This window comes from Helianthus annuus, chromosome 12 (genome assembly GCF_002127325.2).
Source record: "Helianthus annuus cultivar XRQ/B chromosome 12, HanXRQr2.0-SUNRISE, whole genome shotgun sequence".
NCBI lineage: Eukaryota > Viridiplantae > Streptophyta > Magnoliopsida > Asterales > Asteraceae > Helianthus > Helianthus annuus.
The window spans coordinates 154,020,833-154,092,921 of NC_035444.2; the positions used below are offsets into that span (position 1 = coordinate 154,020,833).

Consider the following 72,089-nt stretch of genomic DNA (forward strand, 5'->3'; position numbering starts at 1 on the left):
TCCTTTTGCATTGCTTGCAATAAGATGCAGATGTAGAACCTACATTCCTACGGTTGTAATTCCCAGAACGGAATTCTTGAGTAAGCCTTTGGGATAAGTTTCTCCTCTGATCTTCTTCCCTAGTACGGATTAGCTCGTCTGTCAAGGTATTAGCTAGTTCTACAGCTTCTTCTATGGTTTGAGATCTAGCTGCCTTGACTACATGCCTAATTTCTCCAATTAATCCCCAGATGTAACGAGAGATTAATACTGGTTCAGGTGATGCAAGGTTTGGTACTATCCTAGCATATTCAAAGAAAGTGGTAGTGTAACCTTTACTGTCTACCCCGGTCATTCTAAGATTCAGAAACTTATTTGCTATCTGTTCTTTTTCATTGGGAGGGCAGAATTTCCTTTCCACCATGTTCTTAAATCCCTACCATTCCATGTTATAAACCCTATCACTTCCTCTTGATTGGAGGATAGTGTTCCACCATTCTAGAGCTGCATTCTTAAACAGATTTGAAGCAAACATTATTTTATCTTCCTCCGCACACTTGCTTATTTTCAGAACTGCCTCAGTTTTCTCTATCTAGCGTAAAGCTGCAATGGGTCCTTCATTGCCCGAGAATTCTATTGGTTTGCAGGACCGGAATTCCTTGTAAGAACAACCATATGTCATGGTTCTTCTTCTTTTGGGAATGGGCGCTTGAAGTACGAGTCCATTGTTCACGCTGTGTTCCGGTTCAGTTGGTCGCTTACTGCTATGCTTACTTTTATTATTCGCTTCCTGAACCGTTTGAATAATAAATGGCATTGCATCTATAATTCCCTGTGCCACAATATGTTGAACAGCACTATTATCCATTTGGTTTCCGTTGTTATTGTTGTTCGGATTCTCGTTAACCACGTTATTGTTACTCTGGTTATCGTTATTCAGATTTTCTTGATTTCCCTCGTCGGCCATCTGAATTTTAAACATTTACCAAATATTAATATCACAAATAATATTTGAATATAGCCTAATCACATGACACGCACTTTTTGGTCAAAAGCGTCGAGCATTGCGACTTTTACTCTATTCATATAGTATGCATCATTACACACCAGTACAGAAATTAAAATTACAGTACCGACTGAAATGTAAAGCTACAATACTAATAGTATGCATCTGTAGTTTTTTTTTCTAACACATACACACATATATATTTATATATATTTATTATATTATATTATTATTACTACTACCGTTCTGCCATCACATTTATTGATATGGATTCATCCAGAAATCCATATTGCGCTCGTCGTACTTCCAGACGAGACGCTCTCCCACCTGTCGCATTCTTTCACTGCTTTCTAAAATCTCCTCCCCAAAAGTCCTAAGTTCTTGGACATTTTCTACACTCATTGGGGGTGCAGGTTCTAGGACTGGGTTTGGAATCTGAGGTGCGGGTCCCTGATACGGGGCCTGGTAAGGGTATGGATTTTCTAGGATCTCCCTAATGTATGCATCGTTAATATTGTAGGGATCTTGAGGATCTAACCCTGGGTAGGCTCCTAGATTGGGCATCGGCACGTTTTCCTGAATCAGGTTTTGTTGCACATAGTCCCTAACATCGTTCCACCAAGGGTCGTAATTGTTTGGGTCTAGGGGATTTGGTGCAGGTACCCTAGGTATCTCCTCTGGGTTGAAATTATGTATTTCTTGTGACACCTGTGTCACTGTGACCGTCAAACAAATGCCAAACCAATTAAATTTTGTATTTCATACTTGGGAATTGTGAAAATATGTGTATCATTTGCACATATCAATTCTTGTTCGATTTTGGGCCTTAACTCGCTTTCTGGAAGGTTATACACGATCTGATGCGTAAATATAACCAGTTTAATGCAACAAACACTCCGGAATAGTGACATAGGCTTAACATACCTTAAATAACCCTTACATAACTTAGAAATAAGTTTTGGATGGTTTGGTATGCCGAAATCAAGTTTATTCGCTTACAGGGACTATTTGCGTCAACTTGCAAAAGTCTGCCGTTTCGTAAGGCAACGTATAGTCCGGAACTTGATCATAAGTTAAACATACCATATATAACCTAATCATAGCTTAGAAACAAGCTTTGAGTGGTTCGGTGTGCGAAAACATGCTTATATGATCTTTCAGGGACTAAAAGTGTCAAAAACGACGTAAGTTTGCATTTTCGTGCATATCTTACGTTCTGGACACATCTGGACATCCAAAATTTTTGTACACACTAAAATATTTTTATTTTAGTGATCGCCATGCAAAAATTCCATTCGTCGCTTAATTTGGTTGGTTTTCGCATCCGTTTGAGTTCCGTCGTAATTAACCGAACAACGCAATCGTACGACCAAACGAACCGACATCCGAGATATTTTTGAGCATGTTTTGAGTCCCCTATACTTTAACTTCATTTCAGAGCCTTGAAATGAGGTTAACGGGGTTTAAACGCATCGAAAAAGGCTTTAAACGCGTGCAGGGACCATTTCTGCCATTTTTGAAACTTTGCTGAATCAGACACACCGTAGCGTAGCGCGAGCCCTCCTGCCTATGCCGTCGCGCTACGCGAGTGCCACATCTGGGCAGAAAGTGTGTTTTCAGCATCTGTTTGCAAATTCAGGGGCTGTTTTGGTAAATTCTTGGTGTGTTGAGCAAGTTTAAGTACTCTCCAAGGCTTTGCACCTACTCCTAACACTTGTATGGATGAGAATTATTCCTTAATGGCTAAACAAACCACTTGTGATGATCTTAGAGCATCACCACAAGTATAAATAGCCCATCCATTTCATTCATTCCTTGCTCATTCCTTCTTTTCTCTTCTTCACATCTGACTTGGGAGCTCTCTCAAGCATTGGGACTTTGTCTTCTTTGTTGAAAAGATAGCAAGGACCCTTAGTGAGCATTCTTTCATTCTTTTTATGGCTTTTTCCTTATGTAGTGCAGAAAGTCAAACGTTTGGCCAACAGTTTGACTTTCGGTTTTGACCATCAATTGGTCAAGTCAAAGTTCAATTGAACTTTGAAACGTGATTGTAATCACGATAGTTATAATCCTTCGTGATTATAGCCGCTGATTACCACGTTAGCTAGTTGTAGTGTCGAGTCAAAGTTTCGGTCAAAATGCGTTTTAACACGCATTTTGCAACGGAACTACTTTAGGATATCAAAACACCTTGTTTTGATACCAAATCAGTAGGTTAAACATGTTTTGACATGTTTAACTCGACACTATTAGTTTAGTGCTTGTTTAGGGTCGTAAGGTAAGCGGTCTAAACAACCGCTTAGCCTTTCGAACCCGACCCGTTTGGTCGATCATTTAGGATCCGACCAAGCTTAGTTAGTGATCATAGTTGCATAGGGAATAACCTCAGAGGTTATACCTTATGATCACATAGGATTTGGTTAGTCATATGCTTGTTAGCTTGTATGCCCATAGGAAATGACCAAAATACCCTTTTGAAGCTAAAATCCGTATTTTGCCTATGTGAACATATTTTTGACAAGTAATCTGATTTAGTAACATGTTTAGGGATAATTGGGCATGTAAGACTTGACATAGCACATAGATTACCATCCGAACATAGTTTTACGCTAACGACGCCTTATAGTAGCTTATGTTACCATAATGTGTCGAAACGGGTCAAAAGCACTTAGGTAGGCCTTTCAATCAGAATGTAGGGTCTATTAAATCATACCATACGAGTTTAATTACTCGTTTGATTTATAGAACCTCATTCAATCCTATCTCCCGATTTAGGTCCGGTTATTTACATAGTTACCTATATAGGGTGCCGTTTGATTCCCTAATCACTCTAGCTTTGCTTGGTTGTTATTCAAGACTTCTAAGCACCCTCAGGTGAGTACATAGTCCCCTCTTTTACTGTTTTCAAACTGTTTTGGGGTGGAACACATGTGCCTACTTGATACTTTCATGTTTCCCATGTTTTTATATCATATACTTACTATGTTCAATAGTACATTATTAGTACACGATTTCATTATGTTTTGCTATGTATGTTCACTTAACATGCTAGCACATTGATTTCCATATACTTCATTTTGTCGCATATGCTCATCCAGCATATGGACACATTGTTTTACATTTTGAACCGTTGTAACCATATGATCATTTGAACCGTTGTAACCATTTGATCATATGAACCGTTGGTAACCATTTGACTATGTGAATCGTTTGTAACCGTTGATTGACACGAACTGTTTGAATCTGTTTGAACCGTTGGGTTAGGGAAGTGATTAGGTAACGGGGCGGGTATAATGTGTTAAAAGCATGGTGGATACGCCGCTGGTACTTCCTATATATAAGTGCTTTTAATACTTTATACATCGTTGCGTTGTCTAGATCACTTGGGCAATGGTAAACAAAACAAAGTTGTAATACAAGGTTTTTGCCAACAATATATTATACTATTCGAGTTTTTATTCCATAAACGATATACAAATCTGGATTTAATTAAACAAATGTTTTGGGGTTAAGAATCATGGCTACGAGATTTTTATAAATTATAACTAATTTGATTTGAGTTGGTTATTTATGTCGCAATACTATACTTTTCAAAACAAGTTTTTTTTTAAATAAGTATTGCAATATGTAAAACGAGCCATGAATCTGAAACTCATACAAAACCTATGTACTCGTCGGCATTTTTATGCTGACGTACCTATTTTCACATGTGTTTCAGGTACATAGTTGATGGCATTTGATGATGATATTGGTGTATTCTCACATAGGAATGGACAAGGCCTTAGCGACTTTAAAACTTGGAGGATAATAGTTATGTTTGTCAAATTGTATCAAAACATTTAGTTCAATAATTCAATAAAACAAAACTATTTATTCCATGGTTGTGAAACAATGATTCTGTTACAAAACTCCCCGACGTTTCCGCCACATTTTGTTGTTTTACGTGGTCGGGGGGTGTGACAGAAAAGTTGGTATCAGAGCCAATGGTTATAGGGAATTAGGTTATTAGTAATGCTTTGACCTAGACTATAACCTTCCTAGGACCCTAACGCGAGTTTACTTGCGTTTAGTCATAAAACAATACCGTCACTTATCCTTAAGTGACAACCACAATAAGAACATAAATTTGATCTGCCTTGAAAACTAATCATCTGTTCTAGGATGATTTATTATAAGGTTTTGAACCCTTCCAGTTTGACTCATATTTGGCTTAGTGCCTTTTGAGTTTTCAAACTCGTCAAAGTTTGGGTCTAAATAATGTGAACACGTGCGAACTGGAAGAGTGAATGCCTGTACCCTGAGTTTTCTGTCTAAGGCTAGAGTGTTCGTACAAATCCGCAGTATCGGACCAGTCACTCTTACCTGGGAACTCTTGGGGTGAGTGTCCACTTATAGGCGAGCATGTCTTCGCGATACATTATATTGACCTGCTTACTTTGATTAGTCACTGTCTCATTTGTTTGCCTTTGGTAACAAACAAATGGTCACAATCTTCGTGCGTTGTCATTCTCTTTTGACTATCTTTCGCTTGTTCCCTCCTATGCCTTCCATATTCTTCAAGATGCCTCTTCATCGCAACAACACACGAATGTCCGAACCAGGTGCTGCAGTTACCCAGAAAATAGGCGTCGTACTCCAGAGGACCGTTGTTTTAGCTATCACCATGACTCGCCTCAGGGATGAAACCGTATAAGGGAGCTGCTCCTTGGTGAAATCAACGTAGCCGTCGTCATCCGAATCAAATACCCTGTTTCAAGTGTACCCACGGTGGACGATTGTGACATTTGGTTAACATCTGCCGCTTTGCGATCCAAAGCAAAGTTGTTACCAATCCTGCTGCTACTCAACCTTCAAATTCTGCTTCATATGTCGCCTTGGCATATCTAGTGCCTCAACCTCATGAACTTTCTACCTTGTGTATCGACATAAGCACGCCTAGTGCAAGGTGTTGGAACACCTCTCGTTACACAAATTCCAAAATCCATGTAGGATCTTTCTATCCTCATAATTAGATCCTTGTGGATGGGTATCGTTCATCGGAGCCCTTAATTGAATTCTTTGTATGATTCAATACGTACATTACAATTCAATAAGGACAAAGCCGAATTCCTATTAAGATTTTCCTATCTTCATAGATAGATTCTTGAAAATGATTAAAGTGCCAAATGAAATCCACGGATTGGATTCCTGGTATGCTTTAAGTATCCGCATTCAAAGATAACAATTTAAAGGCCAAATTAAACAATTATGTGATTATATGCTTATGTTCTCCCTTTTATGTTTTTGTGATCCAATTTTGTTATCCAAATCCTCGTAGAATCTTCCATATCTTCGTATAAGGGATTCATAGTAGGATATCCAAAGGTACTATCTTAAATCCTTAATGGACTTCTACGTTGGAGTTGAGTCCCTTGGGTTATGAAGTACTATTCCATAATTAGACCCCTTGAGTGGTCTAGTTAAACAGATTGATCCAAAATTCTGGTTAGGAATATCATGTGATGATATAGCTGAAAAGACTCCTTGAGTGGTCTAATTAAAGAGATCTTTTGTTGATCTAATTAAAAGGACCCTATGGTGGTCTAGCCACACTCATCACAGGTTTGATTTTTCTTCCCCTACACATTATGAAATGAACTGTGCAGACTGTGCAAGGAATTACGTAATTATGGAGGCCTACATAATTATGTAATTTAGTGCACAGAAACCACAGCGAGTTTTGTCATGCGTCTAGAGTGAACCCTGTTCATTTCCAATTCTGAAGAAGCAACCGTTGAGAAAAATGAACTAGCTATTCATTTTTCACTTCTGAAAGAATATCCGTTGATGGAAATGAATATCCGTTTGTTTAATCCTTCATTTCCGTTCTGATGAAGAATCCGTTGAAGAAAATGGATCAACCATTCATTTTTGCTTCTGAAGAATATCCGTTGATGGAAATGAATATCCGTTTGTTTAATCCTTCATTTCCGTTCTCATGAAGAATCCGTTGAAGAAAATGGATCAACCATTCATTTTCGCTTCTGAAGAATATCCGTTTATGGAAATGAATATCCGTTTGTTTAATCCTTCATTTCCGTTCTGATGAAGAATCCGTTGAAGAAAATGGATCAACCATTCATTTTCGCTTCTGAAGAATATCCGTTGATGGAAATGAATATCCGTTTGTTTAATCCTTTTCATTTCTGTTCTGATGAAGAATCCGTTGAGGAAAATGGATCATCCATTCATTTTCGCTTCTGAAGAATATCCGTTGAACGAAATGAATATCCGTTTGAATATCCTTTTCATTTCTGTTCTGATGAAGAATCCGTTGAGGAAAATGGATCATCCATTCATTTTCGCTTCTGAAGAATATTCGTTTGAAGGAAATGAATATCCGTTTGAATATCCTTTTCATTTCTGAATCTGAGGAAGCATCTGTTGAAAATGGATCATCCATTCATTTTCGCTTCTGAAGAATATCCATTGAAGGAAATGAACGATCCGTTTGGTTATCCTTTTCATTTCCGTTTCTGAGGAAGCATCTGTTGAAAATGACTTCGTCCATTCATTTTCGTTTCTGAAGAATGTCTGTTAAGGAAATGATATGATTATGCTTTGCATATCTCTAGTGGTTATTTGACACAAAGTCACAAACAGACTCCTACGAATAAATTTCGGGACGAAATTTCCTAAAGTAGGGGAGACTGTGACACCTGTGTCACTGTGACCGTCAAACAAATGCCAAACCAATGAAATTTTGTATTTCATACTTGGGAATTGTGAAAATATGTGTATCATTTGCACATATCAATTCTTGTTCGATTTTGGGCCTTAAGTCGCTTTCTGGAAGGTTATACACGATCTGATGCGTAAATATAACCAGTTTAATGCAACAAACACTCCGGAATAGTGACATAGGCTTAACATACCTTAAATAACCCTTACATAACTTAGAAATAAGTTTTGGATGGTTTGGTATGCCGAAATCAAGTTTATTCGCTTACAGGGACTATTTGCGTCAACTTGCAAAAGTCTGCCGTTTCGTAAGGCAACGTATAGTCCGGAACTTGATCATAAGTTAAACATACCATATATAACCTAATCATAGCTTAGAAACAAGCTTTGAGTGGTTCGGTGTGCGAAAACATGCTTATATGATCTTTCAGGGACTAAAAGTGTCAAAAACGACGTAAGTTTGCATTTTCGCGCATATCTTACGTTCTGGACACATCTGGACATCCAAAATTTTTGTACACACTAAAATATTTTTATTTTAGTGATCGCCATGCAAAAATTCCATTCGTCGCTTAATTTGGTTGGTTTTCGCATCCGTTTGAGTTCCGTCGTAATTAACCGAACAACGCAATCGTACGACCAAACGAACCGACATCCGAGATATTTTTGAGCATGTTTTGAGTCCCCTATACTTTAACTTCATTTCAGAGCCTTGAAATGAGGTTAACGGGGTTTAAACGCATCGAAAAAGGCTTTAAACGCGTGCAGGGACCATTTCTGCCATTTTTGAAACTTTGCTGAATCAGACACACCGTAGCGTAGCGCGAGCCCTCCTGCCTATGCCGTCGCGCTACGCGAGTGCCACATCTGGGCAGAAAGTGTGTTTTCAGCATCTGTTTGCAAATTCAGGGGCTGTTTTGGTAAATTCTTGGTGTGTTGAGCAAGTTTAAGTACTCTCCAAGGCTTTGCACCTACTCCTAACACTTGTATGGATGAGAATTATTCCTTAATGGCTAAACAAACCACTTGTGATGATCTTAGAGCATCACCACAAGTATAAATAGCCCATCCATTTCATTCATTCCTTGCTCATTCCTTCTTTTCTCTTCTTCACATCTGACTTGGGAGCTCTCTCAAGCATTGGGACTTTGTCTTCTTTGTTGAAAAGATAGCAAGGACCCTTAGTGAGCATTCTTTCATTCTTTTTATGGCTTTTTCCTTATGTAGTGCAGAAAGTCAAACGTTTGGCCAACAGTTTGACTTTCGGTTTTGACCATCAATTGGTCAAGTCAAAGTTCAATTGAACTTTGAAACGTGATTGTAATCACGATAGTTATAATCCTTCGTGATTATAGCCGCTGATTACCACGTTAGCTAGTTGTAGTGTCGAGTCAAAGTTTCGGTCAAAATGCGTTTTAACACGCATTTTGCAACGGAACTACTTTAGGATATCAAAACACCTTGTTTTGATACCAAATCAGTAGGTTAAACATGTTTTGACATGTTTAACTCGACACTATTAGTTTAGTGCTTGTTTAGGGTCGTAAGGTAAGCGGTCTAAACAACCGCTTAGCCTTTCGAACCCGACCCGTTTGGTCGATCATTTAGGATCCGACCAAGCTTAGTTAGTGATCATAGTTGCATAGGGAATAACCTCAGAGGTTATACCTTATGATCACATAGGATTTGGTTAGTCATATGCTTGTTAGCTTGTATGCCCATAGGAAATGACCAAAATACCCATTTGAAGCTAAAATCCGTATTTTGCCTATGTGAACATATTTTTGACAAGTAATCTGATTTAGTAACATGTTTAGGGATAATTGGGCATGTAAGACTTGACATAGCACATAGATTACCATCCGAACATAGTTTTACGCTAACGACGCCTTATAGTAGCTTATGTTACCATAATGTGTCGAAACGGGTCAAAAGCACTTAGGTAGGCCTTTCAATCAGAATGTAGGGTCTATTAAATCATACCATACGAGTTTAATTACTCGTTTGATTTATAGAACCTCATTCAATCCTATCTCCCGATTTAGGTCCGGTTATTTACATAGTTACCTATATAGGGTGCCGTTTGATTCCCTAATCACTCTAGCTTTGCTTGGTTGTTGTTCAAGACTTCTAAGCACCCTCAGGTGAGTACATAGTCCCCTCTTTTACTGTTTTCAAACTGTTTTGGGGTGGAACACATGTGCCTACTTGATACTTTCATGTTTCCCATGTTTTTATATCATATACTTACTATGTTCAATAGTACATTATTAGTACACGATTTCATTATGTTTTGCTATGTATGTTCACTTAACATGCTAGCACATTGATTTCCATATACTTCATTTTGTCGCATATGCTCATCCAGCATATGGACACATTGTTTTACATTTTGAACCGTTGTAACCATATGATCATTTGAACCGTTGTAACCATTTGATCATATGAACCGTTGGTAACCATTTGACTATGTGAACCGTTTGTAACCGTTGATTGACACGAACTGTTTGAATCTGTTTGAACCGTTGGGTTAGGGAAGTGATTAGGTAACGGGGCGGGTATAATGTGTTAAAAGCATGGTGGATACGCCGCTGGTACTTCCTATATATAAGTGCTTTTAATACTTTATACATCGTTGCGTTGTCTAGATCACTTGGGCAATGGTAAACAAAACAAAGTTGTAATACAAGGTTTTTGCCAACAATATATTATACTATTCGAGTTTTTATTCCATAAACGATATACAAATCTGGATTTAATTAAACAAATGTTTTGGGGTTAAGAATCATGGCTACGAGATTTTTATAAATTATAACTAATTTGATTTGAGTTGGTTATTTATGTCGCAATACTATACTTTTCAAAACAAGTTTTTTTTTAAATAAGTATTGCAATATGTAAAACGAGCCATGAATCTGAAACTCATACAAAACCTATGTACTCGCCGGCATTTTTATGCTGACGTACCTATTTTCACATGTGTTTCAGGTACATTAGTTGATGGCATTTGATGATGATATTGGTGTATTCTCACATAGGAATGGACAAGGCCTTAGCGACTTTAAAACTTGGAGGATAATAGTTATGTTTGTCAAATTGTATCAAAACATTTAGTTCAATAATTCAATAAAACGAAACTATTTATTCCATGGTTGTGAAACAATGATTCTGTTACAAAACTCCCCGACGTTTCCGCCACGTTTTGTTGTTTTACGTGGTCGGGGTGTGACATTTCTGGTTGTTCTTTAGGGTTTTCTACTTCCATGGGTTGGTCAGGATTTGGTAATTGTGGTTGGGGTGCTAGCATTTGTTCCAGGTTTGGGTCAGCGGCAGTAGTTGCTAAAATGTGGATATTGGCTATACCCCTATTGAGCATATCCTGAGTATAAGCATCAGTTTCTCTTTTGGCTGCGGCTAACACTCGCTGATCTTGTAACTTTTTCATACGTTTCCTACGCTCGTGTGCTCCCCTACTGAACCATCCCCTCGTTTTCTGAAAAAATGGCTCTTTAGACTGAGCCTTAAACACAAAGATTCCTTCTTCCGTATCAGCAGAGTACCCTGAGAGGGCAGGCTGAGAAGAAGAGGTGCCTTCGCTTCTAGGCGAACCAGACAATTGACGATACGCGTCAGAGGGTCCTTGGTCACTCATACTGTAAACTAACAGATAGTCAGATAACACTTAACAAGAAAATACAATTATGCACGTATTTCCGTAATTGATTTCCTAACAATTTGAATTTTGATGTCAGCGGAACACTTCTGTGGCTGAATCAGTGGCATAGCTCTGATACCACCTTCTGTCACAACCCCCGATCCCTAGATCCCGGTAACGGGCGGCCGCGAACCAGTTGCGGTGGTATCATGTTATTTATTTATTTGGCAGCGGAAATTTTCATCAGGACCGTAGTTAGGAAATATTAAATCAGAGTAAACCACCATATTTTATAATATTAAACACATGGGTAAAACCCAAGTTTTATTACAAACTGAATTACATGGATAACTCCCACTTTATTGAAATAAACGCTTTCTTTTATTTAGGTAACTTTTATAGCCACTTTTCCAAGCCTTCAGTGCTGTCCAGCTGGCTTCTGATTGGCTTTCACATTGTGTTACCTGAAACGCGTTTTAAAAAGGTTTTATCAGTGGAAAATACTGGTGAATGAATCTCGGTTTAATCAAGAAATATTAATTCAATTTAAACAGTATTGAGGGCGATTACAATGTTTATATCTACCCAATTACTCATTCAGTAGTGTGAAGTCTGACTGAGGGTCATATTACGCATTGGCTAACTCTTCGTCCAATGGTAACGTTACTCACATTTTGTATACAAAACCCCAACATACCGGCAGTAATTGTAGAATTACAAAGACTCAATCACTGCTAAATTGCATTGTAAAAAGGTTAAGGTTTTGTAAAAACTGTTAACAAAAAGGAGATTACTCACATTGCTATTTTAGGGTTTTCAGTAGTGATTTCCTGGGAATAATCTATATTTTACACAAATGCACGTGTGTTAGTATAATAACCCATTTTAACATTAGTAATACCCTCCCCGAGACGGCATTCCAACGACTACGTCGGGCAGAACCACGACAGCCGTTACGAAACCCTAGATCAATCGGGTAGAGTACCTAATACGTATCCAGGGGTTATAATACTTACAACGGAGCAGAACCTCGCTATTTTAGGGGGGTATAACGCCCGGGTATAATAAAGCTACTACAGAAATTTAGAAAGAAAGAAAGTTGTGCGCGATCGGAAGTGAAAGCCCGAGGCTTCCTTTTATAGGGCCTGATCTGGGGTTTCTCGCGGCCCACGTGACATATAGGCTAAGCTTACGCGGCCCGCGTCAATGCTGGGTCAACGCGTAGCTTGGCCCGGTCATCGCATAGCCTTGCCACGCATCGAACACGTGGGCACACTGGGCTGTGCCACAATCTTGGACATTCGCGGCCCGCGTGAACTTAGACTACCTTATACGCGGCCCGCATGAACTTAAGATTTAAACGAAGTCTGGTTTACCCCCTCGCGCGGCCCGCGTTAAGTTAAGGTGAGGTCCCATGCGGCCCGCCTCAACTTAATTTTTATTGTTTTTATTTATTTTATATATTATAATTTACTTTGGGCTTCGGTTTTCACATATGGGGTGCAAATAAAGACATGTATATATATTTAAAGATGTATTAGGGTGTCGGAATTATTATGAGGGGTATCGGTTTTACCGAGGTTTGTTATATTGAGTCAAGTGGACGCACCGCGCATGCGGGTGCAAACCTGCGCGCGCACCACTGTGTCTTGCGCACATGGACCCGAGTGAGTATGGCGCACGCGCGCATGGCAGTGAGCCAAGTGGACGCACCGCGCGTGAGGTTGCAGACCTGCGCGCGCGGCAGTGTGTCTTGCGTGCGCGCGCGCGAAAGCTTCCTGCTGCAGTTAATGCCAGTGCAGTTACATTCAGCATTTGAAACTGACGAAGTTAATGCGTTTGACTGAGAATTAAGTGACGAATTAAAGTGCATTAAAGACGTTTAATGCAGTTTAATTCACCCATTTAATTCGTTTTTCAGTTTCTTCAAGACCTGCTGTATAAATAGGAGGTTCCTATGGCAGATTTGGTACACCGCATTACATAGCCTCATACAATCTTCTAACTGCAGATTTCTTCTCTTTCCTTCAAGCTTTCGAGGTACACCTTCGGGTTGGAGTCAAGACCGGCAGTGCAACTGCTTGAGGCTGTTGTATCCTGGAAACAAATGTGTTCTCCTGGGAGACACGAAATTTGTTTTAAGGGACCCGTGTCTAACACGATCCTCGGCCAATAACAGTTTCGTCTGTTCGAGTTTTTAGTTCTTGTATTTTCATTTTTCAGTTGTAATTGTATTGCACTTCCTCTACATTCTGTAAATTGTTTCTGTAATTCAAGTTAATAAAAGATTTTATTTATTTTACACGAACGGGTTCCTACAGCTCCCTCCCCTTCCCCTCTCTCTCTCTCTCTCAGACACACTCAGTGCTTATAGGGCACACCATGATGAGATGCAAATTAAAAAAAAAAGTTATTCTTCTGTTGAACTCTTTCTCAGAAGAAACGTACAATTGGTGCTCTATCTTCTTCTAAGGTTTTGTATCTCCATCTTTTTACCTTTAAATCTTCTTGCAAGTTTGATCATTTCATCTATACAGACCTACATACATGTATATGTGTGCGTGTGTATATATATATAGAGAGAGAGAGGGGTTGTTTTTGTTCTTTGATAATTCCTTTATTCTACTGTTTTCTTCTATGAGTATAGTAATTGCAAGAAACAGAGTTTTAAATGGAAGAAATGAAAATTGTCTCTTGGGTTGATGACGTCCGGTGTTTTTGGTTGTTTTTATTAAGTTTTTTTATTATTTAATTAACTAGTTACCATTTATATAATATAATTTTGTAACATTTCTAGGTATATAGTTTTGTACATTTAGCTTAGTTAGTGTTTGATGCTTTAATTGATTGTACCCTTAGTTTAGAAGGTTATAGCTTTTGGTTTATTTATATACTGTTAATTTTTAACGTTATGATGCATTAGAAGTGGTACTGTAAGCATATATTCTTGGACAATGTTTTTTTTTACAAAACATACTATTAATTTTTAACATTATGGTGTGTTGGGATTGAACCCTATCAGAGGAACTAGGGCTGGCAATTCTGACACGAACACGATAACACGACACGAACCTACACGAAGTTAACAGGTTTCGTGTTTGACCTTAACAGGTTTCGTGTCTAAACAGGTCGACGCGATAAGACCTGTTTAAATTTCGTGTCTTAACAGGTTAAAACCCGTTAACCTGTTAAGACCCGTTAATGACATGTTAATAATTTCAAATTAAAAAATATATGAAATATAATAATATACGGAGTCGGGCAATATACATTATTCAATACACCCAAATTTTGAAATCAATTTTCACAGTTCACGACTTCACGCTCGCTCACCAAATAAACCCTAAATCATCGGCCGCCGCGCATGCTTCACAGTTCACTTCAGTCGCCGGCCGTTCAACCCTTCGACCTTCATCGCCAGCCCCACTAAACCCTTCACAGTTCACTTCATCGCTGCTCACCTTCATCGCTTTCAGTCACCGGTGTCGCTTTCAAGTAGTTCTGGCAGTTACAGAAACACATATCATTTCAGTCACAGTCGCTGCTTTCAACCCTTCACTGCAGATTAGGGTATTTCATTTAAGATGTTTCTATTTGAATATGTGTTTCTGTTTGATAAGAAGTGAACTGTTATTGCTGCAACTTGAATAGAAAAACAAATGTTATTGTTGTTTGATAAGAAGTGAACTGTGATGTATTCACGAAAAATTGAATATTTCATGTCCTTGTCTTAACAGGTCGTGTTCGGGTCTTAACAGGTCGTGTTTGTGTCTTAAACAGGTCATATGATATGTTGGCAACATTTTCGTGTCTTAACAGGTCATTTCGTGTAACCTGTTTATTAACAGGTTCGTGTTCGTGTTTGGAAATCTCTGACACGATAAGATTTCGTGTCGTGTTCGTGTTTACAGGTTTCGTGTTCGTGTCTTATCGTGTTCGTGTCTTAACAGATCGGGTTGACCCGATATGCCAGCCCTAAGAGGAACATATAATAAGAGCCAAAACCGGATCACAACAGTGGATTCATCATAAGCATCTGTTTGCATTAGACTTTCCCCTTGACAGTGGTTATCTGACAACTGACAAACTTCAAAGCACTGCCCAAAAGAACAATTGTTACTAAAGTACTGATGAAGATTAAAGACTGAAGCTCAATCTACTGATGGAATCCAAGCACTGTTGAAGAACTGAAGTACTGCCCATTCAAGGTCTGATCACCCTTTGAAGAAAGCACTGATGCTCAACATCAGTGGTTGACTACAACAGTGGAATGCAGAATCAGTGTTTATACATCAGTGTTTAGAATGTAATCAATGTCTGTATGATCAGTTGTTATAGATCAGTAGATAGAGTTTGTTAGGTTGTTAGATGTCACTTTCATGGTGACGTCAGCTTAGATGTTTCAGTGGTTTGGTTTGCCTATAAATGTAACAGTACTCTGCACTGTTACATTTGATTGACTGAGTAGGTTCTTCTCCTCATGTCTAATCCTTTCATCTTGTGCTATCAACCTTGGAGTATCAAGTTGAGGGGGAGTTTAGCTTGTAAGCATGTTTTGTAATCTTTCGATTTGCTTTTTAACCTTTTGACTGATGGAAATCATTTGTTTATCAAACTATTTTCCTCTTTGATTGTGTTTATAAAGTTTGTGTTCATTTCCGCTGCATTTATTCTCAATTCATATCTTTTGATTTGTTCCATATAACACAAACAAACACAATCATGAGGGCCTCAGATCCTAACATGGTGTATTAGAAGTGGTACTCTAAGCATATATTCTTGGACAATATTTTTTTTACAAAACAACTAGCTTGTGTGTGTTATTGTTTTGTCCAACTCTCTTTAATTGTACCGGTACCCACTTTCCCCGTTTTTCGGTACCAGTATCGGAACGGTACCAGTAACGGTACCGGTATTTACAGGTAAAACACCGGTAAATACCGGTACTGATACCGAACTCTTATATTCGGTACCGGTACCCACTTTTTCCGTTTTTCGGTACTTGTACTTTGGGTATCGTTACCGGTTTGATACCGAACGGGTACCGTGCTCATCCCTAATCAACATCAAGTATTTGTATTTCCCTCCACAAGACATTTGGAAACACAGTGTGATCGTTTGGATATCTAACTTGATACAAAGATGTAGTAGTTAATCCTTAGGTTTGTGGTTTTAAAACGCAACGAGCGGGTCGATAGAGAAGTATGGTCATCTAGCAACATCAAGTATTTGTATTTCCCTCCGAAAGACAATTGTAAAAACTTATGAAATTAATGATGAATGAGCACAAATGGTTAATCTACACATTTATTTGAACTACTAGCACATGTATATATATCTAATCAATACAATAGTTTTGAAGTTAGAACAAGAGTTTATTGAATAACGATGGAGAGTGATGATTAATAGTTTAAAAATCAAAACTACTTCATAATAGGGATATGGTCATCTAGCAATTCTGAAGAAGTTTGATAAAAGAAATTTCGAAAAATATTGAATGTGGTAAAATGCAATAGTACCCTTAATGAGACTTAATAATGCATACGATATGTCTAATTAAAATTGGTCTTCACAGTTTTTAGGTAAATTGGTGTTTGTATATGATCCTACTCCTATAATTATATACTATACTTATATTAAATTACTAACATCAAAACTACAGTACGTTTGGTTTTCACAATCTAACCACAATACTTTTATAGTTTACACTTTATTATATACTTTAACTTAATTTCAGTAAACTGCCATTTTGGTCCCCGAGGTTTGGTCACTTTTGCTACTTTAGTCCAAATCTGAAACCTTTTGCATCTGGGTCCTTGTGGTTTCACTTTTATTTCCAATTTTGTCCAAAAATGAAATTAGGTCATATTTCTCAAATTAAATCCTGGTATTGTGTCATTTTCCCCAGGGGCAAAATGGTCATTTATTTTTTATTTTATTTAAAGCTTTAATTAAAATAATAATCTTTTGTGGGTCCCACCACACCCGACTTCTTCTTCTACCTATTTTCTCTCTGTCTCTCTCCTGCCATAACAACCACCATCCATCACCACTTCCACCACCATCAATCTCCACCACCGGCACCATCTATCTCCACCTCCACCACTGCTCAATACCACACCCAAATCACCATCTACACTAATCGTCAGCCAACACCCACACCTAAAAACAGCCGACTCGCTAAAAATCAAACAAATTGTAGATTGAAGCTCCAATTTAATAGAATCTATATAAAAATCAAACTACTTGTCGATACATAAACCCACTTTACCAAATCGCTCAATTCTTTCACCTTTGCCGCCGTCATGACCTACCGAAAAAACAAACCCATCTGAATATTAACAAGAAACAACTCTGCCTCTCTAGAGAAATCAAGATACCTGTTAGATCTATGAAAAAAGGATATCACCGGATGCCGATCTCTAGCTCCGAATTCAACCACAATGCCGCATTTGTATGACGGCTAGGGTTTTACCATCGCTATCTTCATCGAGAAGGGCGGTGTGTTGTAAACAACAGAAGGGGGGGAATCTTTGGCCGGAGCTACACCGTCAAAGAAAACAAAGCCTGGGGAGATTGTAGTGGCTGCAATTGCGATTGCTGGTGGTTTAAGCATTCGTATGGAGGTGAATGCAGATGGTGGTGTAAAAGTGCCAATAAGGGAGGCTTACTTACTGCTCAGATCTAGGCTAAAGTGGTGGCAGATGGTGGTGAGGAAAGGGCCGACGAGAGAGGCGGAAGAGAGGTGGCGGTGGAGGTGGTGGTGGTGGTGGTGTTGGGTGTTTAAAGGTGGTGATGGTGATTGGGTGTGACGTTGAGCAGTGGTGGAGGTGGATATAGATGGTAGCGGTGGTGGAGATTGATTGTGGTAGATAGGAGTGTGCATGTGTCGGTTTTGACCAAAAATCATAACCATAACCGCGATGTCGGTTATTAGATAACCATAACCATAACCGATCGGTTATGGGGTTATGGTTATTCGGTTTTGATGGTTATAGTGAGTCAGTTATGGGTGGTTAACCATTTATTTAGCTTAGCTAAAATAGTTTTTTTTAACGTAGAATAAATTGTTATTGCATATTTGTATATATTAGCATATTACATAGTATTAAAAAATATATATAATCTATAATATTAATACCAATTATTATCGGATATTCAAATAAAGTGATATAATGCATTCGATAAATTCAAATAAACATTCAACCAAAACTACAAAATGATATGAAAAACCCATAAGTACTAAAAATCTTCAGTAAAAAAACATCAAATATTAAAAATATGGTGAAAAGTCCTAAATCCTACAAAGATTTATTACATGTCGGTTCGGTTCGGTTATGGTGGGTATGAAAAAAATGATAACCATAACCGACCCGCTACTTTCGGTTTTCAAAAAAAACCATTAACCGACCCACCGGTTTTTTATTTGGTTCGGTTTTGTCGGTTAATTTGGTTATGATTCGGTTAATTCAGTTTTTTGCACACCCCTAGTGGTAGAGGTGGTGATGGATGGTGGTTGTTATGTAGGAGAGATACTGAGAGAAAGAAGGTAGAAGAAAAAGCGGGGATGTGGTGGGACCCATATAAGATTACTGTTTTAATAAAAGCTTTAAATAAAATAAACAAGAAATGACCATTTAACCTTAAAGGACAAAATAGAAGGATTTAATTTGAGAAATATGACCTGATTTCACTTTTGGACCAAAATGGCAATAAAAGAGAAACCACATAAAGCCAGATGCAAAAGGTTTCAAATTTGAACTAAAGTGACCAAATCTTAGGAACCAAAATCACAGTTTACTCATTTACTTTAATTTAATTATATATAAACTGATTAATTACATGATTCTTCCAAATGAGTTTCTTCAATATGTAAGAGTAGGAATGATGTCACCTGTCAAACTTTAATATTAAGGTGTTCATAGTGGATGAGAGAGACCCCACAAGCATATGAAAATTTCTTTTTTTTGGTAAAAAAGTAATAAATTAGATCAAACAAAAATAGCAAGGTTGTGATAATCTCCAATCTCCATCGTTAACCACATGTAGATGACCAAACCACCTTTTTTTTGAAAGTTACACACACCAAACCAACAACACTTGCACTTTACATTTATTCTATTAAAATAGAATATAACCTAGGCTATAGGGTGTGGTCATGACCCTCATGACCACTATGACCCACCATGTTAGTGCCATGTAACTAATCTTTAATCTACCATCCAAAACCACTACCCTAAAGGTATGGTCATGACCCAAACCATTAGCCCCTTATTTATTATCTTTGTCTAAACAAAAAGGAAATGATTTGTTGAAAAATGGAAAGGAGGACCATGGTTGCCATGGTTTAATTCATGCAAACCATGGTGGATCAATCAAGAGGATGAGGATGGTGTAGCCTTCCATTCATGTTTCTAGGTGGCAAATCATGTCCCAACCATGATCCCCACACCCTATAGCCTAACACGTTTGTTAAAGAACATTTATTTTCATAAAGTAGAATATAACCTATTCTAGGTAATTAGATATGTTGTTTCGAGCTGGTCACACCATAATCTTGTAAAATTAAGCATTTAAGCGAACAAGGTTTAATAAATACATACAAAAAAAACGTAAACGAACTAACTTAAAATGTGTAAAGCGTAAATGAACCAACTTAAACGAAATTAAATGAACAAACGGAAATGGACATTTATGAAAAAATTTGAATAAACAAGAAATATATTTATTGCCATTCTCATTTAACTAAATAGAAAAAATGTTAGTCTAATTGAGTGAACATTTTGCCCAATGAATACTAAAAAAGGACAAAAATAACTTTAGAAATAAATATTTGTATCGAGTTGATTATCACCTAATGAAATATTACTCAATAACAAAAGGGATTTATTACTACCTAACAAAGATAATTATAGGGTTGTGGAAAGGTCCAGAACCGAACCGAATTAAATTAGAGCCGAGCAGGAACTGTTAAATGCTAAATATAAAAACTAGAACTAGACCGTATTTTAACGGTTTCGGTTCAGTTCGGAACTGGGTTAAAACTTATCGTGTATACGGTTCTCATCGAAACTGATTGTCAAATCGTTTAAAACATATAACTAAGAGTTCCAACACCTAAAGTTCAAACCATCCAAAGTAAAAATAACAAAATAAGATGTTTCAAACCTTAAACGAAAGTATACAATGTAAAAAAATGAAAGTTAACTAAAAACCTTTAAGTTAACCATCAAAAAAAAATTTCATTCACACCTTGGGTAAAATTATTTCTATATTCTTTAATCCTAAAACATATCTTTAAATACAATATTTAAAGTTTAAATAAATTATTATGGTTTTTGAATATAATATTTAAAGTTTAAACCCAATCTGGTTCTAGCGGTTCTTTAAATGGACCCGTCGGTTATAACTGGAACCAACCGGAAACCGTTTTCTCCCAAATTTAAGAACCAGAACCTGACCCTAAATACAACAATACGGTTGGATCTGATGATTTTGATTTGGTTCCCCGGTTCTGATGGTTCAAAACCATAAATTGCTCAACCCTACTTATAATTTTTAAGTAGGGCTAATTTTGTGTAGATACTCCGTTTTCTCTTTGGATAGATGTCAGTCTCATTTTTCTTTGTTCAGAGATTCTACAAAACTCCTATAAAAGGATCAAGTTGGGTTATTGTCACAAACACAACCATCCAAACACCCAACAAAGAAAGAACGACCATCTTCAACTTCAAGACCAACTCTTGAGTGTTGATGAAGCTAAACTTTTAGCCGTTGTGGACAAAGCGAGATCAACTCTTCCTAACCGAGGCAACAAAGGTATAATTTCGAACATTCATATGAATTATATAAATCAAAAGATATCGATCTGCTAGTGAACAAATTGAAAAAGATGATGAAACAAAGATACGCACATGATATATAATCAAATTAACTTTTGGGGATAAGATTTTAATCTAGTTGATAATGACACCGGTAATTCCCCGAAAGGGTTTGTTGTTTTGACCGTCTAAAGTAATGAAACACCCGGTTAGCATAGTATATTGTTTGTAGCGCACCTATTATACTCGAGTGTGCGTATATATAATCATTATAAATTTTATACATGTGTTTTAAATTAATACATACATTATATAAATGGTTCATAAGGTTAAGTAATAGCTTTGAAATGAACTTAAATAAAGAACCGATGAACATACGAATTTAGTTACAAAATAAGGTTATTTGGCTTCTTTAATACATAATATGAAGCTATAGATAGATACCTTCCAAAGCTAGCTGTCCATTATAAAGGCATACACTTTATATACACATACATTTACTACAAAGCTAGCTCTCCATCTCTTATTAAATCTTTCATATATGTTTGCACATATAAATAATCAATCATCTCTTATATACATAGTGGTAGCTTGGAGGAACAACTAACGTTGCCGATCGCTGATTATCGCTAATCAAGAGAAAAGGTAATCAACTCCTATTTCTCGTTTCATTCTAGTCGCTTTTTTGTTTAAATAGTAAAATTTGTACGTATCTATTCATCGTGATCATAGCTACTTGTTGATTAATTTATAACGATGATCATGAGTTGTTAATTGGAGTCAAACCAACCTGTACGTTCTACATGAACTGTAACTAATTATTTGTGTTTCCATGAAGAACACTCTTCTTCTTTACCTTAGGTTTCTACTTTTGAGTATGATCAAACAAACCATATCGATCAAAGCTATTCTTAAACACTCTAGTTTAATTTTAAGTTTCTTTTAATATTGTTACCATCTTTTAATTTACTTCCCTCGTCCGGTTCCACCAGTTTTGAACGTACGAATTTACAAAATAAGGTTAGTAGACATTAATCTTTAGTAGTCACAAAAGATTTAAATATTCAAAGTATTTCAAAAAATTGTTTTACGATATTGTTTAAGAAAAGTTGTGAGGCATTTGATTTTTAGAATGTCAAACTACGATTTTAAATGTTTTTTAAGTTTTAAAATGATAGATAACCTAAGAACTACATAATAAAATTAACAGTAATTTTTACAAGTTTTGTCCTTTACGTATATACCAAATTGCAGGCGGTGTCCTTTAACTTTAAAATTGACTGGTTTTGTCCTTTAACATTACTTAATCTCGTGAATTGACGTAACTGCTGAATTAGTTACTAATCCCGTTTGTGTGTGCATTGTTATTTAAATTAGGTTAGAAGGCTAATCAGTAAAGCTTATACTCCACTCGTAAATCTGCAATGTGAGTCATTCCACTTTTATAAACTCTTTTCTCACAGTTTGTGAGTCATTCTCTTTTTATCAACTGTTTTACAAAACTCCAAGTTATTTTCAAAGTTATAATTACAGGGATTAAGTCTTTGTAATCACCAAGTTACAGCCGGTATGTGGGGTTTTGTATACATTACTTATTTCCCGTCACACTTGGACAAACGGGTGGCCAAGGGGTGATCTGACCACAGTCACAGACACCATTGGACAAATAGGCTAGCCAAATAGATGGTCAAGTGACAAATACTGTGGGTAGTTGGTTTGATATCAGAAACATTGTAATTCCCCTTAATACTGTAGATTATAACAAATGTGTCGTTTTCAGTAAAATGAATGATTCACTCAGTATTTCTCCGTTGACAAAACCTTTTTCAAACATGTTTCAGATGATCTGTTATAAGCAAAGAAAAGTATCGTGGAGCACTCCCAACTTAGAAAAGTGGCTCAATGTAAATAAATAAATGAACATGTTTTGAAAATAAAGATTTCCCTGAGAAATCACATTATTGTAAATTTCGGAATTTATCCCTAAGTTATGAAACGGTCAGTTTGAATTATTAAAAGATCCTGTTTTAAAAAGACTTCCGCTGTCGCCTAAATTAAATACCACGGGATTCCTGTCCCGCGGCTCCTGAAACGGGTCAAACCGGGTCGAGAAGGGCGGTGTGTTGCAAACAACAGAAGGGGGGGGGGGGGGGATCTTTGGCTGGAGCTACACCGTCAGAGAAAAAAAGCCTGTAGAGATTATGGTGGCTGCAATTGCGATTGCTGGTGGTTTAAGCATTCGTATGGTGGTGAATGCAGATGGTGGTGTAAAAGTGCCAGCAAGGGAGGCTTACTTACTGCTCAAATCTAGGCTAAAATGGTGGCAGATGGTGGTGAGGAAAGGGCCGACGAGAGAGGCGGAAGAGAGGTGGTGGTGGTGGTGGTGGTGTTGGGTGTTTAAAGGTGGTGATGGTGATTGGGTGTGACGTTGAGCAGCGGTGGAGGTGGAGATAGATGGTAGCGGTGGTGGAGATTGATGGTGGTAGATAGGAGTGTGCATGTGTCGGTTTTGACCAAAAATCATAACCATAACCGCGATGTCGGTTATTAGATAACCATAACCATAACCGATCGGTTATGGGGGTTATGGTTATTCGGTTTTGATGGTTATAGTGGGTCAGTTATGGGTGGTTAACCGTTTATTTAGCTTAGCTAAAATAGTTTATTTTTTTTAACATAGAATAAATTGTTATTGCATATTTTTATATATTATTATATTACATAGTATTAAAAAATACATATAATCTATAATATTAATACTAATTATTATCGGATATTCAAATAAAGTGATATAATGCATTCGATAAATTCAAATAAACATTCAACCAAAACTACAAAATGATATGAAAAACCCATAAGTACTAAAAATCTTCAGTAAAAAAACATCAAATATTAAAAATATGGTGAAAAGTCCTAAATCCTACAAAGATTTATTACATGTCGGTTCGGTTCGATTATGGTGGGTATGAAAAAATGATAACCATAACCGACCCGCTACTTTCGGTTTTCAAAAAACCATTAACCGACCCACCGGTTTTTTATTTGGTTCGGTTTTTTCGGTTCGGTTTTGTCGGTTAATTCGGTTATCGTTCGGTTAATTCAGTTTTTTGCACACCCCTAGTGTAGAGGTGGTGATGGATGGTGGTTGTTATGTAGGAGAGATACTGAGAGAAAGAAGGTAGAAAAAGAAGCGGTGATGTGGTGGGACCCATAAAAGATTATTGTTTTAATAAAAGCTTTAAATAAAATAAAAAAGAAATGACCATTTAACCCTAAGGAAAATGACAAAATACTAGGATTTAATTTGAGAAATATGACCTGATTTCACTTTTGGACCAAAATGGCAATAAAAGAGAAACCACATAGACCCAGATGCAAAAGATTTCAAATTTGGACTAAAGTGACTAAATCTCAGAGACCAAAATCACACTTTACTCATTTACTTTCAGAGCCGTCTCCGAAAACTCTTGAAAAAAATTAGGCATCGGGCGACGAAAAGTATTGGGCCCAAAATTATGGTTAAAAGTAAATGAATTACAAAAATAAAAACTTAGTGATGGAACAAAGACTCAAACTTGTGACCTTTACATCATTTTGAGATGGTTTTTGCCACTACACCACCAATACTTTTATGCATAATAAACGGATAAATATAATAAATATATAATTTCATAAATATATAAAAGCTTATAAAGACTTTTCGGGCCCTTTGAAAATTTTGGGCCTCGGGCGTCGGCACGGGTTTGCCGGGCCCAAAGCCGGTGTTTAGTTTAATTTAATTATATATAAACTGATTAATTACATGATTATTCCAAATGAGTTTCTTCATTATTAAGGTGATTTATAGTCGACAAGAGAGACCCCACAAGCATGTGAAAATTCCCTTTTTTTTTTTTTTTTTGGTAAAAACGTAAGAAATTAGATCAAACAAAAATAGCAAGGTTGTGATACTTTTATATATCCTCGTCTCTCTCTCTAAGAGCATCTCCAATAAGGCACTATTTAGGTGTTTTTAGGGAGAGAGAAAGTGATGTGTAGGAGAGAGGGTGTGAGGTGGAGGAGAGATGATGTGAAGATGTTTGTAAGGAAAAATGAGAAAAAATGGATGAGTGTGAGTTATGTGAGTGTAGTGAGGAGAGAGGAGAGAGAAGAGAGGAGAGAGAGAAAAAATGTGTTTGTGAAAGGGGCAAGTGAGAGAAAAAATATGATTGGTTGGGCATGTGCCAACTAGACATCTTAAAGAATGAGAAAAAATGCCCCTTATTGGAGATGCTCTAAGCTGAATCCACCATCTCCATCTCTCTTCTTCACCATCACCATCTCTCTTCTTCAAAAATACATTCAAATTTACAGTTGGGAGTTCTTTAATGCCATAAAAACACACAGAGCTTCATCAATTTCAAGTGTAACCACATTCTCTCCTGTTTCCATTCTCCCACCACCACCATCTCTCATCTCTCCTGTTTCCATTCTCCCACAGTATCCAGAGGTAAAATTAGCACTTTATTTGTTATTAATTTTGACCTAATTCTTGTTACTGAATCGATTCTAACTGAAATTAACACTTAATTCGTCTATTGTATGCTAGTAACTTTGACCGACTTTTGATTGTTTTTTGTTACTAGTATCTGGAGGTGATATTAACGCTTGATTTTGACGAATTAAGTGTTAACTGCACCGGACCACCGCCGCATCCACCCCTTCACCCACCGCCGCCTCTAACCCACCACAATCAACCACCCACCACCGTACGCCCTTTATGGGTTTCATCTCTTCTTCTCTTTTATTATTATTTTACCCACAATCATACACTCTCAATCTCAATCTGCCCCCAACGATGCTGCTGTAATGCTAGCCCTCAAAACCAACCTCACTCCAAAATCACTCGACTGGTCCGACCCCAACCCCTGCAACTGGAAACAAATCCAATGCTCCAGAGACAACCGGGTCACCCGGATCCAACTCCGTAACCGGAACCTCCAAGGCACTCTGCCTCGAACCCTCAACACCTTAACACAACTTCAAGTTCTCGAGCTTCAAAACAACCAACTCACTGGTCCGCTTCCGAGTCTCTCCGGGTTGACTCAGCTTCAATTCCTCCTACTCAGTTACAACAATTTCACCTCAATCCCTTCCGAGTTCTTCACCGGTATGTCTTCGTTACAATATGTTTACCTCGATTACGTCACCTTTTCCTCATGGGTTCTTCCAGAAACTCTAAAATCTGCATCAAGTTTACGAGTTTTCTCCGCCACGTCAGCAAACATTACCGGAACCATCCCAGATTTCTTTGGCCGCGACTTCTTCTCCAGGCTCACTACCCTTCATTTAGATTTTAACTCGCTTGAGGGCGGGATACCCGACTCGTTTTTTGGTTCTTCTATTCAAAGCTTGCGGTTAAACGGTCAAAACAGCCGGTCAAAGTTAAACGGAACCCTTGATGTTTTAGAAAGCATGATTCAATTAACTGAAGTTTGGCTTCACGGGAATATGTTTACCGGCACCTTACCCAATTTTTCGGGTTTGAATGAGTTGCGGACCTTTAGTGTTAGAGATAATAGTTTAATCGGTCCGGTTCCGGAGTCGTTAACCGGGTTACAGTCTCTTAAAGTTGTGAATTTGACTAATAATATGTTCCAGGGACCGAAACCGAGTTTTGGTAAGTCGGTTGAGGTCGATTTATCAGGTAGGAATAGTTTTTGTTTGCCCGATCCGGGTGTTGGGTGTGATGATCGGGTTAATAAGTTGCTTGCGGTTGTGAAATCGGTTGGGTATCCGCGGGTTTTTGCGGATCATTGGAAGGGGAATGATCCTTGTGCATCTTGGTTAGGGATTAATTGTTCACCTGGTGGGAATATTACTGTGGTTAATTTACAAGGAATGGGGTTAACCGGGTGTATTTCGCCTGATTTCGCGGCCATTAAGTCGCTGCAGAAGTTGCTTCTTGCGGATAATAACCTTTCGGGGATGATTCCGGATGAGCTTAAGGATTTGCCGATTTTGGTAGAGCTTGATGTTTCCAACAATCAGCTTTATGGGCCGGTTCCTGAGTTTAAGCAGAGTGTGAAGGTGAGAACCGAAGGGAATGTTGATATTGGGAAGGACGGGCCTAGTACGACTCCGGTTTCACCTGGTGGTGGTCGAAAAGGCGGTGATGGTGGGGGTGGTGGGAAGACTGGGGTGGTTGTGGGATCAGTTGTAGGCGGGTTGGTGGTGGTCGCCGGTTTGCTAGGTGTCTGACAACACGCGTAAACGGAAGCGTGCTAGTGGTGTACATCCTCGCCATTCGACTTCGGATAAATATATAGTGACATGTTTGTAAGAAATAAATGGTTTTATTTTATTGAATATTGGATAGGAATTCAGTGGCGGAGCTTGACTAAAAGTTTCGAGGGGGCGTAAAGTAATGGGACCCAAAAAACTTTTTTCCTATCGTTATGTTTCGGTTCGGGTCGGGTTGGCTATTCTATTCAAATCGGGTCAAATAATAATAGTTCCAAATAAAACAAAGTGTATATTTACCAAACTACCTATCATTTATATACAAAGTTTATAAATATTTCGAATATACAATTTAGGAAAAATAATCTGGGGGCCGATCCTATATAATTTTAAAATTTTCGGACGAAAAATTGCAACTTGTACACTTCTAACCGAAATATTGGGGTGGGCGGGTGCACCCCCAAGCACCCACTATCCTCCGCCTCTGGATAGGATGAGTAGATTTGATACTTTTAAAAATAAATTTTGCAATGATAAATATGTTATTAAAAAAAAAAAAAAACTAGAATGATGAAAACATGTTGAAAACAAGATACTATAGTCTAATTCATTCAAGTAACTAACTAACTGATAATTATTACTTCAGAAACCATAAATATTATAGGATCATTTGGTAAAACAAAGGATCCTCGAAACAATTTCTATTCGGAATATGATAAACCAAAAATATCGGGAAACAAATCAAAGAAACATGGATAGAAATAAAAGAGGTTAAATAATACTTTTGTCAGCTTTCAACCCATTTGACCCGTTTCATACTAAGGGAAGTTTTAATATTTGACCCATTCGACCATTAAAGATAACATTTAACCCATATCGATCTATTTTTAAGTAAAAGTGTTAAAACTATAATAGCAAAAAAATAAAATCTTGAAGCTGATTAAACCTCAAACCTGGTCATTTTGCAACTCAGCATCATCATTCTTAAATATCAACTTTTCAGTATTCAGTAATTTCCTAGGGTGCTTTGGCAATAATTCTGATTCTCCTCTCTTCAGTTCTAACGGAAAGCTAGCGGGTATCTTGTATAAAATATACTAGGTTAGACCCCGCGTGTACACGCGGTTTAACAAAGAAAAATACTATAAACCTTTACATTATAATTTAATGGAAATGTAGAATAAAGTAATACACAATGATAATTAACAAAGTACACAAATAGTTCAAATATTTGTAAATATTCCATTGTACACAACACTGGGGTAAAATATTACACTAATAACATAACTTTGTAGATATATAACAGAATAAATTTATGATTGCATACGTAAAATGGTAAATAAGATTACCATGATTTATAAAAAAGAAAATCAATGAAAGTTTAACCTGGTAGTGATGCAAATTCAATAATCAATGTCTTCTTAGTCTTGTCTAGTGCTTGAAGTGACTTACGAGGTTCCTGCAGTTTAACCATTCACAAGTTTAATATCAATATGCATTATCAGTGTGACAATGTTTCCAGGATAAAAGCATTAAGAGATTAAGTTGCTCATGCAAACTATGACAATGTAAATTCGCTAAATATCCACCGGTGATGGCTTAAACCATTCTCTACGCAAAGTTTTCCTATGGCCCTTCACCTACCGATTACCAACTTATTATACCTTTACCAAAAGGACGGTGGATTTTTCTCACTAAAAGTCCTATAATTTATAGGGTAGTGTCCTAGAGAGCAACTTAATACCATACACCAAATAATTATCATCATTGTGTGTGGGTTCCAAGCACTTTAAATGAACTGAAAACCCAAAGAAAAGTCCTTGAATTTGTTCAAACTTCAAAGACATTTGACTCTCTATGTGATATAAAAGAAACTTGCTGCACTTAAAATCTAATGTAACTTAGCGTAGTTTACGAAATTCAATAGCAGGATACCATTTGTGTGAAACTAACTATTAAAGAATTGCTTAAACGATGACTATGATATCTCAATTTGCATGTTATTTTCATAGCTATATACAACATTCTCCTACACCACCGTCTCCCCTCCACCACCCTACACCCAAACCACCGTCTCCCCTTCACCACCACCGATCTTGCTGCGACCACCTCAACACCATTCATCAAAACCAACCACCACCACCGAACCCGTTGTGCCGTTTCTTAGAGAGACATAGAAAGATGAGAGGGATGGGGGAAGGGATATGGTTTGGTGGTGTGTGGTAGGGTTTTTGAGGTAAAGAAGAGGGGTGGGATCTGTGTTATGTTTCGAGAAGATGCGAGTGTTTGGAGAAGGTTAGGGTTTGGTGTCGGGGAAGATGAATATTTGCGGCTTATATGAGGATTATTTAGTTTTATTATTTTAATTAATAATGAGTTATAATAAAATTATAATGACCAAATTACCCCTAAGGAAAAAGACAAAACATCAGGATTTAATTTGAGGAATTTGAGTTGATTTCACTTTTGGACCAAAATGACAACAAAACTGAAACTACAGGGACCTATATGCAAAAGGTTTGAGATTTGGACTAAAGTGGCAACAGCCCAAACCTCAGGAATCAAAATAACAGTTTACTCTTAAATAAAAATATAAAATTTCTTTTTATTTCTTTAAACAAGTTTCTAAACCCAAATACCACCTAATTTTATACTTACAACAATAATTAAGGTAGTGTAAGCAATTGGTCTGATAGCTTTGTCACTAAATTGACAAATGAGGGGAAGAACGTTTATCTAATCAATTTGTTTCGCGAACACGACTAAAGGATGATTTTGCTATGACAATGTTTCAACAACTTAATAGTCTCGTTATCAAGGATTCATCCAGGTGGAGAAGAATCTTTTGTAACAAGACTCACGTGGTTGGTCACCATGTGTATGGTGACGGCCTAAATTTGTAACAAGACTCACGTGGTTGTAAGTCTTGATTATATTTAATTAAAAATAACCATACCATTGTTAATTATTATGAACCTGTATCTAGAAATGACACTTTTGAAGCTCTTTGCTCTACAGCTATATTCTTTACATAAAATCTAAAGTAAAGCATATAAAGTTATATGCTTGAAAAAACAAACTCATCTGCTTTATAGATTGTAAATAAGTGGAAAAAAAAGCTTTTGAAAGTTTGTTTATATAAAAAGTTATTTGTATTGAGTTATCAGTTTAATCATCTAGATTGATAAGAGTCAAAATGCCAAAAGGGTAACTCTTGTAATATTTATGTCAAAAGCTTATGGTTTTAGTTTAATGGTATTAGTTTAATCACTTTCAACAACTATCTATTTTTTATTATTAATACTGTTACAAAGTCATAATTATTTAAATCCAATTCAGGTTATTTGTTGTTTTGAAGATTATATAAGAAATAAAGAGATTTATTCGAATTGTTTATCAATTTGCATGGCACATGCTCAATAGGTCAAACTTTTTGAAAGTGAGTATGCTAGCATGAATTATATCGTCAACTAGCACGTGTTACAATTTTTAATTTGTAGTATTTTTTTTTCTTCATATTTTTAACTTATTAATTCATGGTCACTGATAAAATCAACACCAAAATTAAAGAAAAACGAAATTCAAACCAAATAAGAATAGATGAGGCATGATTCTGACGTATCAAGTATCAAGACGATTCATGACGTAAACATAAATGATTCTGGATGATAGAGACCCACAAGCATATTAAAATTTGTTTTTTTTTAAACAAAAGAATCTTTATTTTTCTTAATCAAATAACCTTGTTTAATTCGGGAATAAGCCACTCAACTCAACAACACGAAGAGGCTTATGTTCATAATTAGTATGGGAAATATAAATTAGTGGCTATCCACATCATCATTTGGATTTCTATAAAATGCGTTTGAGTAGATTCATTGTCATGATACTGAGAATATGGAAAATTGTTTTTATACATGTAACGCTAGTTTTGATTATAGAGTCGTGTAGTTGAAACGTGATTACTGAAAATATATTGGATTGAAAAGAAACAGTTTGGCATATATATATATTAAAATCATCTTTTCCTTACAAAAATTTTGAAACAAAACAAAATAAAAATTAACGCAGTAAACTTTTTATATATTTTTTTTGCAATTAATTACCTCATAAGTCATAACAGATAAACTTGGTCTCCAAAATTGATATCAATCGGACTCTAAATCAAATTAGAGAACCTCTGCAGTCCACACCACCAGTTTCTAAAATTCCAAATTTTTGTTTGTAAATTGGTGACATTTCAAGTTTTCAATTGGCTATGGGCTTATGAGGTGTGTTATTAATATTGACATTACATTTGACTATGGGCTTTTGAAGTGGGTTATTGACATTAAGATTTGTTAGGGCCTATGAGTAGAGGTGCATAAATCAGTTAATTTTAATAATCAATTTGATTAACCGATTATATCTGTTAATTTGACTTTTTGATTTTAACCAGTTATTTGTTTAACTGGTCCATCCGTTAATTTTAATAATCAGTTCGGTTAACCAATTATATCTGTTAATTTGACTTTTTGACTTTAACCGGTTATTACTTTAACATGTTATTTGTTTAACTGGTCCGGTTAATTACTTTAACCGGTTATTTTTTATTATTAACCAGTTATCTTAATTTAAAATAAACATCACCTCATCATTTGGATTGTTTCTTAAAAAGGTAAACTCAAACATTTAGTAGATATCTTAATTTAAAATATACTAAGGGGTTTGGGGAGATATGTTTACAATGAAATCGTTACAAATAGTGACAAAAAGAGATTGTAGTCATGAAATAATTATTTGTTAATATGAATAATTAGACGTTCGAACAGATATTAGTTATTTTAATTTGTTAATATGAATAATTAGACGTTCAAACAGATATTAGTCATTATATATTCTTATTTTCCCCTTAAAGTCAAAGGGAACAAAATGCAATCTCAGTCATTGGATATTTGGATGAAGATCATATTAAATCCTGACTCTTATAATTCAGAAAAAGAAGGGGAGGTTTTTTTTATTCACTTTGACTTTCTCATACTAAATTTTGGGAAAAATATACCCCACGATCTATCTATAACGAAACATATGTTTTAATTACAAACATAAAACCCACGATCCACATAAAATAACTGACCTAAACAAGTGGAAATTTAATTGGAAACATAAACTATAAAATTACAAAAATCTATTTGAACAAATTTAGACCTGTAAACAAAAATTGTGAATTTTAGAACCTGCAAAAAATAAATAACATAAAATTGTTAATAAAACAAGATGTAAAACCAGTTTCTTAGCTACATAACTTTTAAGAGAATCAGCTACATGAAAGTTTTAAGTTAATTCCAATAATTTTTAAGTGAAGGTGCATAATATTTTGGTTAAATTCTACCAAAAAAACATATAAAATTGATGCAACAAATTATACTTTCTAAAAAAAGGAAAAATGAGTAACTCATAAATAATTACTGTAAATTAAAAAAAAGATTTATTTTATTTTCACCTTAAAAATATAGAGCCTAACTACAAGTTTTAAATTATAAAAATTTATATAAACAACATACTGTCACTGAAAGTTGGAAGTGAATATTAAAAGGAACAAAGAAATCATCTATCTCGAATTGGACAGTTTTCACCTTAAATGATCAGTTATTTTACAAAAACTGCAGATTCTAAAGATTATATAACATTCTCGAATTGGACACTTTTCACCTTAAATTGGTTTTAGAACTTCCAAAAAACACAAAAAAACATGGGTAGAAGTTATTTTGTAGATCATGGGTAGGAAGTTATTTTAAATCTGTCCCTAAAAACATCTATATAAAAATTCAGATACCTTAAAAAATAAACCATTCTTTCTCTCAAAAATGCTCTCCGAATGAAGCTTATTATCAAAAAAGAAATGCAGCCAAACGTAAGTCAGTTCTACACATTTACCTACTACCATTTAAACCTTATACCTTACATTAATTTTATCTTTTGTATTTTAAGATGGAGGCGACTTACCGAGTTGAAAAATTTGATCCCAAAACCAAAGAGAAAGAGCAGCAACACCTTGAATTACCTGTAAGTAAACATATTTTAAATCTAAACTTTTTTCAGTTCTACACATTTACCTACCATTTCTACTTTATAATGTTTTTTTTATCTTTTCTATTTAAGACGGAGGCGAATTACCGAGTTGAAAAGCATGATCCAGAAGTCGACGAGACGAGAAGGAACACCTCGAATCACATGTAAGTAAACAATTCAAAATTCATGTTTATTTTGTAAAAATCTGTATAAGTGATATTTTATAAGGCACATTGATTTTGTAGAAACCTGCAAAAAGTGTTGAGATAATAAAATGTAATGGAGAGTCAAGTCTAACCGCTTCAGAAATTCTACGTGAAATCAGTGAGCAGGTAAATCTGAATTACGGCAGTGTTATATATTTTATTTCTTATGTCCACATTATTTTTTTAAATTGTTGTTATCTTAGACTAACCGGAGTGGGGCGTCTCCCCCTCCGACGCCGCCCCAAGCCGCCTCAAACACCGCCCCCCATAGGCGTCCCCAAGGGCGTCCCCAAGGGCGTCCCCCCTTTGCCCGTCCTCTTCTCGTCGCCACTCCTCTCACACTGTCACAACCCCCGGTCCCTAGTTCCCGGGAACGGGCGGCCGTGAGCCAATTTCGGTGGTATCACATTTATTTATCCAATTTGGCAGCGGAAATTTTCATCAGGACCGTAGTTAGGAAATATTTAATCAGAGTAAACCACCATGTTTTATAACATTAAACATATGGGTAAAAACCCAAGTTTTCAATACACACGTTTCATAGGAATAAATCCTATTTATTTAATAAAAACATCCATTTTATTCTTAGGTAACTTTATTGCCACTTTTCCAAGCCTCCAGTGCTGTCCAGCTGGCTTCTATTTGGCTTTCACATTTTGTTACCTGAAACGCGTTTTAAAAACATTTTGTCATTGGGAAATACTGGTGAGTGAATCCCAGTTTAATCAGGTTTAAATAAAATTCACAGTGAACAGTATTGAGGGCGATCCCGCAATTACATTTGTTTCCAAGTTATATCAATTATCACCCGTTGGTACTGTCGACATCCGACTTGTGGAAATGTTACTCCTTAACCAGGTTGTAACCAATTTTGTATACAAAACCCCAACATACCCACGATAATTGTATTTTTACAAATACTCAATAACTGTCATTCCATGGAAAGGTATTTAAGGTTTTGTAAAAACAGTTTACAAAAAGGAGATTACTCACATTGCTGTTTTAGGTTATTCTTTAGGGTTTCCTGGTGAATATCTATAATTTACACAAATGCACGTGTGTTAGTATAATAACCCATTTTAACATTAGTAATACCCTCCCCGAGACGGCATTCCAACGACTACGTCGGGCAGAACCACGACAGCCGTTACGGAACCCTAGATCAATCGGGCAACGTATCTAATACGTCTCCAGGGGTTATAATACTTACATCGTAGCAGAACCTCGCTATTTTAGGGGGTATAATGCCCGGGTATAGTAACGCCACTACAGAAAATTAAGAAAGAAAGAAAGATTTTGAACGACGGACTGAAGACTTGATGCGTGCTATTTATAGGGCTGAATTCGGACTTTCTCGCGGCCCGCGTGGGATATGGGCAGGGCTTACGCGGCCCGCGTTGACTCCGGTCAACTGCGTAGCTTGGCTGGGTCAGCGTGTAGGTCCGCCACGATGATGACACGTGTCATCACCGGGCTGCGCCACCATTTGAGACACTCGCGGCCCGCATGAACTTAGGCTATCTTATACGCGGCCCGCATGAACTTATGATTTCAGCGGAGTCCAATTACATCCTTACACGGCCCGCGTTAAGTTGAGGTGAGGCCTTACGCGGCCGGCCTCAGCTTAATAATTATTGTTTTTAATTTATTTTATATGTTATATTTTATTTTGGGATCGGTTTTCACATACGGGGTACATATAAAGACATATTAGGGTATTTTAAGATATATTAGGGTGTCAGAACTATTATGAGGATGTCGGTTTTACCGAGGGTTGTTATACACACAAATCAACTTTTGGCACAAAATTCCAAGAACTCCCCCCCTCCAAGACGCCCCAAGCCGCCCCAAACACCACGCCACCTTTTTTGCTCAAAATCCTCTGATCTGACGTGGCGCCACGTGTCGCAAGACGCCCCCTCTAAAGGACGCCCCACTCCCTTCAGTCTTAGAAAAGGAAGTGTGACAAGCTAAACAAAAGGTTGGAGTCTCTTGCCACCTGGAATTATATATTCTTATGTTCCCAATAAAGTCAATGGGAACATTATGCAAATACGAGATTAAATCCTAGCCGTTATAATTAGGAAAAACCTTCTAGAAGGAGAGGTTTTTTTGGTTAACTTTTGACCAAAGAAGGCAGTTTACATCAGTTATTTTCTTTAAGCAGCAGTTTAGAGAAATATCCTAGGATCAACAAGAAACCTTCTAGAAGGCGGTTTTATAATTTAACTTCTGATGTAGTTTTAAACAGCGATGATCAAGGAAAACGTGACCAGGTATTGACCTGGTCAGCAATTAATTTGTTGCATGTTTTTTTTTTTCAAAAAAAAATATTAAATAAAAAATTAAGTTTTTTCATGACAATATAACAATGAAACAATATAAAGAATTTCAAAAGATAAACACAGAAAAAACTCACAATAAAAAAGAAATTTAATGCTAGACATAAATTTGTTTTGAGTTGATGTCACGAATGCATTAGCCTGGGAAAATACACATTAGATTTATTAGTTACTATATAATCACAAACACAAGTTACAAATAAATAAAAATATAATATAAATAATGTACCTTTCCTGGATTGTCATAGGTAACCGCCGTATGGTTACCTCCAAAAGTAGCCTATTTAGACCCACAACATGTAGTATCTGTAAAACGCATTTGACCCTTCGCTTCCGTCTTCTCATCCAAGTTCCATGTTCCATCTTCACTTTCCCATCTCACAACTTAGACGTCCATCAGTGTAAGTGACTTGGTTGACAAGTTTTTATATAAAGTTGATTGCTTTACAATATGCAACTTGTCATGCATTTCTAATTACGATTATATATAATGCAAACTAGCAGGGTTTGATAAGATTTACAAAACAAACATGCGAAACGACTTAGATCATCTAGAGGCCTCTGGAGGCTGGAATGTCGATCCACGAAAGTCGAATCTCAACCTCTCCACACTCGACGTTTTGTAACCTAAGAACCATGTCTTGGACCACTTTCCTGTCGGTCCATGTTATGTGGCTTTCTTCTGCCAAACAGCTGGTCCTTGTCGGTTTCACGCTGGTTATGATCGTGCAGTTTGGTAGATTCCCTAAATGCATTATCTTAACAGCTTCAACGAATGGTTCGATGTCGAATACAGCACTCCCCATCTTGTCATCCAAACTTAATGTATCCTTGTCATACACCTCCTGTTTTGTTTGCAAAAAGTACTTTCAACAAAAGTTTAACTACTAATATTATAACAGATAATTTCTGACACGATCTGAAACAAGACATGAAATTAACGATGTTTTGGGTTGTTATTTATAACCCGTTTAATAAATAAGGTGTGATCGGGTTTACATGTTTCACCCGTTTAATTAAATGGATTATGTTCGGGTTGACATTTTTAAACTGTTTAATTAAACATGTCTAGTTTTGAAGAAAAAAAATGTATTTTATAAGATGAGCTAACCCCTTTACAAACTGTTTTAACCCATTTAGTACAACATGCCAACATGTTTTGACCCATTTAACTCATTTACATCTTGAACACAATTAAACTAAAACTAGGATTTATCACCCGCGCGATGCGGCGGGGATCCATTCATAGCCGTACTAAATAAAACCGAGTATTTGTTACACCGACGTTTCATAGCTGCATCGCCTAACTTATATATGAAAGGTGTACAAAACGAAGCTATACAAAATGTTGTGCTATTTAAAATTTATCACAACTTAGCATACTAACATGTAGAGTGATATGTAGACAAGTTGTGCAAAAGATGGACGAGGGCCTTTTTTGGGTTCAACCTACCTATTCTTCATTGTCGGCAGCTTTTAAAAGACTTACTTCTCAGCTTCTTCATTCATCACGCTCTCCACTATAATAAGGCAACACAATTTAAAGCTTCCCACCTATATAAACACGTAATGTTCAAAGTTATTAAATTTTGTATTTATATGGGAATATTATATTCAAAATACATCATGAAATGTAATTACTAATGGCCTACTCCAACTTATTACTAAAGGCCTACTGCAACTTGATTAGCCCTAATGTTCTAATTTTTTTTATCATTTTTGAACAGTAGGCTTATCAACTTAAAAAGGGTTGATAATCTTTAAGCTTATTTTGTTTCGAGGCTCCAGAATGGGCGGGGTTGGGAGGTGACTCTTGAATAAAAACTTCTTTTTTAAAGCACTATTCATTGTATTTAACATTCTATATGTATGACTTTATGATAATATAACACACCTAACAACTGCACAATTTGCAAGATTCCTTCGAGTTCGATAGCTCTTGTCGAATTTCGGAATCGTAAGAGTTGCAGCATCAAGGTCGGTAAACGGCCTTGGAATACCAACAAAGTCATAGAAACCATTATGGCCATTTGTTCTTGACTACCAAATGCGACAAAATTGAAATTTGTTTGAAGTAAAAATATGGAAAAATAACAATACCTGATGTCCACAACCAAAGGCCATGTCTTTGATGTTAGTAAGGCAAGGGGCATAGCTGTAGATAACAAAAAAAAAAAAATCAGCACTACTTGAATTTAACAAAGAATAATGTTCATGCAAAGTAATTTGAAAGTGCTGTATGTATTAGAAACTCCTTTTGAGGTGCAAAAATGGGCCAGCGAGAATAGGTCAGAACGGACCCGAGCCGAAACGCTCAAATTTTATCAGTGTCAAAACGGGCAAGGACAGTTTAAGTTGACCCGCCAACACTTTATTATGTTGTCTTCATGTTTATTTTTTTTACTTTGTAAACACTTGAGTATACTTCTAAACTAGTTGGCAAACATACATTATACCCATAACAAACCCATATTAATGCCAAATTGTAACCAATCAGCAGAGCAAACTGCCTTAACCTAACATAATAACCAAAAAAATAGATAAATAAACAAAAAAATAATGTGAAATTGCAGTAAAAGTTTCAACTTAGATTTCTTTTTACAGGTTAATATAGATAGGTACCTTTTATCTATACTTTTGTATAGAACTGATTATCTTAAATAAGTGAGCAATCACAATTCAAAAGCAAGTATAACCAGAAAATCACTAATCACAAATCAGGAAAAGAACATACATCCAAACACCCAGAAAAACTTCATTTATATTCACCACGTCCTTGACCTTAAAACAAAGTTTTGGGCAATTCCGATTCTCTGTCTCGTGTTCATCTCCTTTATAGCCCGCACAAATGTTTACCACATACATCCAAGTGTCTTAACACAATTATCAGTTCCAGATATAAAAGTGGAATTAAGAGAACACATGCACACCGTTTAAAAGCAAATAAAGTTAACATTTGTCGACTTTCTATGAAGGATCCGTGCGTTTCCCAATGTCATCAATGAACATTATTAACAGAAGTCTATTTACCAACAGAAACAAATATCACTTGAGACATATAGTTTCTGTTGATATGGCTCATATGACCTAGGTTCAAGTATTTTGAAAAGCAATTGATACGGTTACATAGTACAAAGCTATATCAAGTCATGTGTAACTAATATAATTTGTCAAACAATGTTGCCACAATAGCTGGTGGTCATATAAATTACACTTTAAAGTATGTATTTTATTGTTAATAATATGGATATAAATAACAATTGAATAAAAGGTTGAGATATACCGTATTGTCTTGAGTGTATTTGTTGAGGATTTCAGCGATTGTGAATACATGTTCTTGACGAAATACCGCTGCTGGTTTCCCTATGTGCTTGAACCTGAAAAAAAATAATTCGTTTCTGGTCAGAAAGTATATTTTTTAGGGTAACTTGAGGATTCGTTTCAGTGGTACTTACTTGTTGAGGTTCACTTAACTCACTTAGAGGACCTTTAATCACATATTGTCTTCTTCATCCTCCTTGTTTAGGCCAAGCATCAACAAAAATGCTAACTTGCAACTTAAATATCACATACTTAGCATACGGGTTTGAAATCATATCAACTATTAAACCTTAATGTATTCCTTCTGTTGGTTAATATTCCATTTTCTTTGTTTTCATCCATAACTAAGATTCCCCATTTTGTATTCGTACAAACAAACATTCGGGATTAAAAAAATCTTTTTTTTTTTGGAATATAACACATTGGTTTGATATCCGTACACACCCATTTCATAATATACATCATAGTTCGATCAAAATTATACTGTTATTAACATCTAAAGTAAGTATTATCAGTTTTATATTTATAAATTTATTTACCATCATATGAAACAGTATGACTTACAAGTCACAGTACCTGTCACACCCCGATTTCCACGTGTCTCACCGGTGGGCCCGGTGTGGGATTACCGTGACGTAGTTGGCAACAATATAGTCAAACCACACAATTATATGAATGCACAACGGAAGCATAAAGATAAATATATTTCAACATTGAATGTAATATCAAAGTATCACCCTTGTTGAAATAAAATCCACAGGGGATCAATAATAAGATAAAAGTAATTGTTCAACAGACGTAGGCATCTTAAGCTTGCGAGACTCTTTATTGATGCTAAGGAGAAATATCAAGCCAATTACGCTTAGTACCTGCATTTAGTCTTTTTGGGAAAATATGTCAGTTTACACTGGTAAATACATTCAACCGACACTTTTGTAAAATGTTTAATAAAATTGATTTGAATGCACAAGGCACAAATTCTTTTATAACTTGGGAGAATTATTTAAATTTATAATCTTGTGAACGGATTACATGTTCCTTATGCGTTCAGTAGCCCGGACGTACCGGGTTAAAGATCAATAGACACACCACATAGCATATAACCGTGACGGGTAACCAACGGCTATACCTTTATAATTATGGACATAATGCCGGGTGTACGCCTACACCCGAATGTCAAGGTCGTGGCCATTTCGTAAAATGCTGCCAAGGATATCCGGGACATGGTCATTAACCCCCCAAAGGCTTTTAAGTAAACAAAACTGTTTAAACGAGCCGATCAAATTATTCAATTAACCACCAAACGATGGAAGATTTGATGCCCGATCAAGCGGTATTTTATATACCGTAACCCAAGCCCGTATAACGGAAAAATAAGTTACAAGTCTTTACCTTTGCAAGTACAAATCCTTAATCGAATAAATTGCAAATAGCTTTTACTGGTCTCCTATTCTGGAACGAAGGTTTAAAATAACCTATTAGAATCCTAACGGGTCTTTAATTTAGCCGTAGCTTAGACCGGTCAGTTTCAACGGATAGTTACGGTTTAATCGCGTGAAAGGCGAAAACCGGGAATGGAATGTGATTTGGACCCAACAAATTTGAATACTTGTTTCATATGGGTATAATAACCACACTCTGGATTTTGGGGTCAAAACAATATGGTTTGACCCGTTTCGGCTAGTTTATGTGAACTAGTTACATAAGCCAAACCGTGCGCGCAAAAGGCGTAACGGATGACCGTAAGAGTCCTACACTGGTTTCCTAAGTCAATATGCTTTAAAGAGGTTGTGGTATCGGTAGGATACCTTCCATAATGCCCGTAACGAGTTTAAGTTCATATTATGCCCCGTAGGGGTATTTCGGTCTTTTTAAAGATTATACAAGAGGTTTCTGAGTTCTACAGGAAATCTGAGTTTTCCGAACAGTTTATAAGGTTCAAAATACTCTATTTATTATTTAAAATCAGTAGCAACTGGAATCGGGTCAAAAGACCTCGTAGAACTCAAGTTATGTCCGAAAAAGGGTATATTCGGTATTTACCGAACCGATGCCATAACCGCAGGTTATGAGCAGGTTAAAAATAATTAAAAATCTTTAAAAATTCCAAAATATTATTTTACATCAGTGTGTAAAAGGTTTAGTGTCGAAATCTGGGTTTAGATAGGCGTTATGCTAATTGCGCTATTTAATTATTAAAGTTTCCGTAATTTGCGCTATTTAGCATAACTCCTATTCTGGACCTCGGATTGTCGTGAAATTTTTGGAACATGTTTAGAAATCAGTAACTAAGGTTATGGTCCTTTCACATGTCCGAAATTCTCGTTTTAAATTAAAAAGGGCGTTACGGTTAACTTTTAAGCATTTAACGGAAATGTATAAAAGACTCGGACAAACAACGAACCAGTCACAGAGGGTTATACCTTCATGTAACCTGGTCCTAAGAGAGTCCTAAGGCATATCTAAATCATACTTTAACAGGTCAGAACTGAAGTCAAAGCAAAAGTCAAAGTTTTGCGACTTTCGGTTCCAAACCGGGTCTAAACATCAAATGGTCGGATCAAACAAGCTTAGAATAGTTAATATACTTATTATCATGTTTTATGAGTGTTAAAACAGATTACACACTATCTACATTACTGATTATGCATAGAATCGCAAAATAGCATTTCTGTTGACTTTTTCTAAGCACGTTTGACTCGACATTCGGACTAGTTAGAGTGGGAATCAGAGGGTGCCCTTTTAGGGGTCTAAAGCCCACATGATTACCAACATATAACTACCTTTGATTCGACAAACCACTGGACCATTTGTGATTTATCGTAAAGTCAATCATTAATTACGACGGATTGACTTTTAAGCTAAACTATGCAAAAACTAAGCCACAAAGGGTTAGGCAAACTTACAGAAGCTTGGTGCACGACTAGAGAAGTTAGAAGAATGCTTTAGAGCTCCAGAAATGAGCAGATGAGTTGTTTGAAGGTGTGATGAACAATGGTGCACTACATTGCCTTTTATAGTGAAATTTTGGGCACAAGATCATTACAACTCAACCTATAATTGCTCATGGATGATCAGAAGGTGTCCCTAAGTGCTAGGGGACATGTAGAGGGTGCCCATGCTTCAATTAATGCATCAATGATCGTTTACAAGCTCAAACAGTGAATCTGTCCAAGTTTTCTGCATCTGGGGACTTCACGCGGCACGCATTAAGATTCAGGCTAGGCTCACGCGGGCCGCCTGAATCCTAATGTCAGTAAACGGATCTTCATATGGCTCGCGGCCCGCCTGAACTTCCTTGTTTCTCTAACGCGGGCCGCCTGAGGCCTGTATTTCAAGATTTTCATATCTTTTGTAATCATTAACCTGTCCTTTCGGTTTCGAAGGGGTAACTTTGTGATTTGGCCCTCGATTATTTACGAATAAGGGCCTCGTGATATTTACCCGTGCCGTTAAGTCCCCGGTTAGTTTATTTACTATCCGAAAAGTCTTAACTTTTATTGTTGATGCTTTTTACCCCTCGCATACGAATTTGATCATAACTTTCTCGTTTTAAAACGGAACTTCGCCAAATTTATATCGTATATTCTAGTGAGCATAATTTACTGTTACAAAGTCTCGGGTTCGTCAAATGGTCACTCAGAGGTATAAATTAAACACGTTGACACATTTAACCCCTGTAGTTTGTAATCTCTCACTTTCTTCCGCATTTCGTTCCGTACAATCCATGATTTATTCGTTTGAAGGTACGGGTGTCATTTAGGGTTACTATACAGTACATTTATCCCTCGTTGACATTTTCAACCCTCGAATTTACATACTTTCAAGGTTTGTCAACTTTAGTCCTTTATTTATTATTTAATGCCACGTGTAAACTTATGGCACGTGTCAATGCATTATTGGACACAAAATTTCGAGGTGTTACAATACCCCATCTTGTATTCATAAACCCTAACATTTAATTTTTCCCTAATTCAACATCATGGTATATAATAGATTTCCCAGCCATATTACATCAAATCCTAAACTTTAATGTGAAAAACAATTGCAGATTAGGTCAAGTAGAAGGAAAAATAAACATCCATATAGGGATGAGCATGTGGTACCAGATACCGATCCCGTACCGATACCATACCGGTACCGTCCCATACCAATACCATACCGCTTGTATTCGGGATCGGGATCATGTTTTACCATTATTTCGGTATCGGGATTGGTATCGGTATTTTTCGGTAATACCGACTTAATACCGATTTCCCACCAGCTAAATTCCCACCCATAATTCATGTAGGGTGGTGAACTGTAATTATTCATGCTCATCCAGGCACCCATAATTCATGTAGGGTGGTGAACTCTAATTATTCTCACATCCCTTGCCTACCAAATAAAATTCCTAATCCTCAAAAACATAACATGACCGATCCCAATTCCTCTTACCCTAGGTCGAACTATCGAAGAGCCTTAACCAGTTGCTTGCTGTTTCCCTCTATCGATCCATCTGAAGTTTTGTAAAAAAGAAAATTAAGGTGGTGCTTTGCTTGCTGCTGCGCTCCATCACTTCAGAAGTTCAGATTCTGAAGTTGCTTGCTCCATCGCTCCATCAAGGTACTCTTATCTCAGTTAAATCGATACCATATCTAGTAAGAGAACTTAGATTTGGTACTTTGTGCTTCTAAAATTGAATTATACAGTGAACAAGAGTTAATATGTAGAATTACTCACTTGAAAGAGAACTTAGATTTGGTACTTTGTGCTAGTTCTTGGTCATACTGGCTGTTAAATGACAGGTGTATATCTTAATGTCTTTCGATTGTGTTTACATACCTTATGATTGTGTTTTTCTTCGGCTGAGTCTAATAGCAAGAATCCAAATGGCATCTTTGAATGGACCACCTTCTAGTCAAGTAAGTTACTTGAACTGAATTTTTTTACATGGGATTTCTACTGTAACTTGGTTAAGTAAGAGCTCTAAAAAACAACCCACTATTTATTACTGATTTGTATTTTCTTTCAATAGAGAGTCAATACAATTTCTGCTCAAGTTATCGATGTGGGATAAAAAACCAAACAAATTCAAAATGAACGACAATAAAAGAAATGTAGTAACCAAAACTTGATTACATTCATCAAGTTTAACATTTAATGGACATAAATAATTTGGATGAAATGTCTATTAATAATTATTTTCATGGTTACTAAATACACCGATACCTATAGATTGCACGTAGAATATTATTCATCTTTACCTTTTTGTGTGGATTATACATGGGTAGGAAGAAGATGAAACGCTTGTTGATGATACCCCTCATGACCATTTCGAACTTGATGATGATTCGGAATCGGTTAAGGAAACATGTAATGACAAAGTGGAATCAAGTCGTAAGAGAAAACAACCAACAAAGAAAAAAACCCCCCAAAAGAAAACTAAAAAAGGAGTCAAAAGTGGTGGGTTCATTTTGATGTCGTTTATCTAGAAGAACCTGACGGAGTGAGTCGGAAGTACGGAAATTGCAAGTATTGCAAAAATGACATTAAAGCCGATCCAAAAAGAAACGGTACGTCTGATATCAAAACACACGCTTTATCTTGTCAAAAAAATCCCGAGGTACTTGGTAGTCAAAGTACTTTAGTGTTTGAAAAAGAAGCTAGCGGGGAAGGTAGTGTGAGCATTTGGAAACATGATGAGGCTAGAATCAAGAAAGCATTACTAGATTTGATTATTGTCGCCGAATTACCGTTTAAGCTTGTGGAAAATCCGGTTTTTATTGAGTACACCAATGCTTTGAATGGAAGATTCAATTTGCCATCACGACATAAATTGTCTAGAGATATTGGAAAGTACTATATCGAGGAAAAGAATAAACTGTTAGCATATCTAAGTAAACCCACCAACACAGTTCACTTAACTACCGACACTTGGACATCCTCATGTTAACGGGTTAACTATATGGTTGTAACGGCACATTTCATTGATGATGATTGGGTAATGCATAAACGCATTATTAATTTTAGACCCATTCATAGTCATAAGGGGGAGGATATTGGTCAAGAGTTATTGCACTGTATTCATGGTTGGGGTATTAAAAATGTTATGACCATGACGGTAGACAACGCGTCTAGTAATGACAAGGCGATTGATTATCTGTTGAGAAAGTTGCCTAATTTGTATGCTGAGGGGAAGCATTTTCATATCAGGTGGTATGGCACACATACTAAACTTAATTGTCAAAGATGGTTTATCAGAAAACAGGTATCATGTTGATTGTTTGCGAAAAGCAATTAGATATATTCGGCACTCATCACAAAGAATAACCAAGTTCAAAAAGTGCATGCAAGAATCAAATGTTGAATCAACTAAGTTTTTGTGTGGAGATATGCCTACTAGGTGGAATTCCACCTATGAAATGTTGAAAATGGCAGTGGATTTGAGGGAGGCGTTTTTCTCTTATGAACTTGAAGATAATAGTTATATTCATGATTTAGAAAGGCTACCTGAACATTCAGACTTTGGTGCTTGCTAAAAGTTGGTTAAATATCTAGAAAAGTTCAAGATGAAAACAGAAATTGTATCAGCCACATCAAAGCCCTTGGCTCACTTATTTTTTTTTTTTTTAAATCCTAGATGTGGATAAACATCTATGGGTGTGGGACTGCGATCCAAATTTTGCTACAATGGTTAGGTCGATGCGCGGGAAATACGACAAGTATTGGGGGGAGTTTGACAAACTTAACGACTTCATGTATTTTGCTGTTATTTTGGATCCTACCTTTTGTTGAGCATTGTTTTACGAAGATGATTACCTCTGAAATTACCGAGAATGACCATGTGACTAAAGAAGACGTTAAAAAGATGGTATCGTTGAAGTTGTTTGATCTTAAGAGTAGGTTACATGAGCTATTTCAAACATACATGGAAAAAATTGACACTGTTGATTACAATTCGGCATCCCAAGAAGCACGTAACGATGACGTCGTTGGAAGTGACGAGGGCAATGACTTCTTCACGAAGTTTTTGTGTAAAGAAGAAAGCAAATCGGTTGGTATAGATTCTGAGTTAAAGAGGTACTTAGATGAGCCAAGAATGAATTTTGATATCCGATTTGATATACTTAAGTGGTGGAAACAAAACGCAATTAGATTTCTAGTTGTATCTCGCATGGCTAGAGGTAAATTGACTTGCCTTTTATTGTGTTTTTTTCATTACTTGTTACATTATTGTTGTTTATTAATAATTTGTATAATTGTTAGATATTTTGGCAATTCAAATTTCTACAGTTGCATTCGAATCAGCCTTTAGCACTAGTGGTCATGTACTAGATGCTTACAGAACACGCTTGTCAACTAACATAGTTGAAGCTTTGATTTGCACCCAAGATTGGGTGAGAAAGTCAAAAAAACCGATTTTGGATGACGTGGACGACATATTAAAGGACGACGACATTGCCCTAGGTAAATTGTACTATTGTAGAAGTAGACTACTAGTTCTTTATATGTATAATGGGTGTTAAGTTTTAACCTTGTTAAATTTCTTTTTTTTATAAATTGAAGATGCAATACAACAACAAAATGGAAAAGGGAAAGGGATGGTGCATGACAAGGCTTAAGAAAACTCGAATGGAATCACTATGTTTTGACATTTTTGGTCCAGAAGTTACTATGATGACTAAGTTACTATGATGACTGATGAAGGATGGTAATTTAGTATTTTAGTGCAATGTTTTGAACTTGTTTTTTTATCATTCTACTACTCTACTGTGTGATGAAGGAATGATGTCTCTAGTATGTCTTGTATATGACTTTAACTTTTTTGGCTGATGTTATTTCTTAATGAAGTGAATGTTTTGAACTTGTTTGGCTGATGTTATTTTAGTGCAATGTTTTGAACTTGTTTTTTTGTCATAAACAAAGTTTCCAATGAAGTGAATGATGGCTGATGTTATTTCTTACATGGATGAGCATGACTAACTTTTTTGGCAAATCTTGGTATCCAAAGTGGTGGACAGAGCTGGTTGATGATTTTGGTGGCAATTTATCAATATAAGAATTCGGTATTTTTCGGTATCATACCGGAAAACCGGTACCGATACCGGTACCATACCGATACCATACCGCTTGTATTCGGGATCGGGATCAATTTTTGAGGAAAATCGGGATCGGTATCGGTTCGGTACCGTGCTCATCCCTACATCTATATGACTTACTTCACAACCGGTAGAGAATGTCGGTGATTTCACTGATCAGCTTTTCCCCCCATACCTTCACTGGGAATGATTGACCTTCGGATTCAAATAATAGCAAGGTTTAGTCTAGCGACCTCTTAAGAAATCCCTTGCATCTAGACTAAGATCTATATGAGTTTTTTTTTTTTTTTAATAAATACCGATTTGAATAGGAATTCTTAAAAGGATTCACAAATAAAGCACACTGTAATTCCCTGCTACATAAACTGAACCAAAGGAAGAAAGCAAATACGAATTAGGGTTTTGTCACATCAATAAAATGCATAAACAACAACGTAAACGACAAAATCATAGCTTATTAACAAAAGCACAATCATAACTTTTCACCCTCTACCACCCCATCTCTCTCATATTTTATTACCACTCTACCCTTTTTATAAAAACTCATCATATTTTATACCATTTTTTACCCGCTACCACCCCATCTCTCGCTAAAAAATTATCATGGCTTCACCCATTTCCTCCATTTCTTCAATTTCTTCTATGTCTTCATCGTCTTTGTCTGCGTGGTATTCATCATCTTCGAAAGAGGATGGTATTATGCACAACATGATTATGAACGCGGCTCAGGTCTTCATGGCGGCCAATGAAGGGTCGTCCTAACGGCTAATTAGATGAGCAAAATATACCCGAGACCAAGAAGGTATTTTACTTTTTTTTTTCCTTATGTGGAGTACATTTGGATCAACGCTCAAAACGAACCCGGCCACGACATGGAAGACGAAGACTAGTAGCTTATTTTAATATATTATATATTTTTTAAGTTTATTTTTTTTAACTTTATTTTTTTTAAGTTTATGTTTTTTAAAAAAAAAAAATTTAAGTTTAATTTTTTTTAAGTTTATGTAATGTTTTTTAATATTAATGAAAATATTTTGTTACTTTATTTGGTAAATGTTAAAAAAAAGTTGAAGATCAAAAAAAAAAAAAAACAAAAACAAAAAAAAAACATAAAAGTGGTGGAGGACTATGACTAGGACCATCCTCCCATGCCCTCTAGTTTTGGAGGATGATCCATCCTTGGGAGGACTATGACGTGTCGTCTACGTGGCGGATCATCCTCCAAGGATGGACCATCACCATACCCACTAGCCTTATATATAGTGGTAATACCAATGGGTCGGGTAATGTGTCAAAACATAAACATGTAACTATTAGCGTGAGTCAAAACAAGTTGGGTAGAGTCAGTCTGCAAATACTTTTATCTTTTCATTTGAAAAAGTATTAGCGTGTTATGTGTTATATATGACCAAAAGGCATGAAAAGATCATGAAGTGTTTAGTTGACAAAAAGTTAACATGTAAAAGAGATGAGCGAGATGTACTATCCGGATGTGCTCAACGGTCTCAAAATATTAGGCTTACCAAATCATAGGTTCACGCTTGAAGTTGGTGTTCCAGTAATTCTATTACGGAACATTGACCAGCGTAATGGTTTGTGCAACAGTACAAGGCTACAAGTAAGAAAGTTGTACAACCGTGTAATAGAAGCGGAGATAATATCTGGTGCAGATATTGGTAGTCGCACATATATACCTAAAATTAATTTGATCCCTTCTGATAAAAAGATTCCTTTTGCTTTTCAAATGAGACAATTTCCACTGGCTGTATGTTCTGCAATGACAATCAACAAAAGTCAAGGCCAATCACTTTCTAGAGTTGGTTTGTACTTGAAACAACTCGTCTTCTCTCATGGTCAATTGTATGTTGCTTTATCAATGCTTTATCAATATCATTAGTTGCCGTCTTCTATAACCAAATTAGTTTTATATATATTGTTACCATTACTGTTGTTGGCTTGTAGATCATACGCGGCGTGAAATAACTCAGAATTTTGTTGAAGACGCTTCATTACAGAAGCACGCATTGGAAGACGACATCTACATACGAATTACAAGTACTAACCAATGGGGACGCCTAAAGTTTGTTTTTAACGCATACAACCTTCATTTGTTTTTATTAGTTATATATTTAGATTTACATTATGATTATAGTACTACTGCTTTCTTCAATCATAACTAGCACATAAGTTATTTTAATGTTTTTTATAAGTAAAAAGTGTTTTCATTACCCAACTTGTTGGCACGACAATCTTGCCACATCTGAAAAAGAATACAAATATACGATTGTGTGCGTGCTTTAATATGTAGTTTTTTTTTTCATCTCGGGCAAAGAACTCCACCACTCAATCCTACCGGTGATTACTTTGTAGCAAAGAGTATTTGTCAATTAGCATGTGTACCGAATAAATTACTTTTTGGTATGATTTCATTATGAGTTAATCATAAATAGCTTTACTATGATTTGTTTCATTGATTATTGATTATATGTGTTCTACTCAATATATGTTAAGGTCAAAATAGGTTCGGGTCAGTCAAAACGGGTTTTGCTCAAAATAGGTTCATGTCAATGTGTGTTCTGCTCATTATACGTTAAGGTCAAAACTGGTTAAAAATGCTTTATTTAAGAAAATATATATCAAATAACCAAAGTTATAAAAAAATAATTAAAAAAATGAAATCTATCCGGGTTCTAAAAATTGCTATAAAATCATTTGTACAATAACATCTCAATACCTATAAAAAACGAAGAGTGAGCTGCCATTTTGGTCCCTGTGGTTTGGTCACTTTTGCCACTTTAGTCCAAAACTCAAACTTTTTGCATCTGGGTCCCTGTGGTTTCAGTTTTATTGCCATTTTGTTCCAAAAATGAAATCATGTCATATTTGTCTTATAAAATACTGCTATTTTGTCCTTTTCTGCAGGGGCAAAATGATCATTTATTTTTTATAAATAAATACCATATTTTATAAGATAAATATGAGCTGATTTGCCCCTGAGGAAAATGACAAAATTGAAGGATTTTATAAGACAAATATGACCTGATTTCATTTTTGGACCAAAATGGTAATAAAACTGAAATCACAGGGACCTAGATGCAAAAGGTTTGGGTTTTGGACTAAAGTGACAAAAGTGACCAAACCTCAGGGACCAAAATGGCAGTTTACTCAAAATGAATCAAAACATATTTACCTAAGTGAGAAAAATCATATTTTTATATGTTTATATTGAAAAAGTTCTTTCATTACAAAGTTCATCTCATTGCCAGTATATATTATATGTTTGTGTTAAGCCACCCGCGAAACTCGCGGGATCTTAGGCTAGTAATATATCATGAAAGATTTTTTTTTTTTGAAAAGAATGAAAGAAAAATAAGCTAGAAATTTATCTTGAAAATCCACATACACACCTAATTATAATTATTAAAATTAACCTGACATGTCATCGGTGGCGGAACTAGCCCAAAAAGTTAGGGGTATCCTAATTTTTTTTAGGATCAGGGGTATCTTTTATATAACAGAAACGGAGTTGAGAGGTATTTTTACACTACGAAAATGGAGTTAAAGGGTATTTTTACACTACGGAGACGGGGTTGAGGGGTAGTCCGTGCTACCCCTATTAATACTATATTTCCGCCACTGGTTAATAGAGTTTTATTTGTATTGTATTTATGATCAGGGGCGGACCCACGTTGAGTGGGTCGGGGTCCACGGACCCCAATCTTTTTTAAAAAATTAGTAGATTCGGTATATTAATTTTTGTAAGGACCCCATAAAAATATTTAGTTGGACCCCATAGTATCAAAAGCAAAGCTGTTGTGGTTGTTAATCCCTTGTTTGCTAACAAAGAGGTCATGGGTTCAAGTCTAATACCAGCCGTTTTTTGTTAAAATACACTTTAAAATGTTAAAATGGATGAAAATTTACTCAATTTATGCCTTTGTGCTTAGACATGTGTTGTTTTGTTATTTATTTATCTTTTTTTAAAGGTTCCAAGCTCAATAAATCACCCCGACCCGACCCAAACGACGACCGACCCGAAAATTCTATCGTTTGGGGGTAAAAAATCCAAGTATCGAAAAAACCGGACCTCATTGGAAAAAAATCCTGGGTCCGCCACTGTTTATGATTAAGGTTTTTATTTAAGGATTTAGTGAATTGATACACATTATACTTAAAATGATTTAAAGGGTGATTGTTAATTAGGTAAACTACATGCAAAGATGGTAAAACGCGTCTAAACAAGTCTATATACAATCAATGCATGCACCATTTCAATTTCTTCGTTGGGTTGCCTTGGTTGGTAGTGTAATGTGTTTTTGCTCATTATGTATATTAACTTCTATATTTGGTTTACTTAGCAAGAGATGCATTCTCTTTTTAATATACATATCAAGCCTTTTATTATCAAAGAGAAAGATCTTGGGTGCATCTAAAAATTAAAGGTCCTAGGAATAAAAGTTAAAAAGATTAATCTCCATTAACACAAACAATCCGGTGATCATTCAACACATCGGCCCCATCTTTTGTTCTTTTATACTGACACCCATTTAGTGTCTTTTGAGGCCTCTCATTACGTGGAGGTCGCGGGTTCGTGGCGTTTCAATAAAAATAAAAAAACATAAACAAGAACCAATCAAAACCAACCAAAATCCACCAATCAATGAAGAGTCGCCACCTCACCACCCATATCCCCCCACGCCGGTGAAGATTTCCCTGCCCCACACACCACTCTCCACGCCACACGGGGTCGGTGTGCCTGGCGTGGAGAGGCTTCCATGCCCACTCCGTATGATCTAAAAGTGATAGTTAAATAGTCAATTGATAAAGTCAATACTTGTTAAAGAGTAAAAGGTAAATAGAAGAAGTTTGGGCAGTTTTTGACAAGCACTGAAAGATAAAGAGTTTAATGCTTCTAAACTTCAAGGAGTGAAAGTGTAAAGGTAGTAATTAGTTTGTTAATGTTTGTTAACGAGTTCACGTCACCTGCACGTTACGACAGAAATAAGAGTTGTATTAGTTCGATGTATTTGGCCATCAATATCGTACTTGCACTCGACATAGCAACCGAAAAAAGAAAACTAAAAAACATAAAATTGCGATATAGACAAAAGGATACTGATACATGTATTAAGTTGATCAAAAACCACAAAAACGAATACTGACACCCGTTTAGATTATACCAATATTGATGCAAATATTGCTCGATCTAAATTGGTTTAGTTTATCATGATATTTGTATGCATCGTCACTCGCATATATTTCAGGGTGTTTTTACTGTATGATGAGAGTAAACTCCTTCCGAATATGCATATTTTACAAAAAAAAAAAAGACGTAGTATATGACACGACATATACACAAATACATCAAAAAAATAGTGGAAAAAGAAATAAAAAAACAACAAAACATACCATATGACCTATATGTCACATACATAAAAGAAAATAGTGGAAAAAAGAAATAAGATATGCATAAGATACAATTTTATATTAAACATACATACCAACATTTAGCAAAAGAATATTGAATACTCTATTTTTTACATATAATACAGAATACATAATAGTATATCTTAATATATATACATACCTACTTTATTTAATAGGTATTTTTACTTTTAAATCATTTAAACAAATATTATTTTTGATAAAACATTTACAGCCTCGTCTGAAAATATTTTTAGTTAAAATATCTAGATTTAGCACAGAAAACAATTGTTGTTAAACTAAGTTGTTTATAAATAAAAACCTGCTTTACGGTTAGAACATCAACTCTATAATAATAAATACAAACATCTTCTCGATAATGGGTCGGGTTCAGGTTGGGTATTGGTAATTCCATACTCATACCCGGTTATAAAATCACGTCTCATACCCGACCAAATATTCGTCAAGTATTTGTCGGGTAATTACCCGCCGGGTATCGGGTATCGGGTATACTCACACGTATCGAGTATACCTATTAGTTTGTTAAAAGATATACATTGTGATTTCTAAATACATTTTTTACCGTTGTAATTATTATATTATTTTATTTATACATCAACTATTATAAATTAAAAATATATATTATATACTAGGCCTGGCAATAAGAATCTATTTGGGTATTTTGGGTCATTTTAAAAATGAAGATGGGTCAGGATGAGTAGGGAAATATTTAAGGATATGTTGTAAGATATCTATTTAAAATAATTCGTGAGTCAGGATAGGTATTACGCTAGGTAAATGAGTAACTCTAAAAGAGCATCACAGTCAGATTTTTCGTCCTATTCAAGTGTTCGTAGACGTTGACTTAAAAAAAAATTAAAAATAAAAAAACTAAAAAAAAATCAAAAAAATAATAAAAAATTCAGAAAAATAAAAAACAACTAGAAAATTTGAAAAAAGTGTAAAAAGTAAAAAAATGTTAAAAAATCAAAAAACTTAAGAAGAAAGTAAAAAATTAAAAAAAAAATCTAAAAAAAAAAACTTAAAAATCCCAAAAAAAATCAGAAAAATATAAAAAAAATGATTATATTTTTTTTTAAAATGATTAAAATTTTTTTTAAATCATTCAATTAGAAACTCCTATTATCCAGACTTAAACTTAAGATTTGGAGGGTAAAACTCACTTAAGCCTATCATAGGTGAAACTAAAATACTCGTAGGTATCACTAGAGCAGAAAGGGTATTTACTTCGTAACTTCATGTAGGCCGTTAATTGTTGGTGTTATCACTTTGAGAAATTCTATAAGTTGGTTAGTTTGAAAGAATTGGGCCTGTACAATCATCAGGGCTTCATGAATCATACTTGCTAAGATCAGGCCCATATTATTAAACTTTGATACGCATGACGCATCTACGTTAGACCAAAGAGTATATACAATTAGTGGTGCACAAATCGGGTTTTTTTAAAAACCGGGTTTCGGGTAGGATCGGGTTTGGATAGGATCGGGTTTTAAAAAATCGGGTTTTTTTTAAAACCGGGTCGGGTCCGGGTCCGGGTTTTCTACCAAAAATGTATACCCTATATACCCGGGTTCGGGTAGGGTTCGGGTCGGGTTTTATAAAACCCGGGTATTATAATACCCTATTTCCGGGTTCGGGTCCGGTTCGGGTATTCATAGGGTAGGGTTCGGGTATGCATCGGGTTGAGAAAAAACCCGCACCGGGTATTAAAAAACCCGCATCGGGTTGGGAAAAAACCGTATCGGGTAGTGCGGTTGTGGCTGGAGAAGGCTAGACGAGTGATGCAGGTGGCTCAAGCAATTGCATGTTGAGCTGAAAAAAATCAAATGAGAACAACCAGGACCAGCCATGCATTGTCACGAGATTTAGTGGGGTTTTGGTTTAGTTCTTTTGGGCTTTGAAAAGAAATATGTGGATTACATAATTTTGTTTATCATAAGAACTAGAAACTTAATACTTAAACAAGATTCATTACATCAAAGTGCATACATAATTTTGTAAAATCATAAGAACTAGAAGTCTTAACGCATACATAATTAAACAAGATTACATCAAAATCGGGTTTTTTTAAACCGGGTTTCGGGTATAAACCGGGTTTCGGGTATAAACCGGTTCCGGGTTCGGGTTCGGGTATTTATAAAACCGGGTTTCGGGTATTAACCGGGTATAAAAAAAACCGGTTCCGGGTTCGGGTTTTAGATCAAATATGCATACCCGGTCCCTACCCTACGGGTAGGGTCGGGTTCGGGTTCGGGTATAAAAAACCCGGGTTTTATAATACCCGGTTCCGGGTTTTTTTTTTTCGGGTCCGGGTCCGGGTTCGGGTTTTTTGTGCACCACTATATACAATTATAAGATCTACATATAGAGTCTTAGTATATTACAAGTTATAGTATTATTTGGTTTGGTTAATAGAGTTTTATTTTTATTGTATTTATGATTAAACTTTTTATTTAAGGATTTAGTGAATTGATACACATTATACTTAAAGAGATAAATAGATGGTAAAACATTCTCAAGTTATGATTAGGGGATCCTATGATGTTTTATTTCTTATAGTGGGTCGGTTATTTCTCTTTGTAACCCTATATATAATATTGGCTTAGTAAGTTTCTACATGGTAAGCAAGAATTTGAATTGTTACACTTTCTGTATGGTAAGCATGATTTTGAATTGTACACACTTTTTTGTTGCGTGACATTCAGGAGCAATTCCCTTTATAGGAACACTCATCATCAATCCAGTTGTACCAGCCACATAATACTAATACAACTAATCAAAACCAGCTCATTAAGTCTTACTTGAACAAGTAATAAAATTAACCTCAATCATGCACCAAAAATCCACTTATATTTTAGAAAAGATAGGATTCGAGAAGGAAGGTAAGATGTAGACAACCTTGTATCCACCCCGTAAAAATAGAGAGACTGCTTCCAGTGCGACGTCTAGCTCGATAATAGTTTTGCATCAAGCCTTTGACCTAAGGCACATAACACTTAGCAATCGGGACCAAGACCGATTGGTACATGTACCCTCTTGTCTTTCAGCTATCAATGCCACCACATGATGCATGATTAACCGTCCCCGCTTTTAATGTTATTTTCACAAAATTAATAAAACAATGTTAAAATTAGTGCAATTTATTTTCACGAAATTAGTAAAATAACGTTAAAATTAGTGCAATTTTACTTTTGCCCCTGAACGCCCACACATGTATACATTATATGCGCACACCATAAGTAGATATAAAAGATACAATTAAGTATACGACTTTCGATATTAAAGGGATATATAAAAGATTAAAAGGTCAAAAACGTATTTAATCATCAATATTCAAATAGGAATCGGATTACTACAACCAATGGTGCCATTTTATCAGATTATGGCTTTTAAGGTGGATTACTGGCATCTCATTTGACTGTGAGCTTTTGAGTTTAAACTTGTTTTTAGTGACTCATAAAAAGGGCCATAAAAAGAAATAGTGACTTATAAAGAAGGGCCATCATATCTGGGTTATTAAATTCTTCGGTTAAGTAACAAAAAGCTTTAGTTTTATCTGGATTATTATTAAATTCTTCAGTCAAGTAACAAAAAGTTTTAGTTTTAGTCTCACATACATACTAAATAGTGAGTAAAATTTATGGATTTTAAGACTAATTTATTCCCTCAATTTGTAAGAAAATATTGGGCGATTCATGCCCTTTGTCATTACATGACTCTTACCTTCTAGACAATTAGGCGTACTTTACTTTTCTATGTATCACTCGTTCATCATGTTCTCTTTTGATTTTAATACATGTAGATGTTAAGTGTTTAAATCTTATCAGGGGGCAGGGTTAGTGTATTAGGAGTAGGGTTGTTTACGAGCTGAGCTAAACCGAGTGGACATTTGCTTGTGCTTGACTCATTTACAAACCGAATCAAGCGGAACGACTCGTTTAAAATCGAGCCTCAAATCAAGCGAACATTTTTAGAGTAGTAAATTTTTCGAGCGAGCGTCGAACATTTTAGGATAACAACATGAAACATCGAGGCGATCAGCAGCCTGTCGTTTATCGGTTTGGGGTTTAACTTTTATATTTGATATTAGTTTTTTATTGGCGTGGTTGGTCTAGTACGTATAGATATAGTTGTAAATTTGTATATAGTTGACCAAAATCTAATAGAGTGGTATATATAAAACTATAAATTTAATTTATATTTAAGTATATATGTATGTGTAATGTGTGTGTATATATAGACGTATGTGTATATATATGTATAATTTATATTTGTGTGTGTATATATATATACTAATTAAAAAGAATAATTCGAGCCGAGCGGACCTTTGCTCATGCTTGGCTCGTTTACAAACTGAACCGAGCAGAGTGGCTCGTTTACAACTGAGCGTCAAATCAAACGAACATTTTTCGAACAATTTCCGAACGAGAATAAAGATATTGTACAAACAAGTTTATCGTACAAAACGTATGAATAGAGTTTACGATAAACCTATTTGTATGTTTTGTACGATAATCTTATTTGTATTTTATCTTTTGTCTTAATAACACAAGGTACTTAACACATATCTTTAAATAATATTATAAGTTTAATGATCATAATGACTAAATTACAAATGGCAATGACTAATTTGAACGTAAAGCTGCTTTCTTTAAAGATTGGATTGTTGGAAGACATTTAATCATGTAACATCTATAACTAAAATCAAACAATTAACTTTTAAGATTAGAAACTCTACCTTTTTTTTTTTTTTTTTCATATTCTTTCTTTTATTCTTTTTCCTTTTTATCCATGTCTTAAAATATATAGTAAAAAAGTCGGATTCAACAAACCCACTAGGTGGTTATTTGAAGTTGCGGTTATCACAAAATGCTTTGGATATCTTTTTTAAACCACACGCCGTTACCAAAAAAAAGGTTTTCAAAATCAAAAACTTTTTTTTTTGGTTTTCAAGAATTTGCAATATTGGATTTATTCCATTACAGGGGTAAGATCAAATAAAAAGTTGATTTGGCTAAGTAGGATAAGAAGGAATCTTAACCATTCATTTTTGAAATCAATGGTTAAGATGAAAGTGTAGGAGAAAAGAGGAGTGCAAGAGTATCTTGGTAAAATCCTATTTATAGACTTTCTCTCTCCACATTCAAGGCACATGCATATTCCACCCCCATTTTTTAAACGTTCATAACTTTTTTATACGATATTATTTTTTCATAAAAATTTCACCATAAAATCGAGCGTTTTTTTATCTTTAATTTGAGTACCATATTGCTATATAAAATATGAAGACTAAAAAAACCCACTAAAATGTGTTGTATTTCTATGTTGTATAACATTTTTTTGTGTTGGATTTTTGTAGTATATTTTTGTACTATATTTTTGTAACAAATTTTTTGTGATGAATTTTTTTGTCTTAATTTTTTTTTTCTCAATTTTTTGTACTGGATTTTTTTGTACTACATGTTTTGCTAAATTTTTTTGTGCTATATTTTTTGTACTAGATATTTTTGTGCTATATTTTTTTGTACTACATTTTTTGTGCTATATTTTTTGTACTAAATTTTTGTGCTATATTTTTTTGTACTAGATTTTTTGTGCTAGATTTTTTTGTACTTGATTTTTTTTTTGCATTTTTAAAAAACAAAAGGGGTGCCATATGTAATTTTCACTCCTATTTATAAGGACCAAAATACCCTTGATTCCTATTTATTAGGAGTGCCACATGTCATCATCACAATCTTTCTTAGGTTACTTAGGCAAAATTCACTTTTTAGTGGATCCTTCCCCCATTACAAACCCACTATAACACTTTTATGTTAATAAGTGTCATCATTAACAATATAACATCCTCTTTGGGCTTCCGTTAATTCTTTAGGGTGTAACTTTTTTAGTGTATGAGAGAAATGAATATCTTAAGAGGAGCACACACTTTCAAGAATATGTATAATCCGAATCTAACAACTTTGTTTTTATTTTATAAGCAAAAACCCATTTTAAGTTGAGGGATATATGTTAGTGGATGTTGTTAATGGTGTAGTTTTTGCCTTGTGATATAGGATTTCCATAAAGATATTTGAAGCCATTGGATTCGATTTGCTATATAAATGTATATTATCATAAATATATCTTTCTTAATGGACTTAACTTTCTATAAATGTTAACTATTATGGTTTTTACATATAACCTTTTATTTAAAGCCATTGGATTCCATGTGCTATAAAATTGTATATTTCCATAAATATTTCTTTCTTAATGGACTTAACTTTCTAAAAATATTAACCTTTAACGTTTTTACACATTAACCTTTTATTTATAATTTATAATTTATAATTATTAATGGTTAAAACTTAAAACCATGATATTACAAAAACTGACAATCAGTTTTAGGTTATAGGAATGAACATGGCTTTTATCTTAACAAAAAAACCTTTTCATATAGTACATAAACTTTTATAACAAAAGAGAAGGCAAGTTGATATGGGCTTTTAAATTATTGTTAATGCGGCTGTAGAACACAATTTTCGTCATTAAAGTGTATGCTAGGAACGGAAATAAATAAATTAAAGACTTAATTACATACAAAATAACATACTTACGTATTAATAGTTTAAAATCACCTTCTAGGGTATTAACTTTTCATTTTGTAACGTTTGGAGGTATTAACTTCTAGGGTATTAACATCGTTAGACCATGTGGTTTGCACAAAATAACATACTTAGGTACTAATAGAATGTGATTTTAAACTTACAACTAACGTTAATACCTTCAAACGTGACAAAATGAAAAGTTAATACTCTATAGTGTGATTTTAAACTATTAGTACCTAACTATGTTATTTTGGACAAACCAAAAGGACTAACTATGTAATTAACTCTAAATTAAAAGTAATTATGTTATATATAAATTTAACTAACAATAGTATGCATAAGTATATTAACATAATATTAATGTGTATATAATAGGTGTTATTATTATATTACATAACTAGTTTAAGAACCCGCAAACTTCGCGGGTTGGTAAAAGAAAATATCTTCATTATCATCATTGATATAAATAGTATGATTTTATACACAATAAAACACAAAGGAATATATTAGAGTACAACAACAAATTGAAATACATGAATATGCAACGATCACAATTCGTTGAAAATTTCGTCATAAACCATATTAGTTGTTCTATCTGTAGGTTTGCCGTCGTCGAACAAACAGAACAACAAACAATTACATAGATTCATCAAACTATCACCAATTCTGCCAATTATTCGCCTACTCCTTCGATCTGTTATTGACCCATAAGTATCCCATAACTTTAGTCTCTTCAACCACTTTGCCTGGTCAACAGTTGAGCTTGATCAAACAGAACACTATTCCTGAGATGCCACCGGAAAACTGTATTAAAAATAGCCTGAATAGACTTCTTCCTTTTAAAGGAACCTCGTGAAAGTTATGAAGGTTTAGAAGGTCTGTATCTCCAAAAGCAAAAATAGGGTTGAGCCGACAGCCTGAAAATCCCATTCCCAAGTATCTCCAGAACCCGACATGACCACGCTCCATAACAAAGATTCCCAACTTCTTAGATATAAGTTACCTAAAGGAGGACTGACCATAGTCGTGTTAGCGTAATTTGAAGAAAGTTCACCTTGTAAAGCTCATGCTCACATCTAACGATCCTTGTGCAATAATTCCAGTATCATGGTCCCTCACTAAGGCATCTTCATCGATCACTACACGCCGTGCCACATTGATGATCTGGACTCCTTTCTTCATCTTTGCAAAGGTTACATCATTAAACACATTGATGATCTGGACTCCTTTCTCCAAAATAACATACTTACGTACTAATAGTTTAAAATCACCTTCTAGGGTATTAACTTTTCAGTTTGTAACGTTTGGAGGTATTAACTTCTAGGGTATTAACATAGTTAGCCTCTGTGGTTTGCACAAAATAACATACTTAGGTACTAATAGAATGTGATTTTAAACTTACAAATAACGTTAATACCTTCAAACGTGACAAAATGAAAAATTAATACTCTATAGTGTGATTTTAAACTATTAGTACCTAACTATGTTATTTTGGACAAACCAAAGGGACTAACTATGTAATTAACTCTAAATTAAAAGTAATTATGTATATTGTGTATATATAAATTTAACTAACAATAGTATGCATAAGTATATTAACATAATATTAATGTGTATATAATAGGTGTTATTATTATATTACATAATGTAGAGATGAAGGATAAAAACAACTTGAAAGCCAAATACAAATAAAAGACAAAACAAGTGGATGGCAAAAATAAGCAAGTGAATAGCAAAAATTAAGCCTGTCATGTTTCCAAACTTAAGAATAATCCAAACATGTTATACAATGAAAAAAAAATGGGCCAGCCAAACCGGGTATAATCTAAAATGTTGTACAATGATAAAAAAATGCAGCTGCTATGCTATGTAGCTTGCTGGCACTTTGATGCAACATGGCAAATGTTATTGATATATATAATAACATCACCTTTTTATATAAATATTTTAAAATCACGTTTTTTTATGGGGCTTCATATCAAACTAGTGTTATGTGTCGCTCGTGTTGCGGCGCGTTAAACCAAATATTTCTTAGTTTAATAACATGTACGTCTTTATTCCAGTTACTTATACATGCTATTTATAACACAACTTAAAAAAATACATCGACTCAACTAGTTAAACCAAAACACTACCATAGTTTTGCCCAAAAAATAACTAAAACGATGGTGAGCATGTCATTTAGAGCTGGGGGCAAAACAATAATTTGTTAGGACCAATTAGCGAGTGCTAGGCAACTGTTTGGCACGAATAAAAACTACACTGAGTCAACCAAGTAAAATAAAACACTACCATAGTTTTGTCCAAAAAGAAAAATGATGGCAAGATTGCAATTTTGAAATGGAGGCAAAATCATATTTTGAACTAAAGGCAAAACCATAACTTTATTTTGAATAGGGGCAAAATTGTAATTTTTAACTGAGGGCAAAATCGTAATTTTAAGTTGCGGGCAAAACCAAAATTTTATTTTGAACTGGGGCGAAATCGTAATTTTAAACTGGGGATAAAATCGTAATTTGGCAGAACCATAGCTGGGCGCAAAACCATATTTTTTTATTTTGAATTGAGGGCAGAATACTAATTTTTAACTGAGGGTAAAATCGTAATTTTAAGCTGAAGGCAAAACCAAAATCTTATTTTGAATTGGGGTCAAAATCATAATTTTAACTATTATATGCTAACTTAAAAAGAAAAAAAGCTTGTTGGTTGCCGCCATCTTTGACCAATCACAAAAGAGGATTATTCGTATATTCCCCCTCAGGGAAAATGTAAATGTAGTAAACTAGTTGATGCCCCGTCCGCGTTGCGGGGCGATGGCCGAATAATTCTCAATCAATTAAAAAAAGACTACTATAATTTTGCTAGAAAAAAACAAAAAACAAAAACAATGATAATACCGTAATTGGGCTTAGGGCAAAACAGTAATTTTTCAGGACTAATGAGCAGTGTTAGGCAGCTTCTTGACACGGAAAAAAATTAAATCAAATAAACCAATTAAAAAAAACCTTTATAGTTTTGCTAAAAAAGGGAAAAATGTAATTTTTAACTGAGGGCGAAATCATAATTTTAATTCGGGGATAAATCGTAAATTAAATGGACCAACGGGGGAGTGCCAGCAAGCTGTCGGCACGACTGTAATTTTACACTAGGGGTAAAATTGTCATTTCACCAGGAAAACAAAGAAAAACGATGGACAAAATGTAAATTTAAGTTGAGGGCAAAATCGTTATTTGGCTTTGAGAAAAAAAAAACTAATGGCAAAATTATAAAATTATACGGGACAAAATCATAATTTTGAACTGAGTGCAAAATTGGAAAATTTTAGCTGGGAGCAAAAACGTAAATTTATTTGTAAGTGGGGGTAAAAACATAATTTTGAACTGATAGTAAAATCGTAATTTTAAGGGGAAAAAAACTAATGGCAAAACTGTAAACTGAAACAGAGCAAAATCGTAATTTTTAACCGAGGGCAAAATTGAAATATTTAGCTGGGAGCGAAAGCGTAAATTTATTTTTAAGTGGGGGCAAGAACATAATTTTAAACTAATGGCAAAATTGTAATTTTAAAGCGGGATAAAATCGTAAATTTATTAGGCCAATAGAGGAGTGTTAGGCAGCTGTCTAGCACTATTTCTTTGCCGCCCATTTAGCCCACTAAAGGGCCACACCTTAAAACATTGGGAAAAACGTAATTTTTAACCGAGGGCTAAATCATTATTTTAATTCGGGAACGGGGGAGTGCCAGGAAGCTTTCGTTACGACTGTAATTTTACACTGGGGGCAAACTTGTAATGTCACCAGGAAAACAATAAAAAATGATGGGGGAAAATGTAAATTTAAGTTGAGGGTAAAATCGTAACTTAGCTGTGAGAAAAAAAAAACCTAATGGCAAAATTATAAATTTATAGGGGGCAAATAGTAATTTTGAACAGAGGGCAAAATTGAAATTTTTAGTGGGAAGCAAAAACGTAAATATATTTTAAGTGGGGGTAAAAATATAATTTTGAATTGATGGGAAAATCGTAATTTTAAGGGGAAAAAAACTAATGGCAAAACTGTAAATTGAAACGGGGCAAAATCGTAATTTTTAACCATGGGCAAAGTTGAAGTATTTACCTGGGTGTGAAAGCGTAAATTTATTTTTAAATGGGGACAAAAACACAATTTTGAACTGATGACAAAATTGTAATTTTAAAACAGGATAAAATCGTAAATTTGTTAGGCCAATAGGGGAATGTCAGGTAGCTGCCTGATACTGTACCTTTGCCGCCCATTTAGTCCAATGAAGGGCCATACCTATTCCCGTGTCAGGCGCCAACACTTGGTTTTGTAGTTATTGAAAATGAAAATTGAAGATTTAGAGAACATCTACACCGTCAATTTCTATATTCCAAATAATGCCAATTTCATTTGACTATGGGCTTCTGAGGTGGGCTTTGACATTTCAGTTGACTATGGGCTTTTGAGATGGGTTGACTGTGGGTTTTTGAGGTTGGCTTTGACATTAAATGGGCTTTTGAGATGGGTTATTGTCTTATTGACATTTCGTTAGGGTATGGCTTTTATTATTTTCTTCACTTTAAGGAAACATGGATTCTTAATCGCTAAGATACACCTTTTAGACCATTGGAGGGACCTGACAAGTATTTTTTTTGAACGGCCAACAAACTCAATCCCGAGCACTCTCGGGGCACTCACTGGACAAACGGAGTACTCCGAGAGTAACCCGAGTCCACCACCAATTCCGGGGAAAACCCAGTAACCCACCCGCCCGTAGGCACGACGGTGAAATTACCGGTAAAACCCGTTTGGCTCAAGGATCCAACCCAGGTTTCCCTGGGTCTCCTATCATTGCCCACCAATGCCTCACTCTGCACCAAGTGGGAGTCGAACTTGCATCTCTCAAGAGAAATGCAAGCCCTCCACCACTTGATCTAGAGATCATTGGCGGGACCTGACAAGTATTAATGCTGGTTTTAAGCGCCAACACCATTTGATCTTATAGGTAAATGTATTGATGGTGTGATGGTGGTGGTTACAGTAGTGGTGGTACATGCGGTGACAGGGGTGGTAATGGCGATGTCATCGGGGTGGTGGATGCAGTGGCGATAACAATGATTAATCACGTCTAAATGTATTAAACTCGACACATATTTAAGCTAAAGAAATAAAAAATAACAGGCCAATGAGATAATTCATGTCTCAAATTTAACACTAATTTAAGTGACGAACTTAACATAATTTTGTCACAAAAAGTAAATTTAAAGTTATATATTGAGACTTTGTATATTAATATAAATAAATATCATTGGTGTGTATATATCCAGGTGTGTCATATCTATACTATATAATAAAAGAAACCTGATTTGGGACACATGTTATTCAATGAGGGCATCAATAATTTATTGATAAATTTTAAATTAAAAAGATTTAAATATTATATTAGAATTTTATTTTGATTGTAAATCTAAAGTCTAAAATGTGTTTTAAATCTAATCTATAATTTATAGATTTAATTTTGATTTGAAATTATTAAACAAAAACCCATAAAATTAGTAATCATTTAATCAATTTAATCCACGTTATATTAAAAAAATGGCTCTATGTTATCCCTAATGAAATAAGATATAACCCTTGATATGTTTTAACAGCAAGCACATTCATACAGATTTAAATATTATATTAGAATTTTATTTTGATTGTAAATCTAAAGTCTAAAATGTGTTTTAAATCTAATCTATAATTTATAGATTTAATTTTGATTTGAAATTATTAAACAAAAACCCATAAAATTAGTAATCATTTAATCAATTTAATCCACGTTATATTAAAAAAATGGCTCTATAATAATTATAAGTCTAGGAAGGAATAAGAATTGGACATGTGTCATTGAGGGATTTTAATTAGAAGGGCTATTATGTAATTTCACATTTTAATTATATTTTTGGAATGTATCTTCATTAACTAAAATTCCATGGTTTTCGGAATTTTTATTATTTTCGAATTCAAATCTGGAAGTCAATGTGTTCATTAACTAAAATTCCATGTCACATTACATCGCATATTCCATTGCTCAGAAGATTACTGGAATTTATCAGCATGTTCTTGGTGCTGTGTTTTAACAGTTTACAGGGCTAAAGTCAATTTTTTTATAGATCCCACAATATAAAGATGGTAAAACACAGGGTATGAATCTGATTGCTGTTAAAACACAACTGTATGAATCTGTTTGCTGTTAAAACACAACTGTATGAATCTGAATGCTAAAACACAGCTGTATAAATCTGCTTGCTATTAAAACACATCTGTATGAATCTGGATGTTAAAACACATCTGTATGAATGTGCTTGCTGTTAAAACACATCTGTATGAATCTGCTTGCTGTTAAAACACATCTGTATGAATCAGTGTTGTAGTAATCGCTAGTCGCTAGTCGGGCGGCAGGGTGGGGACTAGCGATTAATCGGGATTAATCAGAGATTAAGCGGAATTTAGGGGGATTAATCGGGATTAATTTGATTAATCGGAGACTAATCGGGGATTAATCGGCACCTAGTCGGGATTTTTACAACCATGGTATGAATCTGTTTGCTGTTAAAACACATTTGTATGAATTTGAATGCTAAAACACAACTGTATGAATCTGCTTGCTGTTAAAACACATATGTATGAATCTGGATGCTAAACCACAACTGTATGAATCTGCTTGCTACTAAAACACAACTGTATTAATTTGCTTGCTGTTAAAACACATCGTCAAGAAAACGGAGATGATAAGAACAATATTTGAATGGTGATGATGAACTCGGAGATGGTGGAGATGGAGAAGTGTTTTAATTTGATCAGGTGCTCTCCATCATTTCTAAAGTTATCTTCTTCCATGATTGTAGTTATTTTTGGTAAGGATTGGGGTTTCCAATATGGGTTTGGAGAGAGAGAGAGAGAGAGAGGGAAAATCGCTTGAATTTAGGAACTGGGCGGTTATCTAATTGATTTAAAACACGGCCATTGACAAAATTGCCCCTACTCATTTAAAACAATCAATTAATTAAACTCAAATATTACAAGATTGCCATTGATTTAATCTCAACCCTTAAACACACCAATCAGATGGACCAGATCGCTTCCTAGACTTTCTAGGAAAAACACACTTTCCGTGCGAACCCTACTCTCTATACTATATATTAAAAGAAACCAATATTTGACACGTGTCATTCATTGGAGCCACCTATTTTTAAGGTTTTCCATCTTTCTCTTATATTTATCTTCTAATAATTATAGATAATATTAAACAAAAAATGTTAATTGAATACAAAAAAATTCTTGGATAACATCTTTAACGATTACTTTTTGATAATATACATGTATGAGATTTTTTTACTATTATTATTGTTTTATTATTTATCAAATATACCGATTACTTAATTTTTTATATATATAATCCAAAATTATATTTATTTAATTTACTATCAATCCAAAATTACATTTATTATATATAAGACTTTTTCCAAAATTATATTTATTTTATTTACTATCAATCCAACATTACATTTATTATATATAAACTTTTTCCAAAATTATATTTATTTAATACACCGTCAATCCAAAAATTACATTTATTTAATATACCATCAATCCAAAATTACATATTTATTCAACTCGTATAGTACACAAAGTTTTTTTAACTCTTTTATGATTTGGTATATAAATTATATTTATTCAACCCATACAATAGACGAGGTTCTAAAAGATATAATATTTATTATTATTAATATTTTTTTTGAACGACAAATTATTTTATTCCCCTGTTGTTTGTGAGACTTGAACCCAAGACTCCCCCCTCACAAGGTGTTTAAAGACTTTGCCTTTACCGATTGACCACCACCCTAATGTTAATATTTTTTTATTATTTAATATATAAAATTATATTTATTCAACCCGTTTAATAAATGAGTTTTTAAAGATATATTGTTTTATTATTTAGTATATAAATTAGATGTTTTACTATTATTAGTATTTTATTTTTATTATTTATCAAGTATATTGATTACTTAAAATTTATATATATATATATATATATATATATATATATATAAGACTTTATCCAAAATTTTATTTATTTAATATGCTATTAATCCAAAATTATATTTATTTAATATATTATTAATCTAAAATTATATTTATTCAACTCGTGTAATAAATGAGATTTTTAAAGATATATTGTTTTTTATTTAGTATGTAAAATTACGTTTTTTTTTTCCAACCCGTGTAACACACGGGGTTATAACCTAGTAATAACAAAAAGATAAACAATGCCAACAACTTCATATACGTTAATTTGTTCATAGAACAACATATAAAAAAATACTGATATTACTAAAACACATATCACATCAAAACTATTTTATTTTCAATAAAAATATTGATTAAGTTGATGAGTAAATGGACTTTTTTTGGGAAAAAAATCAATATAAGAACAAGTATCTGTATGTGTTTTTTCTTTTTTTTTTTTAAATCAAAAAGAAAAAGTTAAAAACATTCCCTATATAAACAAACCATCACTAGCTAGTTCCATACTTCCATTATTCAATAAATCACTTCTCGAAGCTGATTCCACTCTCTCAGTCGGTAACATTTGGTGCAGTCAACCACCGGCGATTTCAGGTTTCACGCTTTCTTAATTCTTATACTTCAACTTCATTCATCCAATTAGTCAATTGTTTCGATCGGAATCTGCTATAAGTCAGTGCAGTTCAATCTGTTTAAATCGGATATTGTTTAGTGTTAAATCATGCATCTATTGTTTATATAACCTAATGTGTTTCGCGAAAACACGTTTCCAGATTTGAGTGAGTTGAGTTGACTCAGTGAGTTCACAGGAAAAACTCGTATATATAATTGGTGATGGTTCATGAATAGTGGTTCAAGAAAAAAAAAAGGGAAGTGCATTGCATGGCATGGCAGCCAGCTATTACTTTGCTTTTTTTTTTTTTTTTTTTTTTTTCTAACATGACTGCTTTTTTACTATTTATATAAAATGAAGTTCAATTTTTAATACAAAAGTAGAGTTGGTTTAGTTCTTTGCAGCTGGGGTTTGATCCCCATTGTTTTGTTTTTTTTTTTCACCTCTTTCTTTTCTTAATCATTATGAAAGTATTCTTTTTTCTAACTTTCGTTTTTTTTAATCTTTTGACCTAATTTTACGGATTTCTGCTTCGAGTCAAAGTTCCGTCAATTGTGTCTCCGATCGATATCAACGGTAATGTGATTATTGTTAACAATCGATGATTGTTGACAGTGGCGGAACTAGCCCATTAAATCAGGGATATCCCAAAAAAAAAACACCGTGCAATCATACAATATAAAAAACGACGATAAATAAATCAAGTAAAACAAATACCTAACTAATTGGGCCATAATTTCAATCATATTATTAATAATTTGGGCAATTGAGCCACTGTTTCAATCGGGCTTCCTTATTCTACATGTTCAGGTTGGTTAGGGGTATCCTTGTATTATTTTAGGGGTATCTTTGGTATAAAACCGGAAAAAAAATACACTATGAATACGCACTTGAGCCGTAGCCTGTGCTATGATTGCTAACGCATTGGGTCCGCCCCTGATTGTTGAGGAAATGGTGAATGGATGATTGGAGAAAGTGTTTTGTGTATACAAGTTTGTTTAGAATACTGTAACTATTAATTTACTTTTCAAATTTATTTAGTTTTTTGATGATTTTTTATGAGTTTCAGATGAGTGTTAGCTAGGGTTTGTTCTAGAGGGTATGGTTTAGTTGCTATTTAATTTTTTTTTTGTCGGTTTTTAGTTTTGAGATGAGTTTTTATGGTTTTCAGATGAGTATTAAAGGCTTGTTCTAGAGTTTTTTTTTTTTTTTAATTGGTCGGTTTTTTTTTTTAGTTTTGTGATGAATTGCTATGGTTTTCAGATGAGAATTAGGGTTTGTTCTAGAGGTTTGGTTTTGTTTTGCAAGTAATATTGATTTAATTAATTTTACTTGAATTTTTTTTTTAATTTTGAGAAAAAAATGGTTTTCTGTTGATGCAAGACATTTTTATAAAAAAATGGTTTTTTTCCTCTTTCTTCTGTGTAATATAATAATAACTATTATATTATAATTATAATCAAACACAAAATTTATCGTATCATGAAAAACTAGACTATTTCTAGTGTAAACTTTATAATATCAGAAGGATTGTGGCGGTTACTTTAAATATTGATATCATAAACATGATTTTGAAGCTTCATATCAACATTTGCATTTTCTGTTGTAAAACATTTATATACTAGTACTAGTATTATTTTGCAACATGTTAGTGTTGGTATTAGTTGTACCATATGCATAAACTCTTTTTTGTGCTCATTTATGTTGTATAATTTACTTGGTTAAACTATAAATACATATAAAAGTATTGGAGTAAAGGGTATAAAAAGGATAAAAAAAAAGCAAGATTAAAAAAAACTAAGTGAGGTAAAATCAAATATGCCAAAGTTACAACTTCAATTGGTTGCCTTGGTGTCTTCTATTCGTTGGATGTATAATTTACTTTAATTTATTGTTGAATGGTTTACATCATCCATATTTTAAGAAAGCTGATTTATTTGGTCTTTTTCCCTTTCATTTTTTATTGCCTCTTGGTCAAATCAAACAAGATATAAGTTAATTTACAATTTTAAAATCCATGTCCTTTTTAAAATCAAACAAATTAATGCAATGGTTGTTGTAATGTATGTATGGTTTGTATAGTGGTAATAATATATATTATATATAGATTACGATAAACCTGTTAAACGGGAAAAAATAGACGCGAGTTCATCGTAACGCACGAGTCCTAGATCAACTTAGTTATTTTATTCTATGTTTTACGTTTCGGTTTAATTTTTTCGCATTAACACGCCTCAACTTCAGTGTCGGTGGTCGCTGGCAGTAGTGTGGTATTAGTGCTCGCCCCCGCCGCAACGCGGAGGGTGCTTAATACTAGTTAGTTTGAATTTATGCATATATGTCCTTTTTAATATTATTTATTATTATCTTATTAAAGACTTCATTGGATTTGTTTGAGTTTTATGTTTACTATTGTAATCTAAATTATCGGTTTCGTTATCATGAAAAATTTAATTAAAGTACTAAAAGTAATTGATCTAAATTAAAAAGAAAAATAATAGGCGTACCGATCTAAGAATAAAAAGATGAGCAGTGATTTATTTTTGTTTTTCTGTTCAGTTCATGGGCCTCACTTCCAGCCCAACATAAATTTAGGTCTTCCTTTCATAGCTTACAGCCCAACACCACAAGTCCACAGCCCTAGAAAAAGGTCTAGACCCGACCCGGATAAACTATTTGCCACTAGATGGATGTTTAAATGGGTATAAAACAGCCCATAAAATATGGGCAAGCCCAATAGAACATCTATATACAAACTACTAAGGTCTTGCCCATTTACAAAAGCTACATCGTTATTAATTTGTTGTTATAAAAGTTCATGTAGAGTAGGATAAGCTATATTAATTTTGATAACCTAAAATCTGATTGCCAATTTTCACATAATCATTTATTACTAATAGATCCATCTAAAAGAAACATGTATTTAACCAAAGGTTTTGTATCCTATTGGTAATAAAGTCTAAAGGATGGATGACACTCTATGAGGTCGAGAGTTGAAGTCTCAAAGCTGGTAAATGTGTCGCCTGAGCAGTATGATTAAAGAGTGGCGTGTGAGTTATTAGCCGGTCAAAAACATAAAATAAAAGTAACAAGAGATTTAACACAGATACAAAAGGAAATGTAGATATATGAACCAATTGTCGCATAATAATATGCTTTATAATACACATAAAAAATAACTATTTTCGGGATTTTTTTCTTGGACCACCAAAGTTTAACCTATTTTAAATTTAAATTTTAAAAATATAAATAAATTATTGTAAGTCGAACTATATGTGGCTTTTACTATTTTATAAAGTTATCTTTTAAGGATTAATTATATAAAAAACTGATATTCTAAATTATCCATGCATTTTTATTTTACTAAAATCTAAATTTATACTCGGTTTCAAAATAATACCTACCATTATTTCTAAGAAGTGCCTATTTAAAGTAGTACTTACATATTATTTAACTAGGTTATAACCCCGTGTATTACACGGGTTGAATAAATAAATTTTATATACCAAATAATAAAACATTATCTTTTTAAAAGCTTTCTTTATTGCACGGGTTGAAGAAATTTAATTTTATATATTAAATAATAAAATAAGTTATATATATAAAAACCATATGTATTGTACGGGTTGAATAAATGTAATATTATATACAGGGACGGAACCAGAGGGGGGGTCAAGAGGGTCCGTTGACCCTCCGGTCACCGGAACTTTTTGAATTTTTATTTATAAATTTTGAGTTTTTGAAAAACAAACTTAGAGATGGACCCCCTAATTTGAACCAGTATAGAATATAAGCTTATGATGACCCCCTAACCAAACTGTTCTGGTTCCGCCACTGATTATATACCAAATAATAAAAAAATATATCTTAAAAACCATTGTATTACACGGGTTGAATAAATGTAACATTGTTTACCAAATAATAAAAAAAGTTATATTTTTAAAAACCCCCGTGTATTAAATGGGTTGAA

General features: G+C 34.8%; 1 protein-coding gene and 2 long non-coding RNA genes across 5 annotated transcripts; 2 read left to right on the forward strand and 1 right to left on the reverse strand.

The window, feature by feature from the left end:
- Nucleotides 1-14,624: 14,624 nt before the first annotated feature.
- On the forward strand, nucleotides 14,625-16,020 carry LOC110895936. 2 transcript variants are annotated; one of them, XR_002567459.2, is made up of 2 exons: nucleotides 14,625-15,179; nucleotides 15,272-16,020. It is a non-coding gene; the product is annotated as an uncharacterized LOC110895936 (long non-coding RNA). The 2 variants fall into 2 exon arrangements; XR_002567458.2 differs by having other exon boundaries at nucleotides 14,635-14,930.
- A 9,189-nt stretch (nucleotides 16,021-25,209) lies between these two features.
- On the forward strand, nucleotides 25,210-27,661 carry LOC110895937 (receptor protein kinase TMK1). Its single transcript, XM_022143330.2, has 2 exons — nucleotides 25,210-25,670; nucleotides 25,807-27,661. Exon 2 carries the CDS (start codon nucleotides 26,030-26,032, stop codon nucleotides 27,419-27,421), a length of 1,392 nt encoding a protein of 463 aa, XP_021999022.2. The 5' UTR covers nucleotides 25,210-25,670; nucleotides 25,807-26,029; the 3' UTR covers nucleotides 27,422-27,661.
- A 9,595-nt stretch (nucleotides 27,662-37,256) lies between these two features.
- On the reverse strand, nucleotides 37,257-47,565 carry LOC110897115. 2 transcript variants are annotated; one of them, XR_002568456.2, is made up of 5 exons: nucleotides 47,525-47,565; nucleotides 39,458-39,559; nucleotides 39,286-39,379; nucleotides 38,103-38,157; nucleotides 37,257-37,556 (listed from the first exon to the last, which is right to left on the reverse strand). It is a non-coding gene; the product is annotated as an uncharacterized LOC110897115 (long non-coding RNA). The 2 variants fall into 2 exon arrangements; XR_004873811.1 differs by lacking the exon at nucleotides 47,525-47,565 and having other exon boundaries at nucleotides 39,458-39,638.
- Nucleotides 47,566-72,089: the final 24,524 nt, after the last annotated feature.

Coding starts and splice junctions, on each gene's coding strand:
- LOC110895937 (XM_022143330.2), top strand. CDS start 26,030: ATGCTAGCCCTCAAAACCAACCTCACTCCAAAATCACTCGACTGGTCC.